The sequence below is a fragment of the Saccopteryx bilineata genome, chromosome 7 (assembly GCF_036850765.1).
Source record: "Saccopteryx bilineata isolate mSacBil1 chromosome 7, mSacBil1_pri_phased_curated, whole genome shotgun sequence".
In the NCBI taxonomy this organism is placed as follows: Eukaryota; Metazoa; Chordata; class Mammalia; order Chiroptera; family Emballonuridae; genus Saccopteryx; species Saccopteryx bilineata.
This window is the reverse complement of record NC_089496.1, coordinates 82,239,404-82,311,492: the sequence shown is the minus strand read 5'-3', so window position 1 is coordinate 82,311,492 and position 72,089 is coordinate 82,239,404. Positions and strand designations below refer to the sequence as shown.

The 72,089-nt window shown below is 39.9% G+C and overlaps 1 protein-coding gene and 1 pseudogene across 1 annotated transcript; both read left to right on the top strand.

Moving 5' to 3' along the window:
* Nucleotides 1–735: 735 nt before the first annotated feature.
* Nucleotides 736–24,112, top strand: LOC136310180 (cytochrome P450 2C21-like; annotated as a pseudogene).
* Nucleotides 24,113–37,770: 13,658 nt separating this feature from the next.
* LOC136310801 (cytochrome P450 2C21-like) lies at nucleotides 37,771–62,869 on the top strand. Its single transcript, XM_066239750.1, has 7 exons — nucleotides 37,771–38,021; nucleotides 41,859–42,021; nucleotides 43,843–43,992; nucleotides 49,152–49,312; nucleotides 58,666–58,842; nucleotides 59,798–59,939; nucleotides 62,541–62,869. Exons 1-7 carry the CDS (start codon nucleotides 37,839–37,841, stop codon nucleotides 62,852–62,854), a joined length of 1,290 nt encoding a protein of 429 aa, XP_066095847.1. The 5' UTR covers nucleotides 37,771–37,838; the 3' UTR covers nucleotides 62,855–62,869.
* Nucleotides 62,870–72,089: the final 9,220 nt, after the last annotated feature.

The following is a 72,089-nucleotide window of genomic DNA, read 5'->3' as shown; positions in this document are numbered from 1 at the left end:
CTCCCCGTTCTCAGCCTCAGAAAAATACAAAATAAAAAAGAATTAAAAAAAATTATTGGACAGCATTGGTTAATAACCTTATATAAATTTTAGGTGTACAACTTTAAAATAATACAACATCTGAGCCCTGGATGGGTTGCTCAGTGGTAGAGCACAGGCCCAGCATGTGGATGTCCTGGGTTTGATTTCTGGTCAGGGCACACAGGAGAAGCACCCAACTGCTTTTGCATCCCTCCCTCCTCTTTCACTTCTTTCTCTCTCTCCTTCTCTCTCTCTCTCTCTCTCTCTCTCTCTCTCTCTCTCTTTCTCTCTTATCTTCTTTCAGCCAAGACTGGATTGAACTAAGTTGGCCACAGGCGCTGAGGATAGCTCCATGGCCTCCATCTCAAGTGCTAAAAAGAGCTCTGTTGTTGAGCAATAGAGCAACACCCCAGGTGGGCAGAGCATCAGCCCTTAGTGGGCGTGCTGGGTGGATCCTGGTCAGGGCACATGTGGGAGCTTTGTCTCTGACTCCCTCTTCTTACTCAATAACAAAAATTATAATACTGTAAAATAATATAAAATAATACAACATCTGTATATTCTGTTCTATTTTCTATAGTTGTGACATTTGGTTTTTTGTTGTTTTTGTTCTATTCTCTACCAACAGGTCAGAGTACACTGAAAATAAAACAATATTTACCCAAAAGGTCACAGACTTGGTACTGAATTCGAAGGTCAGTTGCACTCAGTATTTATCAAATCTTTGGGTTATAGAGTTTCAATTGCATTTATGCGAAGCACGTTAATGGATCTCTTCATAGTCCTAGCGATTTGCCTTTCTTGTTTGATCTTCCTTTTTCTACGGAACCGAAGCTATGCCCAAGGAAAGCTGCCGCCTGGCCCTACTCCTCTCCCCATCATTGGAAATATTCTACAGATAAATGCCAGTGACATCAAAAGATCCTTCAACAAGGTTAAGTATGATTTATTTTCTTCCAATTATTTGCAAGGAGTAAATGAGACAGCCTTATATCTAAGTAAAATATGGTCCCAGACACTGTGCTTTACAAAAGTAGTATTAAAAGAAAGTGTTCATTGGACACCTAGATATAGTTTTTATTTTTTAATTTAATTAAATATACTGAGACAATATTGATTAATAACACTTTACAGGTTTCAGGTATACAGATCGATACTATATCATCTGTTGATTACATTGTGTGACCACCACCCTAAGTCTAGTCTCCTTCCATCACCGTACATTTCAACCCCACTACCCTCTTCCTCTTCTTCTTATCCCTGCTTCCCTTCTGGTAACTACCATACTATTTGTCTATGATTTTGTTTGTTTCTTTGTTTCATTTTTTCATTTGCCGTTTTCTGTTTTATAGCACTGATATAGTGAAATCATATGGTCCTTGTCCTTTTCTGTCAGACATGATTTTACTTATTTATTTATTTAAAATTTTTTCCTTTGAATAAGAGAGAGAGAGAGGAAAAAAGAGGAAAGAAGGAGAGAAGTATCAACTTATTGTTCCACTTAGTTTTTCTATTTAGTTTTGTACTCATTGCTTGCTTTTACTTCGTGCCCTGACCGGGAATCACACTCGCAGCCTCAGTGCGCCAGGACGATGATCTATCTATCGAGCCACCTACTCAAGATCCAGATGTAATTTTAAGTGGTGTATAGTTAGAAGGTGGCCAGAAGGGAATAAAATCTATGAGGTGATTGTTGAAATTGCCCAAAGTAGGAATTCCCTGCCCATATTGTGACCTGGGTCTTCTTTTTACTAATTCTATTTTCCTGAACTCTAATGGCAATGAGATTACTTTCAATTACAAAAAACTTTACTGATTTACAGAGTCACAACACTAAAATTTTTCTAAAAGCACACACTGATGAAGTTAATGAAGTAACTAAATGCTCAGGAACTTTTACAGTTTCTATTATATCTGCTCAATGAATGAGTATCTGCTCTAAGCTATTTATATGGCAATAGCTTCCGAAATCTTGAAGGGATTTTCTGAAATCTGTCTGCCTGAGACAAGTAGTTACCACAGCACTGCCCCTGGAAACTTTTTCTTCCTGTGTTCTGGGCTCTGGTTTAGAAGGGATTGTGTCCGCACTCCAGCCTATCCATTTGTTCACTTGCAACTCTGGGAAATTTAGAAAATCTCTCTGAGCTTCAATTTCCATTTCTTTAAAAAGTGAATAATAGTTATTTTGCACAAGTTATTAGTGTATCATCTATTCAACAAGTTATTGAATGCCTACTTTGTATTAGGCTCCATGTTAGGTCCTAGAGATTTTTTTTGTATTATTTTGTATTAGTTTCAGGTGTACAGCATAATAATCTGACAATCATATACTTTGCAAATTGTTCTCCCTGCTATTTCCAGTACCCACCTGGCACCATGCATAGTTAATACAATATTATTGACCATATTTCTTATGCTGTACTTTACATCCTGTGACTATTTGGTGACTACCAATTTTTACTGAATCCCTTCTCTTTTTCACCCAGTCCCTGAACTCCCCTCTTCTCTGGTAACCAACATTCTGTTCTCTGTGTCAATGAGTCTGTTTCAATTTTGTTTATTTTGTTCTTTAGACCCCACATATAAGTGAAATCATATGGTATCTGCCTTTCTCTCACTGACTTATTCACTTACCATAATAACCTCTAGTCCATCCATGCTGTTGCAAATGGTAAGATTTTAGTACTTTTGTGTGTTAGAGATCATCAGTGCTGAACAACAACAACAAAAAAAGACCTTAGCATTATGGAATTTACAATCTAAAGGGTAAGCATGTGCTTATGATATAATAATGCAAATGCATTACTGATTGTTAACTGTGTAGAAGGGGACCCAGCAGAAGAGGCCATGTAGCTGAGAGGACTAAAAGGAGCCGCCGGCAGCAAACGGTTCTCCTAGGAATTGAATTTGGAGCTAAGCACTAAGGAATGATTGGGCATTAACCAGACAAAAAGCAGCTAACAAATTTGTTCCAGCCTTTTTCAATCTGGATTAAAATTACTTGTTATGTCTCTGAAAAAGGACCAGTTCGGTTGTAGCCCAGAGAATAAGTTAAAATGCAGTGTGAGTTGAGATTGAAGAGGTCTACAGGACCAGAGCACGTGGGCCTTACAAGGATTTTAAGAATCTTTGTCTTTAGCATAAGAACTATGTGATGCCCTGGACGTGCTTAAAGGATAGTAATGTTAGCATTAACCTTGTGAAGGATCACTCTGGAGAAGGAATTGTAAGGTAGCAGAAGGATTCAAACGTTGAACTGTTGGAAAGAGTTTAAGTCTTATATTATTTGGTATACTGAATAAGACACCATAAGAGAAAGACCCCAATAATGGAATGGCTTAAAGAAGACAAGAGTTTATTTCTACCTCTCATATAATGTAGAGATGATTAATGGTGGTCTGCCTCTCTTCTTCAAGGTTATTCAGAGAACCAGTTTTTCTCAATCTTGTTGTTTACCATCTCGTGTCCCTAGGCTATTGTCTTCATTTCCATGGTCACAGTGAGGCCTTCCCCATGTTATCATCTCAATCCATGAGTAAGTGCAGAAAGGGAGAGCATGTGGGATCATTTATGCAACAGTGTAGGATTTGCACATATCATTCTGCTAACATCAGTTCATGGAAGCTTAGCCACATGGCCACACAGGGAATCTGGGAAAGATCTGACATTAGGCTGCCATGTCCTTATGCATTAATAAAACGTGGAGGTTTTATTTATATATAATTCTTCTGGTGCTAACAAGAAGATGTAGGAAATAGATAATAAGGGACATTTATTTGTCTACACGTGGAGCAACATGGAAAAACATCCTTCAAACAGGAGAAACATATTACTTATGTTAAGTATAAGAAGGAAGGAGAAATTTGGAGCAATTAGAGGTTTGGCTGAAAAAAAATAATTAAATATAAATGAAATTTATGACTGATAGTCACATAGTAGAAGCTGAAAAAAGGATAACTATTGATTGTGATAATAATGATAGCATTATTACTAATACAGTGTGTCCGTAAAGTCATGGTGCACTTTTGACCAGTCACAGGAAAGCAACAAAAGACAATAGAAATGTGAAATCTGCACCAAATAAAAGGAAAACTCTCCCACTTTTATATCTATTCAGTGCAGTTTGATGAGGGCTCACGCACAGATTTTTTAGGGCTCCTTAGGTAGCTATCCCGTATAGCCTCTGCAGACTCGTCACTGACTGATGGCCTACCAGAACGGGGTTTCTCCACCAAACTGCTGTTTTCCTTCAACTGGTTATCCCACCGAGTAATGTTATTCTTATGTGGTGGCTCTTGGTTATAAACGCGCCAATATTCACGTTTCACTTTAGTAACAGATTCGAATTTAGCAAGCCACAAAACACACTGAACTTTCCTCTGTACCATCCACCTCTCGACTGGCATGGCCGTGGGCTGCTCCACTGTACACTCGGTGTTACATCATCATCTGTGCATGTGCACATGCTGCCACATCATCCTACAGAAACTGAGAGGGTTTTCCTTTTATTTGGTGCAGGTTTCACATTTCTATCGTCTTTTGTTGCTTTCCTGTGACCGGTCAAAAGTACACCATGACTTTACGGACACACTGTATGTAGTACAATGATAATTACCATTTAAGTAATGTGATTTCTTATTAAATTACCAGGTCCAGAAATTGAAATTTTTTATACTGGGGAAATAAATATTAAAATGTCTCTTCAGTAAGATTAAAAATATTTCTCTCACCTACATTTTCGCTTTGAAATTCTCACTCCTCTTGCATCTCCTATTCCATCCCTAGCTAGCAGAAGTCTATGGCCCGGTGTTCACTGTGTATCTGGGCACAAAGCCCACTGTGGTGCTGCATGGCTACGCAGCAGTGAAGGAAGCCCTGATCGATCGGGGAGAAGAGTTTGCTGCAAGAGGCAGTTTACCAGTGATAGAGAAAATCATACCGGGATTAGGTATGCTTCAATTTGGGAAATGTGTGTGGATTTAAGTTGCAAAGATTCTGAATAGGTTAAGGAATTGAGAAACTTTAAGCATTTAGAGACACTTATGGAAATATCATCATTCCAAAATTTTCTATAAGGGATAATTAATCTATATTTAAAATTATGAGTGACATAATGCCCCTATGAAACAAGAAATTCAATGAAAGCAAACCAGCTAACCTCTAATGTTCTATAAATTTGTGACTAAGCCATGTTCATTTTAAATTATAGCCTGGTAAGAATGAGAAAGAGACAGAGAGAAAAGGGGAAAGGAAATAGACTAAATTATTCAATTCACCAAATATTTTGCTTTTTTTGTTCTGAGTTATGGTTGCCAAGAGATTACTGTAGAACGCTTGCACAGTATGCACGGAACCAACATAAACCTGGAATATTTTCAACCTTACCTTTAATCTTCTTCTCTTCTAAAAAAGAGAAGAAATATTTGAATTCAATAGAATAGAGAGCATAAAACACAAATATTCTCTGAACAGAGGATGGTGGAGAAATATGTAATAAGAATGGATTGAAACTGATAGTGGAAAAAGCTTTTTAAATAAAAGACTTGAACTATCTTCCATTTGTTTTTGGAGAGAGTCTTATACTGTCCAGCCTTCTGGAGGGTCACTGGTTTCCAGCAAAAAGAGATAAAGCCTGAACGGAGTTCTTTCCTCCTCCACATGTTCTCGAAAATATTATTGGACAAGTTTCCTAAAAGTGTTGTTTCTCCACCCGTCTGGTCTTGAGCCTCTGGAAGTCTGATGTTGAACTTCTTTGGTGTTAAGACCACATTTCATGGAAGGTGTTTCCCAAATACAGAGGAAATGTTGAAATTAGAAGGACTATGGCTGTGTCCCTTACCTGCAGAATAGATTTTCATGAACTTCCTTTCAATGCACAAAACTGTCTCTCCTTCTTTCAAGAATTGGTTCCCTTTGTTACTGCCCCTAGAATTCACTTATGATGCACAGAATTTGGTCATGAAATTTTAACCTATTACTTGAAATCACCATGATTTACTAGCAGTGTGATCAAGGAGCAAGGACTTTGCCTCCAGGATCCTCAGCATTCTTCTCAGTTAAATGGGGACAAATCACTGGCTCACAGAGTTATTGTGAGGTTTAGAGGAGTTAATGGAGAAGAAGAGTTTAGTAATATGAAAAACCAAGTCTTGATTATGAGCTCCTAGGCTGGGGTGAGAGAGAAAGCAGACAGAGTAGGGTCACTGGGAACTTCTGAGACTGGCTCCATTAAAGTAACTTTTCTGCTTAAGTGACATTATCATTTCCTGAGATCAAGACTCTCAGCTAGAGTTAATGAAACTGAAAGTTATTCTTTTTTATTTACATTTTGTCCTGATAGGAGTTGTTTTCAGCAATGGAGAAGTATGGAAGCAAACCCGGCGTTTCTCCCTCACGGTTTTACGGAACATGGGAATGGGAAAGAAAACTATTGAAGACAGAATTCAAGAGGAAGCCCTGTGTCTGGTGGAAGAATTAAAGAAAACCAATGGTGCGTTTTTCTCTATGTACTTAACAAAAACAGTTTGGGTAGACTGAATGCTATTACAATTACCAATAGAGCACAGAGAGCTATGGCTCAAGTGTAGCGGAAGTTTACATTTTGCTCACAAGCAGTAAGAAGAGGTGAAGTGGTTGGCACAACAGCTTTTCCAGGTACCAGGTTAATAGGTGCTTTGACATCTTCAGCATGTGGCTTCCAGTGTCACCCAGGATCCGTCTCTTTCCACAGCAGTGTAAGGAGCAAAGAGCAAGGAAAGAAGCCAAGAGTGTTATGAATGGGCAAGGTATGGCAGTGGGACACAAAAGTTCTTTCCCATTCCAGGGGCTGTGACAAGTAAACTGTTTTAGTTCTTTGTTGCTATTAGTATAAAAAAAAACGCAATCCATATGAATCATTGCATATCTTTGACTATTTATTAGAATATAATTTTGAAAATGGAATTAATAAGTCAACAAAAGTTGGGTTTTGATATGTATTATCTGGAAAATGATTTTGTGCACTTGATTTATATTTCAAGCAGAATTATTATTGACTGGGTCTTTTCCCATAGTGAATGTGACCTTCTCTCAGTTTCCTGACCCATGACCACTCAGACTCTGCTTGATTCCCCCTAGCTGTGGGACCTCACTCTGTTGGGACAGCCCGTTTCATCTCGGGGAAACTATAACTGTTGGAAGTTTCTTTCACATGTTGAGCAGAAGCATTTTTCCTTGTAACTTCTACTATTTGGTCCCGGCTGAGATTTTGCCTTTTGGAGGTCCAGTGTTGTGGCAGTTACCACTTAGAGGCAGGATGGGCTTCCCACCTAAAATTTGGTTTAGATGTTGATATTGAAGGTACTACACACAACCCAATAGGATATGAAAAAGTTTTATTACTCATAATGATCAGTGGTTGGATTCAAATAATTTAACAATTGGTTCTCTGCCTTAATGACTATTTTCAGTATATAAAAAAAGATATACTGAAAAGTAGTTAATTATTTCATGCATTTAATACTTAAATTAGAAAAATAAAAGAGGTACACAAAACTAGATTATCTCATAAGAGTTTTAAAATATTAATGATAAAATATTAAATACCTGACATAAAACAATAAAACTGTTATTTAAGATATTTCCATATCGCTTCTTGATTGGTGTCCTCACTTTCAATTGTTTTCACCTATGGACTGAATGAACAATAATAAGGAAGCTTAGAATATGCTCTTGCACAGATGAATGTTAAAAAAGCATAAGGAATGTGAGTCACCTTATTGGGTGACTGCCCAGGTGCCCACCTTAGAGAGAACCTTGGTTACAAGTGCCACCTTAATAAAGGTTCGCCTACTCAACAAAATATGTATTAGATAGTAGTTTTGCCGACCTGTTGAAAACCAGCTGAATCCCACAACTGATAATGATGCTTTCTATATAGGGCAAGGTGGCTCTTAAGAAGATCCCAAAATGGCATGAGAGAGCAGAGAAAGGACACTGGATTGAGAAATGGTGCTTAGGGGGTGAGGTATGGATGCGGGTTCCCTGTGCCAGCCAGGGTGTGTGGTTTAAACACTCTGCTTGTGCCAAAGGAGGGAACACTTGAGCTTTTTTTTATTATCAGATTGTCCAGATGTGAGAAGAGTAAGAAAAGATAAGGCTTAAAAGCTGTCAGAGCCAAATACCAAAAAAGTGGGAGTCATATTTGTTATTACATGTAGAAAGCCTGTTTCATATACTACAACATATTTTTTGAAATATCTGACTGTAACTCCAAATTCTCTCATTATTCTTCTCTTCTACAAGAAAAACACACCCAAAGTTTGTCAACTTTGTTTTGTAAAATAAGATTTCATGTCTCCACAGTCTCCTGATTTTCTTGAAGAAGTGTCCACACTGAGGGCTAAATTTTACACTTTTAAAGATATTTTTACCATAAAGAGAAGGAAAATGTTATTCTTTGTGACAGCATGGATGGACCGAGGGTGTTATGCTGAGTAGAATAAGCCAGTCAGAGACAGACAGTACCATATGATTTAACGTATATGCAGCATCTAAAAAGCAGTATAATGAACAAACAAAACAGAAACCGTCTCATAAATACGGAGGACAGACTGATGGCTGCCTGAGGAGAGGGAGGCTGGGGACGGAGTGAAAAAGGTGACAGGACTGAGAAGTACAGACTGGGAGTTACAGAATAGTCATGGGGATGTAAAGTACAGCATAGAAAATACGACACTGGGGAACAAAATTTTGTTGCATCCACAAAAACACTTGTTCTTACCTAACTCGAGTGTGCTGATCTCAAATCTGACATTAGTTTTTCGCTGTAAGCACAGGTTTTTTTTGCAATTCAAGATTTTAGGTTCTTATCTTATTGTAAAATTTTCAACATTTAGTTTAACATAATGAAGTAGAATGACTTCTTGGCATCATCTTCGTGAAAATATAATAATTTATATAATGCAGTAAATATACTAATACACTAAAAGATATGATTGCATCAGAATTTGTCTAAAGTTTTAAAATAGAACATATTAAAACACTTATATTAATCATAAAATTTGTGCAAACTTATTTAAATTCTATTCAGGCAAAAATTTGCGTTTGTAGCACTTGTGTGTGTGTACTTGTTGAGGACAATCTCATTTGATGCTCCAGTAGTAATCTGCTCATCACTAACAGCTCCAAGATTTTCGGGAAACTTATCAAGGTGACTGTTCAGGAAATGAATCTTAATGCTCATGTTCCATCCAATGTTGGGGAAAGCCAACAGCATCCTTTGAACCAGAAGTTCATAGTTTTCTTGCTTTTTTGTTGCCAAGGAAGTTCTTTGTAACTGCCACAAAAGACTGCTATGCTGCTTTCTCCTCCTTATTTATCTTCTTGGCAAATTCTTCATCACGTATGAGGGTTCGAATTTGAGGTCCATCGAATACACCTGCTTTTATCTTCTCGAAAGACAAGGCAGGAAAAGCAGAAATAATATGTTTGAAAGCATTCACTTTCCCTATTCAAGCCTGAAAAACTGCTTCATTAAGCCAAGTTTGATGTGAAGTGGGAAAATGATGATCCTGTCTCAGTTAGCTACAGATTCTTCACAATATTTTGCATCCCTACTTCCAGAGCTTCATGTTTCAGCCACTCCCTCTGTGTCCAGTGTTTCTCCAGAGATCGGCTGTCCCACAAACATAGAAAGCAAGAATACTTAGTGAAACCTTTCTGTTGGTCTAGCAGGAAATCTACCATTTTAAGATCCACACAAATGATCCAGTTATGCTCCTCATAACTTCAGAAAGTCAAGGACAATTTTTATATCATTATAATCTTCTCGCAGGTGAGTTGAATAACCAATTGGAACTGCTGCATAAGCATTACCATTGTGTAGGAGAACACATTTCAGACTCCAGTTAGAGCTGTCAAGAAATAGCCGCCATTCTGTTGGACTGTAAGTGTAACACCTAGCTGGCTGAGAAGACTACTGATATCATCACAGTAAACAAAGTGTTTGTCTTCGGGAAAAAAGTCCACAAAAATTGTTCACGCTTCCTGAAATGAGATACTTTAGCTGACCAGTGAAGTACATTCTTTTCTTGAAGCCTGGAGGCTAATAACTCAACTGCTTTCTTTGATAGGCCAAATCTCTTACTAAGTCATTCAATTCAGGTTGGCTAAATTGCTGAGGGGTTAATGACTGCTTGGCATCAGAAGAAGACCCTTCAGATTCTACAACCATTTCCTCATGCATCTTATCAAAATACATTTGATCACCATCTCACTTTTTTTTGTCCTTCGAAGAAATAAAACCATTGAAAACTGGAACTGGGAGTGTCTCAGAGTGTGGGATAGGTCATATTGCTGAAGGAATATTAGGATATGCGATCTAGTGCTGTTTTTTCTTGCCGATGCCCTTTGTATGGATCAGACAGAAATAACAGTCACTGCTGTGGTCCTTAGTTTACACCAAACTATGGAATACCAAAAGACATTTTCTTTGGGTACAGTCATGAAGCATTTCCTCACAATTATGACACACATATGAGGAGCTCAATTCTTGTCTTGATTCACCAAGGGGAACTTGAAAATAGGCAATATATGCACGTGTCACAAATGATGAAATATTGCGCTTTTGACATTGAAGTGTGTAACAGCCACATATATAATAGAAGGTGCCAGGACTATTCTTACATTTACACATACTCGACGAAGCTATAATTCAATCTTAAAACAAAATAAGAGGGTGTTTTATCAGATAATAAATTTTTACATTTAAAAAACACTACAATTATGTAAAAGTGATGTTTGTAAAACATTAATTGCCTTATGGTTATGTTCAACCCAAGAGTCGTTGCGCTTTAACTCCAATTTAAAAACCAATGCATGCCATTAACTGTAACAAAATAATTAAAAATTGCATAAAAACTAGAGCATACACCAAAAAACGGATTCAGATTTGGAATCAGCGATGCAGAAATATATTGAAACAGTTCTAAAAACTCATGCAACAGAAAAAGAAAAAAAATTGTTCCCCAGTGAATTATAATCAATGCCTGACCAAGAGGTGGCACAGTGGATACAGCTTTAGCCTGGGACGCTGAGGACCTAAGTTCAAAACCTCGAGGTTGATGGCTTGAGCATGGATCATAGAATGACCATGGTCACTGGATTTGAAATCCAAGGTCGCTAACTTAAGCAAGGGCGGCCTGCTCAGCTGGAGCCCCCTGATCAAGGCACATATGAAAAAGCAATCAATGAACAAGTGCTGCAACTACAAGTCAATGCTTCTCATCTCTGCCCCTTTCTCTCTCTTGCTCTCATAAAAAAAAAATGTAGTCAATAATATTGTAAAATGAATAAACAAAAATTTAAAGCATTTTTAAAGGACCTCCTTGTGAATTACCTTGTGGCTCTTATTAAGAGAATGATGTAAATAAGAAAATATTGGGGAAATTAATAAATAAATTGGACTGGATTAGACATTTATTACTTGGGAAACAATACATTTTATTTTACGCATGTGTGAGTTTATAGTGATGGTGGCATACCTAGTAGTTCCTATACTTAAAAATCTTTGAGTCAACTCTTCTCAAGTATTGTAAACAGTCAACTTAAGATTTTAAATGGAAATTGCGCTCTAACTTTTGACTTACTTTCTTTTCAGAGGCTCCCTGTGACCCCCTCTTTCCTTATAGGCAGTGCTCCCTGCAATGTGATCTGCTCCATTATTTTCCAGAACCGTTTTGAGTACAATGATGAGACACTTTCTAACCTTGATACATTTATTTGATGAAAATTTTCAGACTGACGAAACACCACTTGGATACAGGTAAAGTCAAGGTTCTCATACATCAATGGGAAATAATGCTCTGACTATTTCCAGTGCTCCATGCCGACCGAATCTCGTTAGCCTATTTCAAAATGGTTTTGAAGCTGATAATTCTTAATACCTATCATTGTGACCAATCAGTGGGTTATCAATATCAATTTAGTGTGGTTAAAAATTTAATTTAGCCAAGCCTGTTTGTGCACCGTAGATAGAGTATTGACATGGATGCTGAGATCACCAGTTTTAAAAAAACCCTGGGTTTGTCTGGTCAAGGCATATATGAAAAGCAACTGCTATGAGTTGATGCTTCCTACTTCTTCTAACATTCTCTCTCTCTATCCTCCCTCTAAAATCAATAAATAAAACCTTTAAAAATTTTTAAATTTAAAACATTAAACATAGTAATAAAAAGAAAAATATCTCCTAGTGCATCAAATGATATCAAGGTATTTTTCTGAGAAAACTTTTTTCTGATTTTTACATCTGTAGATGAAGAGGGTGGTGGCGTAAAATGTATTTCTCACTATACTGCATTGTCAGAGAATGTTAGTAACCTATAATATGCAATCACTAACAACTAATAATCTATGTGAATCATAAACTCATGTTATGTTCGACCTGGGAAGGACCCTGGAGAACAAATAATCAACTTCTCATTTTTGGTTCATCAACAGATATTAAGCATATTGTCCAAAGCAACCAAGACAAAGAATGAACTAGACCTAGAATCTAGATTTCTCGGTTCTCTTTCTAGTTTGATACAAGCTACCAACCAAATAAATTGTTCCAGTGCCTACCTACCAAGGGTATTAGATCATGTAGGAGCCAGCTAAAGAAGAGTCAGTAAATTCCAGGATTAGAAATGGCCTAATGAGTAAGGCAGTGTGCATATTCTTTTTTTTTATTTATTCATTTTTTTTTTCATTTTTCTGAAGCTGGAAACAGGGAGACAGTCAGACAGACTCCCGCATGCGCCCGACCGGGATCCACCCGGCACGCCCACCAGGAGCGACGCTCTGCCCACCAGGGGGTGATGCTCTGCCCATCCTGGGCGTCGCCATGTTGCGACCAGAGCCACTCTAGCGCCTGAGGCAGAGGCCACAGAGCCATCCCCAGCGCCCGGGCCATCTTTGCTCCAATGGAGCCTTGGCTGCGGAAGGGGAAGAGAGAGACAGAGAGGAAGGCGTGGCGGAGGGGTGGAGAAGCAAATGGGCGCTTCTCCTGTGTGCCCTGGCCGGGAATCGAACCCGGGTCCTCCGCACGCTAGGCCGACGCTCTACCGCTGAGCCAACTGGCCAGGGCAGTGTGCATATTCTTGAAGGTGTAAATGCCAGAATAAAATAAGCTAGTAACTTGAGCATTTCCTTAATCTTCCTGATGCACAGTCTCTTCATTACAAAACAAGGGTATGAGTGCAAACTTTTTAGGTGACTGTAGAAATATGTGTAGGGTAAACTGGAGGAACACTAGGCTGGTGTCACAGAGTGGTGGAGTAGCCTTTCTAAACCTCAGTATCCTCATTTGGAAAGAGGTGGTATGCTTCTTAATACTTTCAGAGAACTGTGGTTAGGAAAAGAATTTAAAGGTTTTAAAACTACTTTGTAACTTGTGTATCCTGTTGTCCTATAATTCTGGATATTTACTGTTCTCCATTTTCTTTTTCCATGCACATAAGAGAGAAAAAGGGAGAGAGAGAGAAAGAGAGAGGGAGAGAGAGAGAGAGGAATTGAGAGAGACAGGAAGGGAGAGAGATGAGAAACATAAAATCATAGTTGCAGCACTTCAGTTTTTTATTGATTGCTTTCTCATGTGTCTTGACTGGAAAGTGGGGGCTTCAGCCAAACCAGTGACTGCTTGCTCAAGCTAGCGACCTTGCGCATAAGCCAGTGACCTTGGGCTTCAAGTTAAAGACCTCTGGGTTCAAGCCAGTGACCATCAACTAATGGTGATGATCCCATGCTCAAGCTGGTCACCAGCGCTCAAGCTAGTGAGCCCACACACAAGTCTGCAACCTCGACTGTATCCCAAGACGATGCTCTATCCACTACACCACCACTGGTCAGGCCGGTTCTTTTTCTTTCAAGTTCCAAGTATGTCCTAGTGCAGGATGCATGTCTTATTCATCTTTAGCTGCTCAGCATATAACAAAGTGTCTGATACATAATATAGGTCTATAAAAATTTGCTGAGTGAATTAATGAATGATTCTTTACTCTTTCAGCTCTATAATATGTTCCCATATTTACTACATTATCTCCCTGGATGTCATAATGAATTATTTAAAAACATTGTTAAACAGAAGGAATTTATTTTGGAAAAAGTAAAAGAACACCAGGAATCCCTGGACCTCAATAACCCTCGAGACTTTATTGACTACTTCCTGATTCAAATGGAAAAGGTAAAAGACCCTGATTTTCAACTTCATCTTTGTTGATGATGTGACTCATGGATTAGTTTTAATCTTTCACAGTGAAATTAGGATAATAAAAATGAATACATTTTCCTAAGGATGTATTAACTACTTGTACAACCTATTGTTTCTACAAACCATAAGGAGTGTCTAGAGATAGTTCCAAATTCTCACTAAAAAATGACTTACAAGGCTTTATATTTACCTTGTTAAAACTGGCTCTTTATTTGGAACAGATTTAAGGACATCCACAAATAAGTACACACACATTCAAGATTAATGATAAACAATATATATCTTTCATAAAATAAGTTCCGTGAATGCAAGATGTAACACGTGAGGAAACTCAGGAATGCATAAGAACCTAGAAAGGTTTACCTTGGAAAGCTACTAGGAAATCTTCCCAAATGAGGTACTTTTAGAGGAAATTCTGGCTTAGATGAACAGAGATGACAAAAAGGGTCTAGAGAATGATGATCAAGTGTGTGGAATTTTCAGAGGTTATCTTGATTGTAACTGAGAAACTGTTGTGTGTAATGGCCAGCGACATTGGGAATAGTGATGCTGTTAGCAGGTGGGTGGTTCTGGAGGCTGAGTGAGAAATTTAGACAGGATAAAATACACAATAGGTCGTAGAACTGTCAGTGAGTAGTCATGATGACTTGATAAAAATTATGTTTGAAAGAACTGATTGACTCTCATGGGTGAGAAAGTAGGAATCAGAAAGGACTTATGGAAATTTTGTAACTCTGATTTTATTTTAACTGTTTGAAAGACACCTAAAAACTCATCTAACTTTACCTTCAGCTATTACATTCTCTTATGTCTGGATTAATTTGTCAAATAAGCAAATTAAGCAAATAATGATGTTATATTGAGATACATTACAGTATCTCTAAGGTTCTTCTAATTATCAGTTATTTTAATACATCATTACTAGGAAAAGCACAATCAACAGTCTGTATTTACCATGGAAAACTTGATCTATACTGTGTGGGATATTTTTAGTGCGGGAACAGAGACAACAAGCTCCACCCTGAAATATGGACTCCTGCTTCTGCTAAAACACCCAGAGGTCACAGGTATGATTACAGACGATGGGCAAGATAAAATTCGGGTAAAAATTGGCAGGCAGCACTGATAACTCTCCAATTCTTCACCTGTCTAGACAATATTCAAAAAAAATTTTCTATAACTAATACATCTTCCTAACATTAGAGAAATTAAATTCAAATTATAGTACAAAAAGAGAAAAAAAATTAAATAGCAGCAGAGATTTGAAGGGCAGAAGTTATTGTTCTTCCTGTAATGGTAAATAATCCTTGATCTGCATCACACCAGATGAAGTAAGCAGGGTCATACTAGAATCTGGGAAAGATTAGCCTTTCTCTTCATCTAAAAAGATATCACTTGATATTCCTTCCATGTCCCAATAAATATATCTTTGTCAGCCTCACCAGACACTGGTGCAGTGGGTAGCCTGTTGGACTGGGACGTGGAGAACCCAGGTTTGAAACACCAAGGTTGTGGCTTGAGAGCGGGCTCACAAGCTTGAGCGCGGGGTCACTGACTTGAGCATGGGATCATAGACATGACCCCATGGTTACTGGCTTGAGTCCAAAGGTCACTGGCTTGAAGCCCAAGGTCACTGGCTTCAGCAAGGGATCACTCGCTCTACAGTAGCGCCATGTCAAGGTACATATGATAAAGCAATCAATAAACAAGCCAACAATTGACACTAAGATGCCACAACGAAGAATTGATGCTTCTCATCTCTCTTCTTTCATGTCTGTCCCTATCTGTCTCTCTCTCTGACTCTCTCTGTCTCTGTCAAACAAACAAAATATATTGCTGCTCAAATGCATTTGCAAAGGTAAAGAGGGACTCAAGAAAATCATAATCTTTCCCTACTGGAGTGTCTTACTTTCTAAACAAATGGTTAGACACAAATAAAAAATTCTTTTGAAATACACCCTAATGGGCAAACAAAATTTTCCTCAGAAGAATGATTACGCTTACAAATGCAATTTTCCCATTTTACCTCTTCTTTTTTATGAATTCATATTAAGAGGTTATTTCCTCCACTGTTATGTTATTTTCTCTTTGGTACATGCAGACAGCTTTAGTATAATTAAATCTCATGAGCCTCTCCCTCCAACATCAGCATCAGATTTTCCTACTTGGTTTAAAGTCCCCTGTCCTCCATTATAACTGGGATGTTTCCCAAAAGGTGCGATTTACAAGCACAGCCTTGAAATCACTTTGCTTGCACACATTGGGGTATACCATAGCAATGCATTTCTTTCATGTGTCACAGATTCTTTTAGCCATATAAACTCACTAACTCTTGTAAGACCTATGTCAATTATGACTGTCAATTGTATGGAACATTTTCCTACACACATTTAAAGCCCTTCTTGGGTCATATTTCCCCAGCTCTTCCATTTTCATTTTCTATTTGGGTTTTTTCTTACATCATATCCATTTATATTTTCTCTTTTTTTCTTGCCATCATTATCTTTTACTGTGACATTTGGATAAGCAAAGGATTTTATAAGCAGCTCCTAAACACTGCATATAACCACTCTCTTCTAAGCAAAACTCATCTCTCAAACTGAGAAGGCAAAGTCTAAAACTTCTCTAAAATTCCTAACCTTTCGTTCCTTATAACTATTAAGCCACATATTTTTCAGATGCTCCATTAAAAGACACGTTCTTGCCCTGGCCGGTTGGCTCAGCCGTAGAGCGTCAGCCTAGCGTGCGGAGGACCCGGGTTCGATTCCTGGCCAGGGCACACAGGAGAAGCGCCCATTTGCTTCTCCACCCTCCGCCACGCCTTCCTCTCTGTCTCTCTCTTCCCCTCCCGCAGCCAAGGCTCCATTGGAGCAAAAATGGCCCGGGCGCTGGGGATGGCTCTGTGGCCTCTGCCTAAGGCACTAGAGTGGCTCTGGTCGCAACATGGCGACACACAGGATGGCAGAGCATCGCCCCTGGTGGGCGTGCCGGGTGGATCCCGGTCGGGCGCATGCGGGAGTCTATCTGACTGTCTCTCCCTGTTTCCAGCTTCAGAAAAATGCAAAAAAAACACACCAAAAAACATTTAAAAAAAAAAAGACACGTTCTTCACGTGATAGATACATCCCATGTGTCCACAGTAGCCACCCGGTAGTAGAGAAAATGGGTTGTAGGCTCTAACACCAGTGGCTGCAGGTTCTGCTCTACTAGCACATAGCTGTGAGACCTCCGACTCAAGACTACCTTTCCCCGTATGACACCTTCTTCTGTTTAAGGAGATGATAATACTTCCTAACATTCACAGAGTCTTTTCCACAAAGGGAAAGTTAATAAGCATTTGTATTTAACTAGTGAATAGTCCTAGTTATGCTATATGTTATTAACATGATATACTTTATAGGTAAAGGAAAAATATACTTCACTAACACAACTTACTTTCAATAATCTTATTTAAGTTCAAATACAGTGGGTTTGGGAATGAAAAAGACCACATAATACCTGGATGGCCTGTTTTCTCATTTTTAGATAAACAAACCTATACCCAACACATAAAATTATTTTGAAAAATTATAAAGAAATATACTAGTGTAGCATGCCTGTTAAATTTTGCACACTAAATAAATGTTAACTTCTTGTTCCTCTGTGCTGAGTCAACTAAACATCTCATTTAATTGCTCTATTTATTAAGCACTTACTGTACTGGGTAGCTCTTACTCCCTTGGAAGTTACACATTTAATAAAACAAAAACTGCATATACAAAGAGGTTAAACTACATGGTTTGTAGTGATCCTTCAAGATCCCAGGCCCCCTAGTCCATTCAAAATACACAAAATAGAGAATAAAAGTTGAGAAGTGAATTTCATGGTACAATTGCATTTTACATGTACATATATTTAAGTCTCTAATGAGACTCAAATTAGCCCAAGAAACTGAAATTCTGTTTCCTTTTCTCCCTTATGGAGGTAGCCAAACATCGTTTTTCTTTCTCCCCATCCCCCACCACAATGTAACCAAAATTAAGACGGTCATTTCACAAGAGTGTTCCATTTCACATACATTCTGATTCCTGCCCTGCCAGCTAAAGTCCAGGAAGAGATCGACCGTGTGGTTGGCAGAAACCGGAGCCCCTGCATGCAGGACAGGAGCCGCATGCCCTACACGGACGCCGTGGTGCACGAGATCCAGAGATACAGTGACCTCGTTCCCAACAACGTGCCCCATGAGGTGACCCGGGACATTAACTTCAGAGGATACTTTATTCCGAAGGTGAGAGATATTTCATCTCCACTTTTCCTTAGGAATCAGATTCTGACTGTCACTGTAGTGGAATTACAGTATGCTTCATTTTCTACAGGTATTGCACGTTCAAAACTCGAGCACCTCACCCTCTGACTGCGTTCCTTTCCTTCTAGGCTGCTGACACTACTTTATAAATATAATAGCGCTTACGTTCCCGAGGATTTCAGTGCACCCTGCATGTCCGTTAGCGCAGTCTGCTGTCCGCGTCTCTGCTCTCCAGTGTGTTTACTACGCTCCCCACTCAGCCAGCAGCCTGTCCTCCCCTTGTCTCCTCAGCTGTCTGTGTCACTTACTCGTCAAACTTTTCATGGAAAAAAAGAAAAGCTGCAAGTCAACTAATAGAAAGTATTAGGAGGAGGGATACTTACTATTTTCTCATTCTGATTGGGAAGTAAACGGTTTTCAATAATACGGCCACTCAGGTAGTTTTGAGAAAGACCTCATACTCAGTTTCAAAAATAATTACTTGGATTTTCAGTGACTTCAGGACTTTTTTTAAATTATTTATTTATTTATTTATTCAATTTTAGAGAAAGAGGAGAGAGAGAGAGAGAGAGAGAGAGAAGAAGGAGCAGGAAGCATCAACCCCATATGTGCCTTGACCAGGCAAGCCCAGGGCTTCGAACTGGCGACCTCAGTGTTCCAGGTCAATGCTTTACCCACTGTGCCGCCACAGGTCAGGCACATCAGCACTTTTTTTTACAACAGTGCAGTTTATTAAGAACAGTGCACTCCAGAGAGTGTCCTTCGTTTTCTGAAAAACAAGTGCTGATATCAGACTACGAACTGAAGACAACGCCTTGGGCTCCATGAACAGTGCCTTGGACTGGCGTTATTGGTTTAAGACCTATTAGGCTTGGTCATTAATTTGCTCTGTAACATGAAATAAATTCTTTTAATACCTCAATCACCTGATGTACAAACAAAAGGATTAGATAAAGGGACTTTTTTTAAAGCTCCATAACATTCTTTTTTTTTCCATTTAGTGAGAAGAAAGAAGGCAGAGACAGACTCCCACATGCACCCACGCAGGATCCACTAGGCATGCCCACTAGGGGACGATGCTCTGCCCATTTGAGGACATTTTTAATCAAGCCATGGCTATAGATCGGGAGGAAAAGACAGAGAGATAGAGAGAGAGAAGTGAGAGGTGGAGGGGTGGAGAAGCAGATGGCCGCTTCTCCTGTGTGCCCTGACCAGGAATCGAACCCAGGACATCCACACGCCGGGCAGATGTTCTACCATTGAACCAACTGGCCAGGGCCTCCATACCATTCTTTATAATCTGGTTTGTCTGTTTCTCTTTATATCAGGGTACAACCATACTCACATCTCTGACTTCTATCCTGCACGATAACAAAGAGTTTCCTAATCCAGACCTGTTTGACCCCGGACACTTCTTAGATGAAAAAGGCAACTTTAAGAGGAGTGACTACTTCATGCCTTTTTCAGCAGGTAAGCAAGTTTCATTTCTATTTGCACATCAGAGGTCAAAGAGATGAGGCAGGGCTTTGCATGGATGCTACCCTGGGCTGGACAAATTGTCATTTGCATGAGGACAGAGGCACCACTCCCAAAGTCCAGGTTATTTCTCATTGAATTGGAGGCTGCTCAATGAGTTCCCTCCCATAATTAACCACTGACATTGCCAAAAGCTCCTCCTACAGTCAGTTCATTCAGTACACTTCACTCTGGACACCGTATGCAGCAGACTCATGCTCAGATCCAAGGATAAAGTGTGAATAAGAAACAGATCCACCCTGACCAGGCAAGTGCGCAATGGATAGAGCATCGGACTGGGATGCAGAGGACACAGGTTCGAGCCCCCAAGGGTCTCCAGCTTGAGCACGGGTTCATCTGGTTTAAGCAAAGCTCACCAACTTGGACCCAAGGCCCCTGGCTTAAACAAGGGGTCACTCGCACTCGGTCTGCTGAAGGCCCGTGGTCAAGGCATATATGAGAAAGCAATCAATGAACAACTAAGGTGTCGCAACAAAAAACTGATGATTGATGCTTCTCATCTCTCTCCTTTCCTGTCTGTCTGTCCCTAGCTATCCCTCTCTCTCTGACTCTCCCTCTGTCTCTGTAAATAAATAAATAAAAACTCTTAAAAAAAAAAAGAAAAGAAACAGATGCCCTCTCTGAAAGAGAGGACGGCAAATTAACATGCCGCGGGCCAGCCGCAACGAGTATATTCAGGTCCCCAGTGGGAACGGTGCGGAATTAAGAAAATAGACTTAAAGAATTAAAGAATATAAAAGATGGGTTTGGGAGGGCTTTGCAATTACTGCTAGCAGAAAATACCGTCCTAGCAGAGAAAAACATGGCCGACCCAGAAACCGCATCCTCCTTTATTATAGGGCAAAATGGGCATTAGGAAACCAATGACTTTTCTGATTACAGTTTCCAAGGCAACTCAAGAATTACACTAAGTGCAAAATCTCCCACCAAAACTTAACATGCACAAAGAAGCCAGTCTTTCCTTCAGGGAACGCGGGGTGGGGGCTGGGGGGTAGGACGAACATCACAGCTAACATGGAGGTGTGGGGAAGGGCTTGGCTTTTTGCAAGCGACGTGGGGGGTTTGGCAGCAGCCAGTTCCTCACACCTCGGTCCCCAGAAATAACTCTAAAAACCCTATTTGTTGTTTTGGTACCCAACATTAACAGGCAATGAGACCCCAAAGAGACAAATGGCCTTTGAGGGGCTGTTGTGGCAGCCCAAACAGAAGCTTCTGACTCCTTTATCTTTGTATTGTTTTGTTTTAGAGAGACAGAAAAAGAAAGGGGGAGAAAGAGAGAGAGAGAAGCATTCATTTGCTGTTCCACTTAGTGTTTATTTATTGATCACTTTCCGTATGTGCCCTGGCTGGGGATTGAACCTGCAACCTTTGTACTTCAGATGACGCTCTAACACAGGGTAGTCAACCTTTTTATACCTACCGCCAACTTTTGTATCTCTGTTAGTAGTAACATTTTCTAATAGCTCTCTGGTTCCACCATAATGGTGATTTATAAAGTAGGAAAGTAACTTTACTTTATAAAATTTATAAATCAGAGTTACAACAAGTTAAAGCATATAATAATAATTACTTACCAAGTACTTTATGATGGATTTTTGCTAAGTTTGGCAGAATAAATCTTTATAAAACAACTTACTATAGTTAAATCTATCTTTTTATTTATACTTTGGTTGCTCCACTACCACCACCATGAAAGCTGGTACATCCACTAGTGGGCGGTAGGGACCAGGTTGACTACCACTGCTCTAACAGAAAGAGCTACCGGCCAGGTTCAGGAGCTCCTGATTACAGTCCTCTGTGTTGCCAGGGCAGAAGGCAAAGTAATTAGAAGGTAAGGGAAATTTTCTTGCAGGAAGTATCATTTAAGGGTTTTCCTTTAATTTGTGAGGGTCCTGGAAAGAAATAAGTGGCGTACTCAGAGCAGTCAACTAAACTAAGTTTAATGAGCCTGACCAGATGGTAGTGCAGTGCATAGAGCATCAGACTGGGAGGCATCGGACTGGGAGGCAGAGGGTTTTGACTTCAGGTTCAAAACCCTGAAGTCGCCAGCTTGAGTGCAGACTCACAACTTGAGCATGACGTTGTTGGCTTGAGCTTGGGATCATAGACATGATCCCATGGTCACTGGCTTGAGCAAAGTGTCACTCTCTCTGCTATAGGCCCCTGGTCAAGGCACATATAAAAAAGCAATCAATGAACAACTAAGGAGCTGTAACGAAGAATTGATGCTTCTCATCTCTCTCTCCTCTCCTGTCTTTCTGTTCCTATCTGTCCCTCTCTCTGTCACACACACACACACACACACACACACACATGCGCACGCGTGCACGCACACACACACACACACACACAAATGTTTAATGCAAATACAGTTTTTGAGGTGTGGGAAGATTAAGGGATGTAATGAGGTGTGCTAAAGCACTCAGGGGCTGACACCAGCAGCAGAAAAACATCACCATCCTAGGCTGAAAGAAATGAGGGAAGGTGGCTATTACTGGAATCAAAGTAGATCTTTAGCAAAGAGAGGTGGGACCCCTCAACAGGTGATGCATTTAGAGGCAGAGGAATAAAGCCACTGTCTAAACTGCGGTCTGACAGGGTGTGAGTCAGGATTAAATACTCTGGCCATTTCAATATCTAATCCTCTGAATTTATTCAGAACTCAGAAAGGAACCAACTTCTGGGTTTATGCAAGTCATAGGAATCAGCTTCTTGAGCAGAGAGTAAGCGCCAAAGACAGACACACACAGAATGGACCTGAAAGGAAGGAGACCCAGAGAATATTCAGCACACTCCAAAGGAGAAACAGAGGGAAGAAGGGAGAGTAAAAGGCCTTATCTTTCTTCCTGTGAAATGAGCCTGCTCAAGGTTTCTATTCATATCACTGGGTTTGCAGACTCGCTTTTGTCTGACACTGTAGGCATCATTTCAAGAGGAAAAGCCTTACCTTCAGAGCTTATATTCAAGTCGGTGAGACAGATGAATTATTAGAACTTCATGTGACATGTGCTGTGTTAGAACATTAATGAGGGCTGTGGAAACAGATGGGGGAGTGAGTTACATACCCTGAGCATGTCACAGAAGTTTGCATAGAGTAAATGACATCTGAACAGGATCTAGTAAAATGTAAAGAGTATCATCAGGCAGAGCAAAGGGGAAGACTATTCCATGTGGAGGGACTGCTGGAATTTGAGACAACATCTGAAATTGCCAGTATGTTTGGGGATTAGTGGATAATAATGCTGTGGCTAATTTTTGAGGTTTCTTTTTACACTTGGCAATGGTAAACTCTTGAAAAATTTTAAAGCAGCAACATGAAAAGATTAAGATTATCCTTTAGAATACAGGTGAGGAGAAACAAAGCTGTTACTGAGCCTTGGAACTGTCCGTAAAAAAGTGCAGTGTGTGCCTCATGCCAGTTGGGTAGGTCAGCATGTGTGTGTGTGCATGGAAAGATGTCACTGACAAGCCTCAAGAAAGCAAATCCAACATGGGAGCACAGAATAGAATCTTTCTTGCAGCACACACACAGAAGTAGGGGCTGAGGGAATGAAGGAAACCAGGTTCCGCTGTAGATAAGAGAAGCCATTAGTTAATTAGTCTTTTATTAATATACTTTATATTTATTTTTATTTCCATATTTTGAGCCTCTCTGTGTGTTAACTCAGAAATAGAATTAAATTAATATGTAATTTCCGTGTCATTTTTAGGAAAAAGAGTTTGTGTTGGAGAAGGCCTGGCCCGCATGGAGCTGTTTTTAATACTGACCCACATTTTACAGCATTTTACCCTGAAGCCTGTAGTTGATTTGAAGGACATTGACATCACTCCAGCTCTCTCTGGGATAGGCTCTGTACCACCCACCTATAAGCTCTGTTTCATTCCAGTGTGAAGCAGGGACAAGCTGCCAGGTTGCAGAACAAGACCCTCCGGCCTCATCTGAATGAGCCAGACGCTTTCTGTTCAGTGTGTGAGCCATTACCCACCTCTTTCTGAACAGGAGGAACGACATTCCTAAGCTCTGTCTCTTCTAATTTCTCCTGTCCTGTACAAAATAAAACTATAAAGCCTTCGTGTGAGCCAGAAGAGAAAGTCTTTATGATCTTAAACTCTGTAGACAGCACCTGTTATAAGAGATTGTAAAATAAATCTTTAGTTAAATTAATTTAAGCTTCTATCTATTCATTAAATGATACCATTTAAGATCCTCAAAAGGCTGTCCTGGCCAGTTGGCTCATGGATAGAACATTCGCCCGGCATGTGTACGTTCTGGGTTCGATTCTCAGTCATGACACGTAGGAGAAGCAACCATCTGCTTATCTCCCCTTCCTTCCTCTCCCCCTTCTCTCGCTCTTCACTCTTGAAGCCAGTGGCTGTGTTGGTTTGAGTGGAGGAGAGCTTTGGTTGATTTGAGCCCCAGACGGGGGTAGCCAGAAGGATATCGGTTGGGGTGCATGTAGGAGTCTGTCTCTCTATCTCCCCTCCACTTACTTAACAAAAAAAGATAATCAAAAAGTAAGATAAAGAGTGGGAGAAATAATCACAATGAATATATTCTGAAAGCATGTATATCCACATTATATAAAGAAACAAAAAACCCACAAAGACACTGTCAATATTTTTTTGAATGAGAAAAATGTTTGAATAGTCACTTAAGAGAAGAGGATTTTATGAGGTCAATATACATGTAAAAAGAGATTCAACTTTACAAGTTATGTGGGAAGTAAAAATTAGAACCAGCCTGACCAGGAGGTAGTGCAGTGGATAGAGCATTGGACTGTGATGTGGAAGACCCAGGTTCGAGAACTTGAGGTCACCAGCATGAGCGCAGGCTCATCTGGTGTGAGTAAAGCTCCCCAGCTTGGACCCAAGGTCTCTGGCTTGAGCAAGGGGTTACTTGGTCTGCTGTAGCCCCAAGGTCAAGGCACATATGAGAAAGCAATTAATGAACAACTAAGGTGTCACAACAAAAAACTGATGATTGATGCTACTGATCTCTCTTTATTCCTGTCTGTCTGTCTCTACCTATCCCTCTCTCTGACTCTCTCTGTCTCTGTATAATAAAAAAACCCAAAAAAAAACAAAAAAGTAAATCCAAAATGAATTACTAATATGTACCCACCATCCACTAACAAACATGTCCCACACAAGCAAGGATCTTTGTTTTGTTCACTAATAAATAGCAGTTATCAGGACCTGAAGATGGCAACAAAGTAGGCAGACACACAGACTCCCAGCTCTCACCACCAAACTGGAATACAAATCAATTTAGAAACAATCAGCGTGAAAAACCAACTCTGCACTACAAGAACAGCTCTCAAAAACCAAGGAGGAAAGAAGAAGCCACAACAAACCTGGTAGAGAGTGCCTGAATCTCCCTTGCTTACAGGAATAGGGGAGGTGAGGTTGAGAGCCCAGAGGGGCTCTCACTCCTGGGTAAAGAGCAGAAAATACTGCTCAAAGCCACGTGCCTGGCAACCAGGGAGTGAGGTGTGTTGAAAGGACCGATTATCTTCCAAGTGGAAAGGAGAGAGAGAGGGATAGATGATGAGGGGCAGAGTAATGCAGGGACAACCTAAAAAGCTGACTCATCCAGTGATGGAGGTGGCCATAGCTGGGGGAGGGACTGATCCTTCCACAAAACAAAAGACTAAATTACTTCCGGATCACAGATCTCCAGACATCTCTCCAGTTCCAATCAGCACAACAAGACACAGCTGAAAACAAGAAGTGGGGGAGGAGGGGCTAATAACTCAGGTCCCCATGGAGATGTGAAAGACACCTCCCGCTACTGAAGCTGAGATATTAATTGGTAGAACAGGCCTTCAGAGTCTCAGGTTACACCCACCACATTCCTGGATACACTTTCAAGGAAGCCCCCTGCTGAGATCAGTAAACAAGACTATCACCTGTTAAGAAAACAAACAAATCAAGACTTCAAAGTGGCCCAAACCTGAAAGTGGATTACAAATAATAGCTGATGCCAACCCAAGAAGACCTAGAAATAACACAATTGAAAACTGGAGGCAGACAACACCAAGCCTAGACTCAACCAGCTCTACAAACAAAATACCCAAATACAGACATAATGAGAAGACAAAGAAGTGTAATCCAAATGAAACCACAAGAGAAACCTTCAGGAGATGAACTTAGTGTTATGGAAATAACCAAACTTCCAGGTGCGGAGTTCAAAATAATGATTGGAAAAATGCTTAGGGATCTTAGAACAACAATGAATGGTCATTACGAACATCTAAATAAAGAAATAGCAAGTACAAAACAGGATATTGAAATATTAAAAAAGAATCAGTCGGAAATGACAAATACAATATTAGAAATGAAGACCACAAAGGAAGGAATTAAAAACAGGATGGATAGAGATGAGGATCGAATCAGTGAGTTGGAGGAAAACTTGAATAAAGGCAAGAAAGCAGAAAAGAAAAAGGAAAAGAGATTCAAAAAGTCTGAGGAAGCCATGGCCAGTTGGCTCAGTGGTAGAACGTTGGCCTGGCATGCATAAGTCCTGGGTTCAATTCCCGGCCAAGGCACACAGGAGAAGCGCCCATTTGCTTCTCCCACCCCTCCCCCTCCTTCCTCTCTGTCTCTCTCTTCCCCTCCCACAGCTGAGGCTCCATTGGAGCAAAGATGGCCCAGGTGCTGGGGATGGCTCCTTGGCTTCTGCCCCAGGCGCTAGAGAGGCTCTGGTCGTGGCAGAGCGACGCCCCAGAGGGGCAGAGCATCGCCCCCTGGTGGGCATGCCAGGTGGATCCCGGTCGGGCACATGCAGGAGTCTGTCTGACTGCCTCCCCGTTTCCAGCTTCGGAAAAATGAAAAAAAAATGATTTATTTCAATGAGATTACCCTATAATCAAAACTTCAGATACCCGATCTTCAAATTACTTAGCTGACCTTATCTGGAGAAGCAGGAAGTACCACCCTGGAACTGAGGACACATATTTAGGGAGATCGAGAATCTTTGGGGGAAGTAATACTGCCAGGAATATACTTACTGAGGCTGGTTTTCGGTGCTCTTAGTAAGGACGCTGGTAACCTCCACATAGCTGGATTGGGCAGTATTGGAGGTATTGCTGTGAATTTTTCATATTTGACCTATATTGTGAGGTAAATTTCTTCTGTACCTAGTTGTTTACAGTTTTTATTTTAAGAGTATTGACTTTTGTCAAATGTGGTTTTTTGCATCTATTGAGATTATTGTGTAATTTTTATTCCTCACTCTGTTGACGTAGTGTATTTCATTAGTTGATTTGCAGATGTTTAACCATCCGTTGCATCCCTGGAGTAAGTCCCACTTGGTCATGGTATAGATTCTTTTAATGTGATGTTGAATTCAGTTTGTTAGTAATTTGTTGAAGATTTTTGCATCTGTGTTCATCATCAATATAACCTGTAGTTTTGTTTTGATTTGTTTTAGTGTCATTTTCTGTCTCTCATATCAGAACAATGCTGGCTTTATAAAATGAGTTTGAAAGTTTTTTCTTGTACTTATTTTTGGGGGAAGAGATTGAGAAGGATTGGTGTTAATTATTTTTTAAATATTTGGTAGAATTCACTAGTGAGGCCATCTGGTCCTATACTTTTGTTTGTTGAGAGATTTTTGGTTACTGATTCAATTTTCTCACTTGTTATTAGTTTGTTCATATTTTTTAAAGTTTTTCTTTATGATAGTTTCTTAGGTTGTATGTTTCTAGGAATTTATCCATTTCTCTCAGGTTCTCAAATATGTTGCCGTTTCTTGTAAGGCAGATTTAATGGTGATGATTACCTTCAGCTTTAGTTTATTTGGGAAAGTATCTTGCCTTCATTTCTGAAGGCAAGATTTGTTAAGTATTTTTTGTTGGCAACTTATTCTATTCAGTACTTTGAATATATCATCCCATTTATTCCTGGTCTACAATATCTCTGTTGAGAATTCTGCTAATAGCCTTTCCATTTATGGTAGAAATTTCTCTTGTCACTTTTAAAATTCTCTCTTGATCCTCCTTTTCTCTCTTTCTCTCCCTCTTCTCTCTAAAATTAATAAAAAAAAATTTTAAAGGCCTGACTAGTGGTGGCACAGTGGATAAACCATCAACCAGGAATGCAGTGGTTACCAGTTTGAAACTATGAGCTTGCCTGGTCAGGGGATATATGGGAGTTGACGCTTCCTGCTCCTCCCCTCCTCCTTGTCCCTCCTCTCTCTAAAATGAATAAATAAAAATTAAAATTCTCTTTTTGTCTTTGATTTTAAACAGATTCATTTTGTGTGTTTGGAGACAATTGCTTCAAATGCAAACTTTGGGTTTGTATATAGCTTCAAGACGTTGAATGTCCAAATCTCTTCCTAGTTTTGAGGAGTTGTCAGCTATTATTTCTTTAAATAAGCCCTTTTCCCCTGCCCCCTCTTTTCTTAGGACTTCCATGGTGCATATATTATTTTTCTTGAGGTGTCTAATAAATCCCATAGGTTTTCTTCATTTCTTTTCATTTATCTTTCTATTTGCTCTTCTGCATTTGATCTTAGCCAAGAGGCTGAGAAGTGATCTTTTAGTCCTTCTGAAATGTTAGTTTCAAATGATCTGACCTCTAGCTCACTGATTATTTCCTCTGCTTCTTCCAGTCTGTTATTGAAACTGTTGAATTCTTCAGTAATTGTAGTTTTGGGTTCCAAAATTTCTGTTTGGTTCTTTTTCCCATTTTTTGGTTGAACTTGTCATTTTGTTCTTTCATTGTATTCCTGACATTGCTAATTTTTTTTTGACAGAGAAAGAAAGAGAGTCACAGAGAGGGACAGATAGGGATAGACAGATAGGAAAGAAGAGAGATGAGAAGCATCAATTCTTCCTTGAGGGTCCTTAGTTGTTCATTTATTGCTTTCTCATATATGCCTTGACCTGGGGGCTACAGCAGAGCAAGTGACCTCTTGCTCTAGCCAGTGACCTTGAGTTTCAAGCCAGTGACATTTGGGTTCAAGCTAGCAATCATGGAGTCACGTCTATGATCCACGCTCAAACCAGCACCACCTTGCTCAAGTTGGTGACCCCATGCTCAAGCTGGTGACCTCAGGTTTTGAACCTGGAACCTTAGTATCCCAGGTCAATGCTCTATCTGCTGTACCACCACCAGTCAGGCTCCCATATGTACTTTGTTAAGGATTTTGATGATCACCAAGAGCAAAGAAAAACAGGCCGTGTGTTGGATTAACTGTAAGGTATTTTTCCCCATCGAGAAGGAAGGAAGAGGGCTAGAGCCACAAAGTGTGGAATAACAATAAGGCTTTATTCAGTACAGAGCACGCATTCCACCCAGCAAGGTTCCCTGGCCCCGAGGTAAGATGGAGGCAGGGAAGTTGCACGGATTAAACCACGTGGGAGATATTTAAAGGGGTCCCTCTAGGGAATTCGAGCTAACATGACATGGTGAAATCTCACTGGCTAGTAGAGGGTCGCTTTTTTCCAAACGGTTCCTGTGAAGCCTCCTTTGGTGCGCTTGGTTGTGGGCGGTCCTAGCCAAAGTTCACGGGTCTGAGTTTCCCAAGTGACCATCCCCCATTATCCACCGACCTTACATTCTGACCTTTTCTGTTAAATAGAAAAGGGGTGCCATTTATTCATCTGGCTACTTCCTGCTGATTAGGAGCATCGTGGGGCCTGGGAGATCAGAAGGTGGTGGTTTTGAGGGGTGTCAGGAGGAACATCTGTGTGGCCATGACTAGAGAAACTTCGTGGATGCGGTCCTGTAAGGATTTTTAAAAAAAGAGGAGTAATAGAGGGATTTTAAGGGTCCAGCCTCTTGGTGAGCTGGAGATGGATGGAGTCCAGTGGTTCTGACTGCCAGTGGTCCTGTAAGAAGGCAAGCTTGAGGCAGAACTGCATGTCAGGAGTGGCGTAAAAAGGGGAAAGGAAGGGTCCCATGCATTCCCATAACTGAGACCTGTGAGGGAACTAGAGGTCCAGAGTGTGATGGCAAAACAGAGAAGGTAGCCCCCATGTCCACAAGAAATGAGATGGACTTACCCACTAGTTGCAGCATACCCTGGGTTCTCCGAGTCCAGGCCATGTCCTAGGAGTTCAAGCAATGCACCCACCTGGCTGGATTGGTCTTCCCATTCGGGCGGCTTGTCCTCCACATAGAGGCGCTGAGGAAAAGCCTGTTGCCCAAAGGGGCAATCACTCCGCCAGTGACTGGGCTGCTTGCAGTCAGGGCAGGGCTCAGTGGGCAGCCTCCAGCAGGGGCCCTGCCGGGACCAGTGGTCCTACTTGCCATACTTAAAGCAAGCTGCTGGTGGCTCTGCTGGTCTCAGGGTTGCAACAAGAGCCGGGGTTTGGAGCGTTACCTTCTGCTGCATGTGGGCCTGGCGAACAACCTTGGTCTGTTTCTACTAATTGGGATTGTTAAAAACTTTAAACGCCGTGTTCACAGATCCTGGATAAGGGTTTGCGGTATTGGGAATAAGAGGAGGAGGGCTCGTGTGGAGCCTGGCACCCAGATCCCACAGGAAATGCTGGAGCCAAAGGCAGCACAAGGCCAGAACTTCCTGCAAGAAAATTGGGGTTGGGCCCTGGCCGGTTGGCTCAGTGGTAGAGCGTCGGCCTGGCGTGCAGAAGTCCCGGGTTCGATTCCTGGCCAGGGCACACAGGAGAAGCGCCCATCTGCTTCTCCACCCCTCCCCCTCTCTTTCCTCTCTGTCTCTCTCTTCCCCTCCTACAGCGAGGCTTCATTGAAGCAAAGATGGCCCGGGCACTGCGGATGGCTCCTTGGCCTCTGCCCCAGGCGCTGGAGTGGCTCTGGTCGCAACAGAGTGACGCCCCAGAGGGGCAGAGCGTCGCCCCCTGGTGGGCGTGCCGAGTGGATCCCAGTCGGGCGCATGCGGGAGTCTGTCTGACTGTCTCTCCCCGTTTCCAGCTTCAGAAAAAATACACACACACACACACACACACAAACAAAAACGGTGTTAGAGCCAATGGCAGGCTGAGAATGGCCTGACGGGGGAGAGACTTAAGAACACAGTGAAGGGAGGGGCCCCTGGCCAGCAGGGGAGAAGAAAGAGAAATGGTAGTAGATGGCGAATAAGAAACAGGTTTTGCAAAGGGAGGGAGGGGGCTCTCAGAGGGAAGAGACCAAGCACAAATGAGGTCCACAGAGGGATCAGGGAGAAGTCCTGAGAGAGGGGTGCCTCTGGGGGTCAGACAGGAGGAAGAGAGTGTTGGGAGTCCACGGAGAAGGAAAGATCAGGAGTTGAGGTTTTAGGTGAGGTTTCTCTGGCCAGAAAAAGGCCTGCGTGGTGGAACAGGTGGCACAGATATTAAGGACAGGTGCATGAATAATTAGAAGCCGTATATGTAAGAGATCTCCAATCAGTTCCCAGCTTTTTGGTGATACGTAAATTGGTGAGGGTGTTAACACCAAAAGTCCCTTCAGGAGGCTAATTCAGTGGGTTCTGTGGCCTGGCCACAGTGGAGAAGAACAGTTTCTCCTTCCTTAGGGAGGGAGATTCCTGTGCCCCCACAGCTGCCCTCAGTCCTCGGAGTGGTCAGATTTGAGTATTAGCATCCTAAAAACTCAAGGTCTGGCCACGGATAGAAAAGGTAAAGTGGATGTGCTTGGGGACAAGCACACGCACTTGGACAGACGGAAAAGACTTCCCTGACGTAGCTACGGTTTCAGACAGGGAGTCTCGGAGGAAAGAACTGAGAGGAAGGCTGAAGGCAGGGGACTTACCGCACCGTGCACCGAAGTGGGTGAAAGGCAGGAGATCCTGGTTCTTTCTCGGAGGGGATGGGGAAGAGGAGCGGTCCTTGCGGACTTCAACTCCTCCTGGGTTTTTGGCACCAAAATGTAAGGTATTCTTCCCCGCCGAGAAGGAAGGAACGGGGCTCGGAGCCACCAAGTGTGGAATAACAAAAAGGCTTTATTCAGTACAGAGCGCACACCGCATCCGGCAAGGTTCCCTGGCCGCGAGGTAAGATGGAGGCCAGGGAAGTTGCACGGATTAAACCATGTGGGAGATATTTAAAGGGGTCCCTCTAGGGAAGTCGAGCTAACATGACGTGGTGAAATCTCACTGACTAGTAGATGGTCACTTTTTTCCAAACGGTTCCTGTGAAGCCTCCTTTGGCGCGCTTGGTTGTGGGCGGTCCTAGCCAAAGTTCGCGGGTCTGAGTTTCCCAAGTGACCATCCCCCATTATCTACTGACCTTACATTAACAATATAGTTTCTTTTTGAGCTCTGATTGAGGTTTCATGTAAAGTAACCTCAATGTAAAAAAGTAATTAGTTCCCTGTACCCCTGTTTTTTACTCTGCCAAGCTGGCTCCCAGCCCTGGCCAGCTAGCTCCGTTGTTGAGTATTGTCCCAACATGCTGAGGTTCTGGGTCCATTCCTGGGTCAGGGCACAAAAAAAAATCACCAATGATGGCATGAATAAGTGAAACAATAAATCAATATTATTCTCTCTTCCTCTCACTCTCTATTTCTCTCCCTTCTTCTGTTTCTAAAAAAAAAATCAATAAATAAAAAAAAGAGCATGCTGTTCCCTAACGTCTGATACCTTTATTATATGGGGTAACACAGGTTATCACAAACTTTCACAATCTTGAAGTTTTCTTATGTTTGTGTAGAAGAGAGTTAAATTTTCAGTGTTTCCTTATTCAGGTGATTTTTAAAAATCTAATATTTGAGGAAACAAAAACCCTTCGACTTAGCAGCTCAGCTCTGATATTAACCCTGTGTGTGATTATATGCAAAGCTCTTTGCCTCCCTGAGTCATTATTCCATTGCTCTTAAGATGAGGAAGTAAGAAATTTCATGAGATGATTTCTAAGGTCTAGTCTAGCTCTTCTATTTCAATATTTTCTTCCTTCTGTGAAGAGAAAAATAGCCAAGTATTTGAACCCCCAGAAAAGATGCATAGAAAGAGATAAGATATAAGTTTCTCAAGGCAAAGGATGGCTCTAAAGATAAAAGTGACAGAGAGACCAGATTTCAAAATATATATATAAACTGTATTAAAATCTGCTCTTTTTCCAGGACCAGAAATTGCCCTGGACCAGCGTGGCTAGTAATTGTCCAGGTCCTGAGTGAGAACATTGCAGTGCGAAAATATAAACTCTGAGAGAAAAAGGATGGGATCGAGGGGTCTCTGCATAGCCAATAGCTTGCAAGAGCAAGTCTCCACCCCCAAACCTCTTTATTTACAAGGCAGAGCAAAGTCATTAGCAAACCAGAGATATCTCTAATACAAAGTCACATTTCCCAGACAACCCAAGAATTCTCCCACATGCAGAAAACCCTCTAACCTGCATAACATCTTAACAACAGAATAAACAAAGGGTGAGAGGAGAGGCATGTAAATTGTCTCTAGCAACTTAATCAGGCAATTGAGATGGGGGTATAGGACGAGTACAAATACTCAACTTCATAGCCAATATGGAGTTGTGGGGAAGAGCTTAAAGGCCTTTAGCTTAAGTCTTAAACTGTGAGGGCTTTGCCAGCTTGCAGTCTACCACAATAAATGTCCTGACACAAGGTACATCAGAGGTGGTATTGAACAGCTAGCCAATAGCTATATTACTTTGAAATCAAGCTCTTTGAATCTTTGAACTGTGGCTTCCTGACGTTCTAAATGTTACAAAGGGACAAAGTTTTCTGAACTCTCAATTGCATTTATTTATGTTGAAATTGACTTAGTCATGATTTAACTTTAAATCAAATATTTAATGCTAAAGTCAGATGGCAAGATGCATAAGAATTACTCAACAAATGATTGTGAAATATAATTAAATTGAAATGCTTCCCAGTGCAAAGTTTACAACTTATAAAAGGAGAGCTGGAGTTCTTACCCTGCCATAGAAGTGGAAATTTGGGTGAATTCCTTCAGTTCTGATTCTAATTTCCCTCACCTGTAAAATGAATAAAATATAACTGTCTCACCAGACCAGTGATGGCACAGTGGATAGAGCTGAGGTCCCAGGTTTGAAACCCTGAGGTGTCTGCTTGTGCACAAGCTCACCAGCTTAAGCAGGGGTCACCAGCTTGAGCGTGGGATCATAGAAATGACCCCGTGTTTGCTGGCTTGAGCAAGGGGTCACTGGTTCGGCTGGAATCCCCTGGTCAAGGCGTGAATGAAAAGTAGTCAGTGATCAAAGTGCTGCGACTATTAGTTGATGCTTTTCATCTCTCTCCCTTTCTCTCTCTCACTAAGAAAAAAAAAAGGCTTGTCTCATGGACTGATTATGAGATTCAAACATGATATTTACAAAAGTACTTCAAAAACTTTACAAAATTCTACAAATAAAAAGAATTGTTCTTGCCTGACTGGTGGTGGAGCAGTAGATAGAGCATCAACCTGGGATGCTGAGGTCTCAGGTTGGAAATCCTGAGCTTGCGGATTGAGTGAGAGCTCATTGGGCTTGAGCACGGGCTCACCAGCTTGAGTGCACAGATGCCGCCTTGCGTGTGGGATCACCAACTAGACCCCATGGTCACTGGCTTCAACCCAAGGTCGCTGGCCTGAGCAAGGGGTCACTTGCTCTGCTGGAGCCCTCCAGTCAAGGCACATATGAGAAAGCAATCAATGAACAACTAAAGTGATGCAATTATGAGTTGATGATTTTCATCTCTTGCCCTTTCTCTCTCCCTTCCTCTCTATGTCTGTCTTTCCTACTCTCTCTCTCTCAAATAAAATAAGATTAAATAAAAAGAATTATTTTTGTATTAAAGAAAGCAATTTATTTTCTTTTTAAAAAGCACTAAGCCCTGGCTGGTAGGCTCAGCACTAGAGCATCAGCCCAGAGTGTGAATGTCCTGGGTTCAATGCTCGGTCAGGGCACATAGAAGAAATGACCATCTGCTTCTCCACGCATCCCCTTCCTCCTTTTCTCTGTCTCTTTCTTCCCTGCCAGCAACCATGGTTTGAATGCTTCCAGCAAGTTGGCTCAGGCTACTGAGGATGACACCATGACCTCACCTCAAGAGCTAAAATATTTTAGCATGGTTGTTGAGCAACAGAGCAGTGGCCCCAGGTGGGTAACACATTGCCGGTAGGGAGCTTGCTGGGTGGATCCCTTGTCTCTCTGCTCCCTCTGCTCCCCACCCCTCACGTAATAATATAAGTACTAAGTAAATAAATAAATAGCACTAAGATTCTTGGCACTTTATTTAAAAACTGAATAGTGGTTTTACAGAAGGCTTTTTTTTTTAAAGTAGGTCTTTTTTGGAGTATCTAGTATAATTTTAATTTTATTAGATGCTGACCTAAATACATTATGTTTTTGTGTGTGGAATCAGGATATGGTGGTCTTTCCAGACTGAGGCTGTTTGTTCGCTTGTTTCTGTTTGTTTGTTTTTGAGAGATCACAGGAATAGCCAGCTATCCTGTATGTGCCCTGACTGGGGCATCAAACTAGCAACCTCCAGCTCCAGAACGAGGACACTCTGCTCATCTATGACCGTTGCTCGGCAACTGAGCTATTTTTAGCACCTAAGGGGAAGGCTCCAGGGAGCCATCCTCAATGGCCTGCCTTGTCAATGTTCTCAAGCCATGGCTGCAGAAGGGGTAGGAAGAGAAAGAAGTGAGAGAGGGAGGGATAAAGAAGAAGATGGTCACTTCTACTGTGTGCCCTGACAGGAAATCAAACCCGACACATCCACACTGGCCGATGCTCTACCACTGAGCAAACAAGCCAGGGTTCAGACTGAGGTGTTTTTGATGCAGTTAGTTCCCCACCCTCCAACAAAAGCTCAAATACTGGGTAATTGCTCATTAGATTTGCTTCTCCACCACTACAGAAGCTATGGCGGGAAGCTCTCGTTTCTCAGGACCTCCCTTGCTGACCTCCACAAAGACGGACTCTTCCTGCTGCAAACTGAGCACACTTCATCACCAGCTGTGTAGAACACTATATCATTGGAAGTGTGTTGGGTTCACGTGTCCATGGTTTCCAAGAAGGGGACTTCATTATAATTGCCATATGTGATGTGTCAGATGCCTGAGGTTCAAATTCCAGTCCTTCCCTTTATTAACAGAGCAGGGAGGTCGGTAAGGCATTTCCTTTGAGAATAAGTGATGTCAGAACTCATGACATATAGAAAAGGGCTGTGTCAAGAGAGTGGGCTGTCTCTACTCTAAGACAAGACTAGTTCCCTATACCCTTCTGTTTTTACTCTGCCTCCTTCTCTCTGTCATTGATTCTGGCCTTTCCTTGAATTTTCTGGAAAGAAACAATAAGAGAGTGCTTCTTTCTTTTGCAAATATGATGAATTTTGACAATGAGATATTCTCTTTCATTTTTTGTCAAGATTATAAATTTTACCCCTTTAAAAATTTTATAGCTTTTAATTTCACTATTAAAATATAGCCATCTCTGAAGAAGTAAGTTATTTTTTAAAAACTATATTTATTTATTTCAGTGAGAGGAGAGAGAGAGAGAAAGGGGACTGGGGAGAGCAGGAATATTCAACTCATAGTAGTTGCTTCTCGTATGAGCCTTGACTGGGCAAGCCCAGGGTTTAGAACTGGCGATGTCAGCATTTCAAGTCATTGCACCACCACACATCAAGCAAGAAGTAAGTTATATTTAGTTGAATATTCCACTGAAAACTTATACATTTATGAATGCTAAGGTAACTTTTTTAAAATTAAAAATTATTGGACAGACCCTGGCCGGTTGGCTCAGCGGTAGAGCGTCGGCGTGGCGTGCGGGGGACCCGGGTTCGATTTCCGGCCTGGGCACATAGGAGAAGCGCCCATTTGCTTCTCCACCCCTACCCACTCCTTCCTCTCTGTCTCTCTCTTCCCCTCCCGCAGCCAAGGCTCCATTGGAGCAAAGATGGCCCGGGCGCTGGGGATGGCTCCTTGGCCTCTGCCCCAGGCACTAGAGTGGCTCTGGACGCGGCAGAGCGATGCCCTGGAGGGGCAGAGCATCGCCCCCTGGTGGAAAGAGCGTCGCCCCTGGTGGGCGTGCCGGGTGGATCCCGGTCGGGCGCATGCAGGAGTCTGTCTGTCTCTCCTCGTTTCCAGCCTCAGAAAAATACAAAAAAAAAAAATTTAAAAAAAATTATTGGACAGCATTGGTTAATAACCTTATATAAATTTTAGGTGTACAACTTTAAAATAATACAACACCTGAGCCCTGGATGGGTTGCTCAGTGGTAGAGCACAGGCCCAGCATGTGGATGTCCTGGGTTTGATTCCTGGTCAGGGCACACAGGAGAAGCACCCAACTGCTTTTGCATCCCTCCCTCCTCTTTCACTTCTTTCTCTCTCTCTCTCTCTCTCTCTCTCTCTCTCTCTCCTCCCCTCTCTTTCTCTCTTCTATTCTTTCATCCAAGACTGGATTGAACTGAGTTGGCCACAGGCACTGAGGATAGCTCCATGGCCTCCATCTCAAGTGCTAAAAAGAGCTCTGTTGTTGAGCAATAGAGCAACACCCCAGTGGGCAGAGCATCAGCCCTTAGTGGGCGTGCTGGGTGGATCCTGGTCAGGGCACATGTGGGAGCTTTGTCACTGACTCCCTCTTCTTACTCAATAACAAAAATTATAATACTGTAAAATAATATAAAATAATACAACATCTGTATATTCTGTTCTATTGTCTATAGTTGTGACTTTGGTTTTTTGTTGTTTTTGTTCTATTCTCTACCAGCAGGTCAGAGTACACTGAAGATAAATCAATATTTACCCAAAAGGTCAAAGACTTGGTACTGAATTGGGAGGTCAGTTTGCACTCAGTATTTATCAAATCTTTGGATTATAGAGTTTCAATTGCATTTATGCGAAGCACGTTAATGGATCTCTTCATAGTCCTAGCGATTTGTCTTTCTTGTTTGATCCTCCTTTTTCTACGGAACCGAAGCTATGCCCAAGGAAAGCTGCCGCCTGGCCCTACTCCTCTCCCCATCATTGGAAATATTCTACAGATAAATGCCAGCGACATCAACAGATCCTTCAACAAGGTTAAGTATGATTTATTTTCTTCCAATTGTTTGCAAGGAGTAAATTTGACAGCCTTATATCTAAGTAAAATATGGTCCCAGACACTATGCTTTACAGAAATAGTATTAAAAGAAAGTGTTCATTGGACACCTAGATATAGTTTTTATTTTTTAATTTAATTAAATATACTGAGACAATATTGATTAATAACACTTTACAGGTTTCAGGTATACAGATCGCTACTATATCATCTGTTGATTACATTGTGTGACCACCACCCTAAGTCTAGTCTCCTTCCATCACCGTACATTTCAACCCCACTACCCTCTTCCTCTTCTTCTTAACCCTCCTTCCCTTCTGGTAACTACCATACTGTTTGTCTATGATTTTGTTTGTTTCTTTGTTTCCTTTTTTCATTTGCTGTTTTCTGTTTTATAACACTCATATAGTGAAATCATATGGTCCTTGTCCTTTTCTGTCAGAAACGATTTTACTTATTTATTTATTTAAAATTTTTTCTTTGATTAAGAGAGAGAGAGAGGAAAGGAGAGGGAAAGAAGAGAAGCATCAACTTATTGTTCCACTTAGCTTTTCTATTTAGTCGTGTACTCATTGCTTGCTTTTACTTCGTGCCCTGAGTGGGAATCACACTCGCAGCCTCAGTGCGCCAGGACGATGATCTATCTATCGAGCCACCTGCTCAGGGTCCAGATGTAATTTTAAGTGGTGTATAGTTAGAAGGTGGCCAGAAGGGAATAAAATCTATGAGGTGATTGTTGAAATTGCCCAAAGTAGGAATTCCCTGCCCATATTGTGACCTGGGTCTTCTTTTTACTAATTCTATTTTCCTGAACTCTAATTCAATGAGATTACTTTCAATTACAAAAAATTTTACTGATTAACAGAATCACAACACTAATATTTTTCTAAAAGCACACACTGATATGAAGTTAATGAAGTAACTAAATGTTCAGGAACTTTTACAGTTTCTATTATATCTGCTCAATGAATGAGTATCTGCTCTAAGCTATTTATATGGCAATAGCTTCTGAAATCTTGAAGGGATTTTCTGAAATCTGTCTGCCTGAGACAAGTAGTTACCACAGCACTGCCCCTGGAAACTTTTTCTTCCTGTGTTCTGGGTTCTGGTTTAGAAGGGATTGTGTCAGCACTCCAGCCTATCCATTTCTTCACTTGCAACCCTGGGCAATTTAGAAAATCTCTCTGAGCTTCAATTTCCATTTCTTTAAAAAGTGAATAATAGTTATTTTGCACAAGTTATTAATGTATCATCTATTCAACAAGTTATTGAATGCCTACTTTGTATTAGGCTTCATGTTAGGTCCTAAAGATTTTTTTTCAGTATTATTTTGTATTAGTTTCAGGTGTACAGCATAATAATCTGACAATCATATACTTTGCAAATTGTTCTCCCTGCTATTTCCAGTACCCACCTGGCACCATGCATAGTTATTACAATATTATTGGCCATATTACTTATGCTGTACTTTACATCCTGTGACTATTTGGTGACTACCAATTTTTACTGAATCCCATCTCTTTTTCACCCAGTCCCTGAACTCCCCTCTTCTCTGGTAACCAACATTCTGATCTCTGTGTCAATGAGTTTCAATTTTGTTTATTTTGTTCTTTAGACCCCACTATAAGTGAAATCATATGGTATCTGCCTTTCTCTGACTGACTTATTTCACTTATCATAATAACCTCTAGTCCATCCATGCTGTTGCAAATGGTAAGATTTTAGTACTTTTGTGTGTTAGAGATCATCAGTGCTGAACAACAACAACAAAAAAGACCTTAGCATTATCGAATTTTAAAGGGTAGGCATGTGCTTATGATATAATAATGCAAATACATTACTGATTGTTAACTGTGTAGAAGGGGCCCAGCAGAAGAGGCCATGTAGCTGAGAGGACTAAAAGGAGCCGCCGGCAGCAAACGGTTCTCTGAAGAACTAAATTGGAGCTAAGCACTAAGGAATGATTGGGCATTAACCAGACAAAAACCAGATACAAATTTGTTCCAGCCTTTTTCAATCTGGAGAAGAATTACTTGTTATGTCTCTGAAAAAGGACCAGTTCGGTTGTAGCCCAGAGAATAAGTTAAAATGCAGTGTGAGTTGAGATTGAAGAGGTCTACAGGACCAGAGCACGTGGGCCTTACAAGGATTTTAAGAATATTAGTCTTTAGCATAAGAACAATGTGATGCCCTGGACGTGCTTTAAGGACGGTGATATTAGCATTAACCTTGTGAAAGATCACTCTGGAGAAGGAATTGTAAGGTAGCAGAAGGATTCAAACGTAGAACTGTTGGAAAGAGTTTAAGTCTTATATTATTTGGTATACTGAATAAGACACCATAAGAGAAAGACCCCAATAATGGAATGGCTTAAAGAAGACAAGAGTTTATTTCTACCTCTCATATAATATAGAGATGATTAATGGTGGTCTGCTTCTCTTCTTCAAGGTTATTCAGAGAACAAGTTTTTCTCAATCTTGTTGTTTACCATCTCGTGTCCCTAGGATATTGTCTTCATTTCCATGGTCACAGTGAGGCCTTCCCCATGTTATCATCTCAATCCATGAGTAAGTGCAGAAAGGGAGAGCATGTGGGATCATTTATGCAACAGTGTAGGATTTGCACACATCACTTCTGCTAACATCAGTTCATGGAAGCTTAGTCACATGGCCACACAGGGAATCTGGGAAAGATCTGACATTAGGCTGCCATGTCCTTATGCATTAATAAAACGTGGAGGTTTTATTCATATATAATTCTTCTGGTGCTAACTAGAAGATGTAGGAAATAGATAATAAGGGACACTTATTTGTCTACACGTGGGGCAACATGGAAAAACATCCTTCAAACAGGAGAAACATATTACTTATGTTAAGTATAAGAAGGAAGGAGAAATTTGGAGCAATTAGAGGTTTGGCAGAAAAAAATAATTAAATATGAATAAAATTTATGACTGATAGTCACATAGTAGAAGCTGAAAAAAGGATAACTATTGATCGTGATAATAATGATAGCATTATTACTAATACAGTGTGTCCGTAAAGTCATGGTGCACTTTTGACCAGTCACAGGAAAGCAACAAAAGACAACAGAAATGTGAAATCTGCACCAAATAAAAGGAAAACTCTCCCAGTTTCATATCTATTCAGTGCAGTTTGATGAGGGCTCACGCACAGATTTTTTAGGGCTCCTTAGGTAGCTATCTCGTATAGCCTCTACAGACTCATCACTGACTGATGGCCTACCAGAACGGGGTTTCTCCACCAAATTGCTGGTTTCCTTCAACTGCTTATCCCACCGAGTAATGTTATTCCTATGTGGTGGCTCTTCGTTATAAACGCGCCGATATTCACGTTACACTTTGGTAACAGATTCGAATTTAGCAAGCCACAGAACACACTGAACTATCCTCTGTACCGTCCACATCTGACCTGGCATGGCCGTGGGCTGCTCCACTGTATACACGGTGTTACGTCATCATCTGTGCATGCGCACATGCTGCCCCATCATCCTACAGAAACTGGGAGGGTTTTCCTTTTATTTGGTGCAGATTTCACATTTGTATCATCTTTTGTTGCTTTCCTGTGACCAGTCAAAAGTGTACCATGACTTTACGAACACACTGTAATACAATGATAATTACCATTTAAGTAACGTGATTTCTTATTAAATTACCAGGTCCAGAAATTGAAATTTTTCATAATGGGTAAATAAATATTAAAATGTCTCTTCAGTAAGATTAAAAATATTTCTCTCACTTACCTACATTTTCGCTTTGAAATTCTCACTCCTCTTGCATCTCCTGTTCCATCCGTAGCTAGCAGAAGTCTATGGCCCGGTGTTCACTGTGTATCTGGGAACAAAGCCCACTGTGGTGCTGCATGGCTACGAAGCAGTGAAGGAAGCCCTGATCGATCGGGGAGAGGAGTTTGCTGCAAGAGGCAGTTTACCAGTGATAGAGAAAATCATACCGGGATTAGGTATGCTTCCATTTGAAAAATGTGTGTGGATTTAAGTTGCAAAGATTCTCAATAGGCTAAGGAATTGAGAAACTTTAAGCATTTAGAGACACTTATGGAAATATCATCATTCCAAAATTTTCTATAAGGGATAATTAATCTATATTTAAAATTATGAGTGACATAATGCCCCTAGGAAACAATAAATCCAATGAAAGCAAACCAGCTAACCACTAATGTTCTATAAATTTGTGACTAAGCCATGTTCATTTTAAATTATAGCCTGGTAAGAATGAGAAAGAGACAGAGAGAAAACGGGAAAGGAAATAGACTAACTTATTCAATTCACCAAATATTTTGCTTTTTTTGTTCTGAGTCATGGTTGCCAAGAGATTACTGTAGAATGCTTGCACAGTATGCACGGAACCAACATAAACCTGGAATATTTTCAACCTTACCTTTAATCTTCTCCTCTTCTAAAAAAGATAAGAAATATTTGAATTCAATAGAATAGAGAGCATAAAACACAAATATTCTCTGAACAGAGGATTGTGGAGAAATATGTAGTAAGAATGGATTCAAACTGATAGTGGAAAAAGCTTTTTAAATAAAAGACTTGAACTATCTTCCATTTGTTTTTGGAGCAAATTTTATACTGTCCAGGCTTCTAGAGGGTCACTGGTTTCCAGCAAAAAGAGATAAAGCCTAAACAGAGTTCTTTCCTCCTCCACATGTTCTCGAAAATATTCTTGGACAAGTTTCCTACAAGTGTTGCTTCCCCACCGGTCCGGTCTTGAGCCTCTGGAAGTCTGATGTTGAACTTCTTTGGTGTTAAGACCACATTTTTTTTTTTTTAATTTTTTTTTTCTTTCTTTTCCATTTTTCTGAAGCTGGAAACAGGGAGAGACAGTCAGACAGACTCCCGCATGCGCCCGACCGGGATCCACCCGGCACGCCCACCAGGGGCGATGCTCTGCCCACCAGGGGGGCGTTGCTCTGCCCATCCTGGGCGTCGCCATCTTGCGACCAGAGCCACTCTAGCGCCTGAGGCAGAGGCCACAGAGCCATCCCCAGCGCCCGGGCCATCTTTGCTCCAATGGAGCCTTGGCTGCGGGAGGGGAAGAGAGAGACAGAGAGGAAAGCACGGCGGAGGGGTGGAGAAGCAAATGGACGCTTCTCCTATGTGCCCTGGCCGGGAATCGAACCCGGGTCCTCCGCACACTAGGCCGACGCTCTACCGCTGAGCCAACCGGCCAGGGCCAAGACCACATTTCATGGAAGGTGTTTCCCAAATACAGAGGAAATGTTGAAATTAGAAGGACTATGGCTATGTCCCTTACCTGCAGAATAGATTTTCATGAACTTCCTTCCAATGCACAAAGCTGTCTCTCCTTCTTTCAAGAATTGGCTCCCTTTGTTACTGCCCCTAAAATTCACTTACGATGCACAGAAGTTGGTCATGAAATTTTAACCTCTTACTTGAACTCACCGTGATTTATTAGCTGTGTGATCAAGGAACAAGCATTTTGCCTCCAGGATCCTCAGCATTCTTCTCAGTAAAATGGAGACAAATCACTGGCTCACAGAGTTATTGTGAGGTTTAAAGGAGTTAATGGAGAAGAAGAGTTTAGTAATATGAAAAACCAAGTCTTGATAATGAGCTCCTAGGCTGGAGTGAGAAAGAAAGCAGGCAGAGTAGGGTCAGTGGGAACTTCTGAGACTGGTTCCATTAAAGTAACTTTTCAGCTTAAGTGACATTATCATTTCCTGAGATCAAGACACTCAGCTAGAGTTAATGAAAATGAAAGTTATTCTTTTTTATTTACTTTTTTGTCCTGATAGGAATTATTTTCAGCAATGGAGAAGTATGGAAGCAAACCCGGCGTTTCTCCCTCACGGTTTTACGGAACATGGGAATGGGAAAGAAAACTATTGAAGACAGAATTCAAGAGGAAGCCCTGTGTCTGGTGGAAGAATTAAAGAAAACCAATGGTGCGTTTTTCTCTATGGACTTAACAAAAACAGTTTGGGTAGACTGAATGCTATTACAATTACCAATAGAGCACAGAGAGCTATGGCTCAAGTGTAGCGGAAGTTTACATTTTGCTCACAACCAGTAAGAAGAGGTGAAGTGGTTGGCACAACAGCTTTTCCAGGTTCCAGGCTAATAGGAGCTTTGACATCTTCAGCATGTGGCTTCCAGTGTCACCCAGGATCCAGCTCTTTCCACAGCAGTGTAAGGAGAAAAGAGCAAAGAAAGAAGCCAAGAGTGTTATGAATGGGCAAGGTATGGCAGTGACACACAAAGTTCTTTTCCATTCCAGGGGCTGTGACAAGTAAACTGTTTTAGTTCTTTGTTGCTATTAGTATAAAAAAAATGCAATCCATATGAATCATTGCATATCTTTGACTATTTATTAGAATGTAATTTTGAAAATGGAATTAATAAGTCAACAAATGTTGGGTTTTGATAAGTATTATCTGGAAAATGATTTTGTGCACTTGATTTATATTTCAAGCAGAATTATTATTGACTGGGTCTTTTCCCGTAGTGAATGTGACCTTCTCTCAGTTTCCTGACCCATGACCACTCAGATTCTGCTTGATTCCCCCTAGCTGTGGGACCTCACTTTGTTGGGACAGCCTGTTTCATCTTGGGGTAACTATAACTGTTGGAAGTTTCGTTCACATGTTGAGCAGAAGCATTTTTCCTTATAACTTCTGCTATTTGGTCCCTGCTGAGATTTTGCCTTTTGGAGGTCCAGTGTTGTGACAGTTACCACTTAGAGGAAGGACGGGCTTCCCACCTAAAATTTGGTTTAGATGTTGATATTGAAGGTACCACATACACCCCAATAGGATATGAAAAAGTTTTATTACTCATAATGATCAGTGGTTGGATTCAAATAATTTAACAACTGGTTCTCTGCCTTAATGACTATTTTCAGTATAAAAAAAAGATATACTGAAAAGTAGTTAATTATTTCATGCATTTAATACTTAAATTAGAAAAATAAAAGAGGTACACAAAACTAGATTATCTCATAAGAGTTTTAAAATATTAATGATAAAATATTAAATAATACCTGACATAAAACAATAAAACTGTTATTTAAGATATTTCCATATCGCTTCTTGATTGGTGTCCTCACTTTCAATTGTTTTCACCTATGGACTGAATGAACAATAATAAGGAAGCTTAGAATATGCTCTTGCACAGATGAATGTTAAAAAAGCATAAGGAATGAGAGTCACCTTATTGGGTGACTGCCCAGGTGCCCACCTTAGAGAGAACCTTTGTTACAAGTGTCACCTTAATAAAGGTTCGCCTAACTCAACAAAATATGTATTAGGTAGTAGTTTTGCTGAACTGTTGAAAACCAGCTGAATCCCACAACTGATAATGATGCTTTCTATATAGGGCAAGATGGCTCTTAAGAAGATCCCAATATGGTATGAGAGAGCAGAGAAAGGACACTGGATTGAGAAATGGTGGTTAGGGGGTGAGGTGTGGATGCGGGTTCCCTGTGCCATCCAGGGTGTGTGGTTTAAACACTCTGCTTGTGCCAAAGGAGGGAACACTTGAGCTTTTTATTATATCAGTTTGTCCAGATGTGAGAAGAGTAAGAAAAGATAAGGCTTAAAAGCTGCCAAATACCAAAAAAAAAAAAAAATGGAAGTCATATTTGTTATTACATATAGAAAGTCTTTTTCATATACTATACCATATTGTTTGGAAATATCTGACTGTAACTCCAAATTCTCTCATTATTCTTCTCTTCTACAAGAAAAACACACCCAATGTTTGTCAACTTTGTTTTGTAAAATAAGATTTCATGTCTCCACAGTCTCCTGATATTCTTGAAGAAGTGTCCACACTGAGGGCTAAATTTTACACTTTTAAAGATGTTTTTACCATAAAGAGGAGGAAAATGTTATTCTTTGTGACAGCATGGATGGACCGAGGGTGTTATGCTGAGTAGAATAAGCCAGTCAGAGACAGACAGTACCATATGATTTAACGCATATGCAGCATTTAAAGAGCACTATAATGAACAAACAAAACAGAAACCGTCTCATAAATACAAAGGACAGACTGATGGCTGCCTGAGGAGAGGGAGGCTGGGGACGGAGTGAAAAAGGTGAAAGGACTGAGAAGCACAGACTGGGAGTTAAAGAATAGTCATGGGGATGTAAAGTACAGCATAGAAAATACGACACTGGGGAACAAAATTTTGTTGCATCCACAAGAACACTTGTTCTTACCTAACTCGAGTGTGCTGATCTCAAATCTGACATTTGTTTTTCTCTGTAAGCTACAGGTTTTTTTGCAATTCAAGATTTTAGGTTCTTATCTTATTGTAAAATTTTCAACATTTAGTTTAACATAATGAAGTAGAATGACTTCTTGGGCATCATCTTTGTGAAAATATAATAATTTATATAATGTAGTAAATATACTAATACACTAAAAGATATGATTGCATCAGAATTTGTCTACAGTTTTAAAATAGAACATATTAAAACACTTATTTTAATCATAAAATTTGCGCAAAACTTATTTAAATTCTATTCAGGCAAAAATTTGCGTTTGTACAACTTGTGTGTGTGTGTACTTGTTGAGGACAATCTCATTTGATGCTCCAGCAGTAGTCTGCTCATCACTAACAGCTCCAAGATTTTGGGAAACCTATTGAAGTGACTGTTCAGGAAGTGAATCTTAACGCTCATGTTCCATTCAATATAGTGGAAAGCCAACAGCGTCCTTTGAACCAGAAGTTTATAGTTTTCTGCTTTTTTGTTGCCAAGGAAGTTCTTTGTAACTGCCACAAAAGACTGCCATGCTGCTTTCTCCTCCTTATTTATCTTCCTGGAAAATTCTTTGTCATTTATGAGGGTTCAAATTTGAAGTCCATTGAATACACCTGCTTTTATCTTCTCAAAAGACAAGGCAGGAACAGCAGAAATAATATGTTGAAAGCTTTCACTTTCCCTATTCAAAGCCTGAAAAAACTGCCTCATTAAGCCAAGTTTGATGTGAAGTGGGGAAAAGAATGGTCCTGTCTCGGTTAACTACAGGTTCATTCACAATATTTTGCATCCCTACTTCTAGAGCTTCACGTTTCAGCCACTCCTTCTGTGTCCAGTGTTTCTCCAGAGATCGGCTGTCCCACAAACATAGAAAGCAAGGATACTTAGTGAAACATCTCCGTTGTCCTAGCAGGAAATCTACCATTTTAAGATCCACACAAATGATCCAGTTATGCTCCTCATACTTCAGAAAGTCAAGGACAATTTTTATATCATTATAATCTTCTTGCAGATGAGTTGAATAACCAATTGGAACCGCTGCATAAGCATTACTGTTGTGTAGGAGAGCACATTTCAGACTCCATTTAGAGCTGTCAAGAAATAGCCGCCATTCTGTTGTCTGTTGGACTGTAAGTGGTAACATCTAGCTGGCTGAGAAGACTACTGATATTATGACAGTAAACAAAGTGTTTGTCTTCAGAAAAAAAGTCCATAAAAATTTGTCCACACTTCCTGAAATGGAATACTTCATCTGACCGGTGAAGTACATTCTTTTCTTGAAGCCTGGAGGCTAATAACTCAACTGCTTTCTTTGATAGGCCCAATCTCTTACTAAGTCATTCAATTCAGGTTGGCTAAACTGCTGAGGGGTTAATGACTGCTTGACATCAGAAGAAGACCCTTCAGATTCTACAACCATTTCCTCATGCATTTGATCACCATGTCACTTTTTTTGTCCTTAGAAGAAATAAAACCATTGAAAACTGGAACTGGAAGTGTCTCAGAGTGTGAAATAGGTCGTATTGCTGAAGGAATATTAGAATATATGACCATATGCTGTTTTTTCTTGCCGATGCCCTTTGTATCTATCAGACAGAAATAACAGTCCATGCTGTGGTCCTTAGGTTCACGCCAAACTATGGGAATACCAAAAGGCATTTTCCTTTTGTCCAGTCATGAAGCATTTCCTCACAATTATAAAACACAATATGAGTAGCCCAATTCTTGTCTTCATATCCAAGGGGAATTTGAAAATAGGCAATATATGCACGTGTCACAAATGATGAAATACTACGCTTTTGATGTTGAAGTGTGTAACAGCCACATATATAACAGAAGGTGCCAGGACTATTCTTACATTTACGCCTACTCGAAGAAGCCATGATTCAATCTTAAAACAAAATAAGAAAGCGTTTTTATCAGATAATAAAATTTACATGTAAAAACAACTACAATTATGTAAAACTGATGTTTGTAAAACATTAATTGCCTTGTGGTTATGTTCAATCCAGGATTCATTGCCCTTTAACTCCAATTTAAAAACCAATGCATGCCATTAACTGTAACAAAAAGAAATTAAAATTGTATAAAAACTAGAGCATGCACCAAAACAAGGATTTCAGATTTGGAATCAGCGATGCAGAAATATATTGAAACAGTTCTAAAACCTCATGCAACAGAAAACGAAAAAAAATTGTTCCCCAGTGGATTATAATCAATGCTGACCAAGAAGTGGCACAGTGGATAGATCTTTAGCCTGGGACACTGAGGACCCAAGTTCAAAACCTCGAGGTTGATGGCTTGAGCATGGGATCATAGAATGACCAGGGTCACTGGATTTGAAATCCAAAGTCACTGGCTTAAGCAAGGGGGCACCTGCTCAACTGGAGCCCCCTGGTCAAGGCACATATAAAAAGCAATCAATGAACAAATAAAGTGCTGCAACTACAAGTCGATGCTTCTCATCTCTCCCCTTCTCTCTCTTGCTCTCATAAAAAAAATGTAGTCAATAATATTGTAAAATAAATAAACAAAAATTTAAAAGCATTTTTTAAAGGACCTCCTTGTGAATTACCTTGTGGCTCTTATTAAGAGAATGATGTAAATAAGAAAATACTTGGGGGAAATTAATAAATAAATTGGACTGGATTAGACATTTTTACTTGGGGAAACACAATACATTTTATTTTACGCATGTTGAGTTTATAGTGATGGTGGCATGCCTACTAGTTCCTATACTTAAAAAATCTTTTGAGTCAACTTTTCTCAAGTATTTTAAACAGTCAACTTAAGATTTAAGTGGGAATTCCGCTCTAACTTTTGACTTACTTTGTTTTCAGAGGCTCCCTGTGACCCCTCTTTCCTTATGGGCAGTGCTCCCTGCAATGTGATCTGCTCCATTATTTTCCAGAACCGTTTTGAGTACAATGATGAGCAATTTCTAACCTTGATACATTATTTTGATGAAAATTTCAGACTTATGAACACCACCTGGATACAGGTAAAGTCAAGGTTCTCTCTAAATGGGAAATAATGTTCTGACTATTCTACTGCTCATGCTGACCGATCCCGTTAGCCTATTTCAAAATGGTTGAAAGAATATTTCTCAAACTATCATTTGTAACCAGTCAGTGCGCTATCAAATCAATTCAGTGTGTTAACATTTAATTTAAGCCTGGCCTGTTGCACACAGTAGATAGAGTATTGACATGGGATGCTAAGATCACCAGTTCAAAACCCTGCGCTTGTCTGGTCAAGGCACATATGAAAAGCAACTGCTATGAGTTGATGCTTCTTCCTTCTCCTTCTAACATTCTCTCTCTCTATCCTCCCTCTAAAATCAATAAATAAAACCTTTAAAAAAAGAAAAAATTTAAATTTAAAACATGAAACATAGTAATAAAAAGAAAAATATTATCTCATAGTGCATCAAATGATATCAAGGTATTTTTCTGAGAAAATTTTTTTCTGATTTTTACATCTATAGATGAAGAGGGTGGCAGCGTAAAATGTATTTCTCACTATACTGCATTGTCAGAGAATGTTAGTAACTTATAATATGCAATTAATAACAACTAATAATCTATGTGAATCATAAGCTCATGTTATGTTCGTTCTGGGAAGGACCCTGGAGAACAAATAATCAACTTCTCATTTTAGGATCATCAACAGATATTAAGCATATTGTCCAAAGCAACCAAGACAAAGAATGAACTAGACCTAGAATCTAGATTTCTCGGTTCTCTTTCTAGTTTGATACAAGCTACCAGCCAAATAAATTGTTCCAGTGCCTACCTACCAAGGGTATTAGATCATGTAGGAGCCAGCTAAAGAAGAGTCAGTAAATTCCAGGATTGGGAATGGCCTAATGAATAAGGCAGTGTGCATATTCTTTTTTTTTTTTTTTTAATAAATTTTTATTAATGGTAATGGGATGACATTAATAAATCAGGGTACATATATTCAAAGAAAACATGTCTAGGTCATTTTGTCATCAAACTACGTTGCAAACCCCTCGCCCAAAGCCAGATTGTCCTCCGTCACCCTCCATCTAGTTTCTGTGCCCCTCCCCCTCCCCCTAACTCTCTCCCTCCCTCCCTCCCATGTCCTCCCTCCCCCCCCCCCCGTAACCACCACACTCTTGTCCATGTCTCCTAGTCTCATTTTTATGTTCCACCAATGTATGGAATCATGTAGTTCTTGTTTTTTTCTGATTTGCTTATTTCACTCCTTATAATGTTATCAAGATCCCACCATTTTGCTGTAAATGATCTGATGTCATCATTTCTTATGGCTGAGTAGTATTCCATAGTGTATATGTGCCACATCTTCTTTATCCAGTCTTCTATTGAAGGGCTTTTTGGTTGTTTCCATGTCTTGGCCACTGTGAACAGTGCTGCAATGAACATGGGGCTACATGTGTCTTCACGTATCAATGTTTCTGAGGTTTGGGGGTATATACCCAGTAGAGGGATTGCTGGGTCATAAGGTAGTTCTATTTGCAGTTTTTTGAGGAACCACCATACTTTCCTCCATAATGGTTGTACTACTTTACAGTCCCACCAACAGTGAATGAGGGTTCCTTTTTCTCCACAGCCTCTCCAACATTTGCTATTACCCGTCTTGTTGATAATAGCTAATCTAACAGGAGTGAGGTGGTATCTCATTGTAGTTTTGATTTGCATTTCTCTAATAACTAATGAAGCTGAGCATCTTTTCATATATCTGTTGGCCATTTGTATCTCTTCCTGGGAGAAGTGTCTGTTCATGTCCTCTTCCCATTTTTTTATTGGATTGTTTGTTTGTTTGTTGTTGAGTTTTATGAGTTCTTTGTAAATTTTGGATATTAGGCCCTTATCTGAGCTGTCGTTTGAAAATATCAGTTCCCATATAGTTGGCCGTCTGTTTATTTTGATATCAGTTTCTCTTGCTGAGCAAAAACTTTTAATTCTGATGTAGTCCCATTCATTATCTTTGCCTTCACTTCTCTTGCCATTGGAGTCAAGTTCATAAAATGTTCTTTAAAACCCAGGTCCATGATATTTTAGTACCTATGTCTTCTTCTATGTACTTTATTGTTTCAGGTCTTATATTTAGGTCTTTGATCCATTTTGAATTAATTTTAGTACACGGGGACAGGCTGTAGTCGAGTTTCATTCTTTTGCATGTGGCTTTCCAGTTTTCCCAACACCATTTGTTGAAGAGGCTTTCTTTTCTCCATTGTGTGTTGTTGGCCCCTTTATCAAAGATTATTTGACCATATATATGTGGTTTTATTTCTGGGCTTTCTATTCTGTTCCATTGGTCTGAGTGTCTATTTTTTTGCCAATACCATGCTGTTTTGATTATCGTGGCCCTATAATATAGTTTAAAGTCAGGTATTGTAATGCCCCCAGCTTCATTCTTTTTCCTTAGGATTGTTTTGGCTATTCGGGGTTTTTTATAGTTCCATATAAATCTGATGATTTTTTGTTCCATTTCTTTGAAAAATCTCATAGGGATTTTGATGGGAATTGCATTAAATTTGTATATTGCTTTGGGTAATATGGCCATTTTGATTATATTTATTCTTCCTATCCAAGAACAAGGAATGTTTTTCCATCTCATTGTATCTTTTTCGATTTCCCTTAACAATGCTTTGTAATTTTCATTATATAGGTCCTTTACATTCTTTGTTATGTTTATTCCTAGGTATTTTATTTTTTTTGTTGCAATCGTGAAGGGGATTATTTCTTTGAGTTCGTTTTCTAATATTTCATTGTTGGCATATAGAAAGGCTATGGACTTTTGTATATTAATTTTGTATCCTGCGACCTTACTGTATTGGTTTATTGTTTCTAATAATCTTTTTGTGGAGTCCTTCGGGTTTTCGATGTATAGGATCATATCATCAGCAAAAAGTGATAGCTTTACTTCTCCTTTTCCGATATGGATGCCTTTTATTTCTTTGTCTTGTCTGATTGCTCTGGCCAGAACTTCTAGCACCACGTTGAATAAGAGTGGAGAGAGTGGACAACCCTGTCTTGTTCCTGATTTAAGGTAGAAAGTCCTCAGTTTTATGCCGTTTAATAGGATGTTGGCTGATGGTTTATCATATATGGCCTTTATCATGTTGAGATATTTTCCTTCTATACCCATTTTGTTGAGAGTCTTAAACATAAAATTGTGTTGTATTTTATCAAAAGCCTTTTCTGCATCTATTGATAAGATCATGTGGTTTTTGTTCTTTGTTTTGTTGATATGGTGTATTACGTTAACCGTTTTGCATATGTTGAACCATCCTTGAGATTCTGGGATGAATCCCACTTGATCATGATGTATTATTTTTTTAATATGTTGTTGTATTCGGTTTGCCAGTATTTTGTTTAGTATTTTAGCATCTGTATTCATTAGAGATATGGTCTGTAGTTTTCTTTCTTTGTGCCATCCTTGCCTGGTTTTGGTATGAGGGTTATGTTGGCCTCATAAAATGTTTTGGAAGTATTGCTTCTTCTTCAATTTTTTGGAAGACTTTGAGTAGAATAGGAACCAAGTCTTCTTTGAATGTTTGATAGAATTCACTAGTATAACCGTCTGGGCCTGGACTTTTATTTTTGGGGAGATTTTTAATAGTTTTTTCTATTTCCTCCCTACTGATTGGTCTGTTTAGGCTTTCTGCTTCTTCATGACTCAGTCTAGGAAGGTTGTATTGTTCTAGGAATTTATCCATTTCTTCTAGATTGTTGTATTTGGTGGCATATAATTTTTCATAGTATTCTACAATAATTCTTTGTATTTCTATGATGTCTGTGGTGATCTCTCCTCTTTCATTTTGGATTTTATTTATTTGAGTCCTGTGTCTTTTTTCCTTGGTGAGTCTTGCCAAGGGGTTTGTCAATTTTGTTGATCTTTTCAAAGAACCAGCTCCTTGTTTTATTGATTTTTTCTATAGTTTTTCTGTTCTCTATTTCATTTATTTCTGCTCTGATTTTTATTATCTCCTTTCTTCGGCTGGGTTTTGGGTTGTCTTTGTTCTTCTTTTTCTAGTTCCTTAAGGTGTGAAGTTAAGTGGTTTACTTCGGCTCTCTCTTGTTTGTTCATATAGGCCTGAAGTGATATGAACTTTCCTCTTATTACTGCTTTTGCTGCATCCCAGAGATTCTGATATGTCGTATTTTCATTTTCATTTGTCTGTATATATCTTTTGATTTCTGTACTTATTTCTTCTTTGACCCATTCATTTTTTAGAAGTATGTTGTTTAGTTTCCACATTTTTGTGGGTTTTTCCCCCTCTTTTTTGCAGTTGAATTCTAGTTTCAAGGCTTTATGATCAGAAAATATGCTTGGTACAATTTCAATTTTTCTAAATTTGCTGATATTGTCTTTGTGGCCCAACATATGGTCAATTCTTGAGAATGTTCCATGTACACTAGAGAAAAATGTATACTCTGCCGCTTTGGGATGAAATGTCCTGTAGATGTCTATCATATCCAGGTGTTCTAGTATTTCGTTTAAGGCCACTATATCTTTATTGATTCTCTGTTTGGATGACCGATCTAGAGCCGTCAGCGGTGTATTGAGGTCTCCAAGTATGATTGTATTTTTGTCAGTTTTTGTTTTAAGGTCAATAAGTAGCTGTCTTATATATTTTGGTGCTCCTTGGTTGGGTGCATATATATTAAGGATTGTTATGTCTTCTTGATTCAACTTCCCCTTAATCATTATGAAATGACCATTTTTGTCTCTGAGTACTTTTTCTGTCTTGTAGTCAGCATTATTAGATATGAGTATTGCTACACCTGCTTTTTTTTGGGTGTTGTTTGCTTGGAGTATTGTTTTCCAGCCTTTCACTTTGAATTTGTTTTTATCCTTGTTGCTTAGATGTGTTTCTTGTAGGCAACATATAGTTGGATTTTCTTTTTTAATCCATTCTGCTACTCTGTGTCTTTTTATTGGTAAGTTTAATCCATTTACATTTAGTGTAATTATTGACACTTGTGGGTTCCCTACTGCCATTTTATAAATTGCTTTCTGTTAGTTTTGTATCTAGTTTGATTCTTCTTTTTGTTTTTCTATCATTTGTTTTGTTTGTTTGTGTTCCATACTTCTTTCCTCTGTTGCTACCTTTTTTAAGTCAAGTGTTTTTTGTGGTGGTTTTTTTAAGGGTGGTTACCATTAAGTAATGAAAAGGGTACCTACCATATTCATTGTAGTACCCTATCTTATAAGTATTTCTGCACTTCATCATCCTTTGCTACTGTTAATCTCCATCCTCTCCCCCCTTTTTTTCCTTTGTTGTCACAGTTTAAGTTTGGTTTTATTGTGTTCTTGGTGGAGCTGTTACTTGTGGTGTTGTTTTCTTTTGTTCTTTGAATCTGGTTGGAAAACCCCCCTTAGTATTTCCTGGAGTGGGGGCTTTCTGTTGATAAATTCTCACATCTTTTCTGTATTTGTGAATGTTTTTATATCTCCTTCATACTTGAAGGATAGCTTTGATGGGTATAGTATTCTTGGCTGAAAGTTCCTCTCTTTCAGGGCTTTAAATATTGGGGTCCACTCTCTTCTAGCTTGTAGAGTTTCTGCTGAGTAATCTGATGATAATCTAATAGGCCTTCCTTTATATGTTGTACTCTTCTTTTCCCTGGCTGCCTTGAGAATTTTTTCTTTGTCATTGGTTTGTGTCATCTTTATTATGATGTGCCTTGGAGTGGGTTTGTTGGGGTTAAGAAAACTTGGTGTTCTGTTTGCTTCTTGAATTTGAGGCTTTAGTTCCTTCCACAGGCTTGGGAAGTTCTCGTCTATTATTTGTTTGAGTATATTCTCCATTCCATTTTCTTTCTCTTCTCCCTCTGATATACCTATTATTCTTATGTTATTCTTTCTGATGGACTCAGACAATTCCTGTAGGGCTTTCTCATTTTTTATTATTTTTGAGTCTCTTTCTTCTTCTCTCTGTTGTGCCTCAAGTTGTTTGTCTTCTATTTCACTAATCCTATCTTCAATCTGGGCTGTTCTGTTAGCTAAGCTTGTTACCTCGTTTTTCAGCTCGTGAATTGAGTTTTTCATTTCTGTTTGATTTGTTTTTATAGTTTCAATTTCCTTGGTAATATATTCTTTGTGTTCATTGAGTTGTTTTCTGATCTCCCTATATTGCCTTTCTGTGTTTTCTTGTATATCTCTGAGTATTTTTAAGATTTCTAGTTTAAATTCTCTGTCATTTAGCTCCAAGGCTTCCAATATGTTAAGTCTTCTCTCCATAGATTTTTCCACATCTATTTGTGTTACCTCTCTTTCTTTTGTATCCATAATATTCGATTTCCTCTTTCTTATCGGCATCTGAGGGTGGTCTTATTGATAGCACTAATTAGAATTAATAAAGAGTAAAAAGAAAAAGAAAAAAAAAAGGGTAAAACACCCACAAAAAAAACAGTAATAATTTATTATTTCCCCCTTTTTTTCTCTCTTCTCTTTCCCTCCTCTCCCCTCCTCAGGGAAATATCGTGCCTATAATGGAGGCCTGATTTGGGGTGAAGAGTTCAAGGGGCTAAAAAAAGGGAGTAGGGACCTACTAAATGCAAAAAAAAAAAAAAAGGAAGAAAACCTTAGACAAACTAAGATGATTTGCTTGTAAGTGATGTCAACTAGAGATATAATAGAAGGGAATAAGTAGGGAATCAGAAAAAAGACCAAAAAAGAATAATAAAGAAGAAAAAAATAAAAATAATAAGTAAAAATCTGTTGATATTAAGTGGAAGCGAAGACTAAATACAATGAGACCTTGGGTTGGGAGGACCCAAAATGCCACAAAAATAAACAAACAAGAGAAAAAATAAATAAAACCAAAGCAAAAAAAGAGAAATAAAGCCAAAAAAAAAGTCCCTTGAGTCCCAAATTAACTATTTGTTCGTGATTGAGGATTATATGGGAGGAAAGTAAAATGAGAAAAGAAAAAACGAATAGAAAGGAAAAAATAAGAAAAAGAGAAAAACGAAGGAAGAAATAAAATAGGCGGAGAAAAAAACAAAATAAAGCAAGACAAAAAAAAAACAAACAAAAGAGGAGAGAGTGAGAGTTAAGTGTTTTGGAGTATAACCTTAAAGGGGGGTGAGGATGAAGAAGAAAAATAAAATGCAACACTCATGGGTAGTGTAGTTCAAGAAAGGGGAAGCATAAGATGGGCAGAGAATAGAAGGACCGAGGTGGAGGAAATAAAGGCAAAAAGATAGAAGAAACAAACAATAACAACAAAAAAAAAATTAGTGGATCAAGTTGTAAAGTCTGTGGGTTTTTCTTGATTTTGAGAGGTTAACTTCTTCCTTTTTCTTTTCTCTCCCTCTTCCTAGTCGGTGACTCTGTACCCCAGGCTCTGCCCCTGTGTCACTCTTAGGTAGGGATTTGCAGTTGATGGGATTCTATGGCAATGTCATATAATTGGCTTTAGTCTTGCTGGAAGTAAAGGCTTGTTGGCGTTTGCAGGGTCCAACGATGAGAGAGTTTGCTTTCCTGGATTCTCTCTCCTAGTCCCCCCTTTCTGAATTAGCAGCCTGGTGATCCAGCTATATAAGGCTGCAACTGCTTCTCGCCTGGGAGTAAGAGCTCAAAGAGCTGGGAAATCCCCACTTATCCCCACTCAGTGCAAGGCTTTGGGAAAGGCTCTGAGAGTCAGGGCCTCCAGTGTAATCAGGCGGGGGTGGGAGTCAATTGTTGTCAAGGTGACTGTTCAGCGCCTATCATTTTAGTTGGACTTCTCAACCCAGGCTTTCCACACTTTGTAGCCTGTTTTGCAGGGAAGAAGAGGCAACAGTCTCTGTCTTATGACTAGTGTAGTATAGCTCTTATATCTGCCAAGTCCTTCTTGTTAGCGTTTATCCCTGAATATGGAGGCTCTATCAATCAGAAGTTGCCCCCGCCCCCTTTAGCGAGAGGCACTAAAAAATATCAGCGCTCTTGTCTTGGATCGCTGAACTGAGAGAGATCTTATCAATTAGAACCGAGGGTGTGCAGATTTTATGGGTTAAGCTAATTTCAGTGATTGGGTCACAGCTGTGTTTCCGAAGGTATTTTAGGCTGCCTGCGCGTGCCCCTCCCCCAATGCTTGATTGTTAGCTTGAATGGCTGGGTGAGGTGCCCCGCCCACGGAGAGAATCTCCCAAGCCTCTCCCGGGCGCACGCACGGCGGCTCGTGGCGGCTCGCAGTTCCCAAGTATATGGGCTGACTCACCGCAGGCGCACTCCCTCGCGGCTTGAATGAGCGTCGCTGCTGCGGTAGCTTCCTCCACACCCTCGTCTCTCAGATTCAAGTGATAACAGTCCTTTTGCTTTCAGTTTGTGTGGAACTCCGGAATGCTCCGAGGATAAATTTTTCTGTTTCTAGTTGATAAATTTGTTGTGATTTAGGGGAGAGCTGTCGGACGCGCTTCTCACAGCGCCATTTCCGTGACGTCACTAGTCCAGTGTGCATATTCTTGAGGGTGTAAATGCCAGAATAAAATAAGCTAAGTAACTTGAGCATTTCCTTAATCTTCCTGATTACAAAACAAGTGTATGAGTGCAAACTTTTTCAGTGACTGTAGAAATATGTGTAGGGTAAACTGGGAGGAACACTGGGTTCTAGCTCTGTCACTAGGCTGGTGTCACAGAGTGGTGGAGTAGCCTTTCTCAACCTCAGTATTCTCATTTGGAAAGAGGTGGTATGCTTCTTAATACTTTCAGAGAATATGGTTATGAAAAGAATTTAAAGGTTTTAAAACTGCTTTGTAACTTGTGTGTTCTGTTGTCGTATAATTCTGGATATTTACTGTTCTTTCCATTTTCTTTTTCCATGCACATAAGAGAGAAAAAGGGAGAGAGAAAGAGAGGAACGGAGAGAGACAGGAAGGGAGAGAGATGAGAAACATCAAATCATAGTTGCGGCACTTCAGTTTTTCATTGATTGATTCTCATATGTGTCTTGACCGGAAAATGGGGGCTTCAGCCAAACCAGTGTCTGCTTGCTCAAGCTAGCGACCTTGCACATAAGCCAGTGACTTGGGCTTCAAGTTGCAGACCTCTGGGTTCAAGCCAGTGACCTTTGGGCTCAAGCCAGTGACCATCGGCTCATGGTGATGATGCCATGCTCAAGCTGGTCACCAGCGCTCAAGCTAGTGAGCCCACACACAAGTCTGAAACCTCGACTGTATCCCAAGACGATGCTCTATCCACTACACCACCATTGGTCAGGCCGGTTCTTTTTCTTTCAAGTTCCAAGTATTACCTAGTGCAGGATGCATGTCTTACTCATCTTTAGCTGCTCAGCATATAACAAAGTGTCTGATACATAATATAGGTCTATAAAAATTTGCTGAGTGAATTAATGAACGATTCTTTACCTTTCAGCTCTATAATATGTTCCCATATTTACTACATTATCTCCCTGGATGTCATAATGAATTATTTAAAAACATTGTAAAACAAAGAGAATTTATTTTGGAAAAAGTAAAAGAACACCAGGAATCCCTGGACCTCAATAACCTTCGAGACTTTATTGACTACTTCCTGATTCAAATGGAAAAGGTATAAAAGACCTTGATTTTCAATTTCATCTTTGTTGGTGATGGGACTCATGGATTAGTTTTAATCTTTCACAGTGAAATTAGGATAATAAAATGAATGCATCTTCCTAAGGATGTATTAACTACTTGTACAACCTGTTGCTTCTACAAACCATAATGAGTGTCTTGAGATAGTTCCAAATTCTCACTAAAAAATGACTTACAAGGCTTTATATTTAATTTGTTAAAACTAGTTCTTTGTTTGAAACAGATTTAAGGACATCCACAAACAAGTACACACACATTCAAGACTAATGATAAACTATATATTTTTCATAAAATAAATTCCGTGAATGCAAGATGTAATACATGAGGAAACTCAGGAATGCATAAGAACCTAGAAAGATTTACCTTGGAAAGCTACTAGGAAATCTTCCCAAATGAGGTAGTTTTAGAGGAAATTCTGGCTTAGATGAACAGCGATGACAAAATGGTTCTAGTAAATGATGATCAAGTGTGTGGAATTTTCAGAGGTTATCTTGATTGTAACTGAGAAACTGCTGTCGGTGTCATGGCTGGTGACATTGGGAATAGTGATGCTGTTAGCGGGTGGGTGGTTCTGGAGGCTGAATGAGAAATTTAGACATGATAAAAATAGACTATAGGTCACATAACTGTCAGTGAGTAGTCATGATGACTTGATAAAAATTATGTTTGAAAGAACTGATTGACTCTCATGGGTGAGAAAGTAGGAATCAGAAAGGACTTACAGGAAGTTTGTAACTCTGATTTTATTTTAACTGAAAGACATCTAAAAACTCATCTATCAATAACTTTACCTTCAGCTATTACATTCTCGATGTCTGGATTAATTTATCAAATAAGCAAATTAAGCAAATAATGATGTTATATTGAGATACGTTACAATATCTCTAAGGTTCTTCTAATTATCAGTAATTCTAATACATCATTACTAGGAAAAGCACAGTCAACAGTCTGTATTTAACATGGAAAACTTGATCCAGACCGTGAGGGATATTTTTACTGCGGGAACGGAGACAACAAGCTCCACCCTGAAATATGGACTCCTGCTTCTGCTAAAACACCCAGAGGTCACAGGTATGATCACAGACGATGGGGAAGGTAAAATTCGGATAGAAATTGGCAGCACTGATAACTCTCCCAATCTTCACCTGTCTAGATAATATTCAAAAAAAGATTTCCATTACTAATACATCTTCCTAACATTAGAGAAATTAAATTCAAATTATAGTACAAAGAGAGAAAAAAAATTTAAATAGCAGCAGAGATTTGAATGGCAGAAGTTATTGTTTGTTCTTCCTGTAATGGTAGATAATCCTTGATCTGCATCAGACCAGATGAAGTAAGCAGGGTCGTCCTAGAATCTGGGAAAGATTAGCCTTTCTCTTCATCTAAAAAGATATCACTTGATATTCCTTCAATGTCCCAATAAATATATCTTTGTCAGCCTGACCAGGCAGTGGTGCAGTGGGTAGCTTGTTGGACTGGGATGTGGAGACTCAGGTTTGAAACACTGAGGTTGTGGCTTGAGAGCGGGCTCACCAGCTTGAGCACGGGGTCACTGACTTGAGCATGGGATCATAGACATGACCCCATGGTTACTGGCTTGAGCAAAATGTCATTGGCTTGAAGACCAAGGTCACTGGCTTCATAAGGGTCACTCGCTCTGCTTAGCGCCCCCATGTCAAGGTACATATGAGAAAGCAATCAATAAACAAGCCAACAATTGACACTAAGATGCCACAACGAAGAATTGATGCTTCTCATCTCTCTTCTTTCATGTCTGTCCCTATCTGTCTCTCTCTCTGACTCTCTCTGTCTCTGTCAAACAAACAAAATATATTGCTGCTCAAATGCATTTGCACTGTAAAGAGGGATTCAAGAAAATCATAATCTTTCCCTACTGGAGAGTCTTACTTTCTAAACAAATGGTTAGACACAACTAAAAAAAATTCTTTTGAAATACACCCTAATGGGCAAACAAAATTTTCCTCAGAAGAATGATTACGCTTACAAATGCAATTTTGCCATTTTACCTCTTCTTTTTTATTGAGTTCATATTAAGAGGTTATTTCCTCCACTGTTATGTCATTTTCTGTTTGGTACATGCAGACAGTGTTAGTATAATTAAATCTCATGAGCCTCTCTCTCCAACATCAACATCAGATTTTCCTACTTGGTTTAAAGTCCACTGTCCTCCATTATAACTGCGATGCTTTCCAAAAGGTGCGATTTATAAGCACAGCCTTGAAATCACGTTGCTTGCACACATCACATTGTGGGATATGATGGCAATGTATTTCTTTCATGGGACACACATTCTTTTAGCCAAATAAACTCACTAACTCTTGTAAGACCTATGACGATTATGACTGTCAATTGTTTGGGACTTTTTCCTACACACATTTAAAGCCCTTCTTGGGTCATATTTCCCCAGCTCTTCCATTTTCATTTTCTATGTGGGTTTTTTCTTGCATCATATCCATTTATGTTTTCTCTTTTCTTTCTTGCCATCATTATCTTTCACTGTGACATTTGGATAAGCATAGGATTTTGTAAGCAGCTCCTAACCACTGCATATAACCACTCTCTTCTAGGCAAAACTCATCTCTCAAACTGAGAAGGCAAAGTCTAAAACTTCTCTAAAATTCCTAACCTTTCGTTCCTTATAACTATTAAGCCACATATTTTTCAGATGCTCCATTAAAGGACATTCTTCGTGTAGATACATCCCATATGTCCACAGTAGCCACCCGGTAGTGGAGAAAATGGGTTGTAGGCTCTAACAACAGTGGCTGCAGGTTCTGCTCTACTAGCACATAGCTGTGTGACCTCAGCTCATGACTACCTTTCCCCGTATGACGCCCTCTTCTGTTAAGGAGATGATAATACTCCTAACATTCACAGAGTCTTTTCCACAAAGGGAAAGTTAATAAGCATTTGTTTTTAACTAATGATAGTCCTAGTTAAGCTATATGTTATTAACATGATATACTTTATAGGTAAAGGAAAAATATAATTACTAACACAACTTATTTCAATAATCTTATTTAAGTTCAAATATGGTGGGTTTGGGAATAAAAAAGACCACATAATACCTGGATGGCCTGTTTTCTCATTTTTAGATAAACAAACATATACCCAACACATAAATTATTTTGAGAAATTATAAGGAAATATACTAGTATAGCATGCCTGTCAAATTTTTTACACTAAATAAATGTTAACTTCTTGTTCCTCTGTGCTGAGTCAACTAAACATCTCATTTAATTGCTCTATTTATTAAGCACTTACTGTCCTGGAAAGCTCTTACTCCCTTGGAAGTTACACATTTAATAAAACAAAAACTGCATATACAAAGAGGTTAAACTACATGGTTTGTAGTGATCCTTCAAGATCCCAGGCCCCCTAGTCCATTCAAAATACACAAAATAGAGAATAAAAGTTGAGAAGTGAATTTCATGGTACAATTGCATTTTACATGTACATATATTTAAGTCTCTAATGAGAATCGAATTAGCCCAAGAAACTGAAATTCTGTTTCCTTTTCTCCCTTATGGAGGTAGCCAAACATCGTTTTCCTTTCTCCCCATCCCCCACCACAATGTAACCAAAATTAAGACGGTCATTTCACAAGAGTGTTTCATTTCACATACATTCTGATTCCTGCCCTGCCAGCTAAAGTCCAGGAAGAGATCGACCGTGTGGTTGGCAGAAACCGGAGCCCCTGCATGCAGGACAGGAGCCGCATGCCCTACACGGACGCCGTGGTGCACGAGATCCAGAGATACAGTGACCTCGTTCCCAACAACCTGCCCCATGAGGTGACCCGGGACATTAACTTCAGAGGATACTTTATTCCGAAGGTAAGAGATATTTCATCTCCACTTTTCCTTAGGAATCAGATTCTGACTGTCACTGTAGTGGAATTACAGTATGCTTCATTTTCTACAGGTATTGCATGTTCAAAACTCGAGCACCTCACCCTCTGACTGTGTTCCTTTCCTTCTAGTCTGCTGACACTACTTTATAAATATAATAGCGCTTACGTTCCCGAGGATTTCAGTGCACCCTGCATGTCCGTTAGCGCAGTCTGCTGTCCGTGTCTCTGCTCTCCAGTGTGTTTACTATGCTCCCCACTCAGCCAGCAGCCTGTCCTCCCCTTGTCTCCTCAGCTGTCTGTGTCACTTACTCGTCAAACTTTTCATGGAAAAAAGAAAAGCTGCAAGTCAACTAATAGAAAGTATTAGGGGGAGGATACTTACTATTTTCTCATTCTGATTGGGAGTAAACGGTTTTCAATAATACGGCCACTCAGGTAGTTTTGAGAAAGACCTCATACTCAGTTTCAAAAATAATTACTTGGATTTTCAGTGACTTCAGGACTTTTTTAAAAATTATTTATTTATTTATTTATTCAATTTTAGAGAAAGAGGAGAGAGAGAGAGAGAGAGAGAGAGAGAGAGAGAAGAAGGAGCAGGAAGCATCAACCCCATATGTGCCTTGACCAGGCAAGCCCAGGGCTTCGAACTGGCGACCTCAGTGTTCCAGGTCAATGCTTTACCCACTGTGCCGCCACAGGTCAGGACATCAGCACTTTTTTTTACAACAGTGCAGTTTATTAAGAACAGTGGCACTCCAGAGAGTGTCCTTCGTTTTCTGAAAAACAAGTGCTGACACAGACTACGAACTGAAGACAACGCCTTGGGCTCCATGAACAGTGCCTTGGGACTGGCGTTAAATGGTTTAAGACCTATTAGGCTTGGTCATTAATTTGCTCTGTAAAATGAAATAAATTCTTTTAATACCTCAATTACCTGATGTACAAACAAAAGGATTAGATAAAGGGACTTTTTTTAAAGCTCCATAACATTCTTTTTTTTTTCCATTAGTGAGAGGAGAGAGGCAGAGACAGACTCCACATGCATCCACCCAGGATCCACTAGGCATGCCCACTAGGGACGATGTTCTGCCCCATTTGAGGACATTTTTAATCAAGCCATGGCTATAGATCGGGAGGAAAAGACAGAGAGATAGAGAGAGAGAAGTGAGAGGTGGAGGGGTGGAGAAGCAGATGGCCGCTTTCTCCTGTGTGCCCTTGACCAGGAATCGAACCAGACATCCACACGCCGGCAGATTGTCTACCATTGAACCAACGTGGCCAGGGCCTCCATACCATTCTTTATAATCTGGTTTGTCTGTTTCTCTTTATATCAGGGTAACAACCATAACTCACATCTCTGACTTCTATCCTGCACGATAACAAAGAGTTTCCTAATCCAGACCTGTTTGACCCCGGACACTTCTTAGATGAAAAGGCAACTTTAAGAGGAGTGACTACTTCATGCCTTTTCAGCAGGTAAGCAAGTTTCATTTCTATTTGCACATCAGAGGCACAAAGAGATGAGCAGTGCTTTGCATGGATGCTACCCTGGCTGGACAAATTGTCATTTGCATGAGGACAGAGGCCACCACTCCAAAGTCCAGTTATTTCTCATTGAATTGGAGGCTGCTCAATGAGTTCCTCCCATAATTAACCACTGACATTGCCAAAAGCTCCTCTACAGACAGTTTCATTCAGTACACTTCACTCTGGACAACCGTATGCAGCAGACTCGTGCTCAGATCCAAGGATAAAGTGTGAATAAGGAAACAGATCCACCTGACCAGGCAGTGGCGCAATGGATAGAGCATCGGACTGGGATGCAGAGGACACAGGTTCGAGACCCCAAGGTCTCCAGCTTGAGCACGGGTTCATCTGGTTTAAGCAAAGCTCACCAACTTGGACCAAAGGCCCCTGGCTTAAACAAGGGGTCACTCGCACTCGGTCTGCTGAAGGCCCGTAGTCAACGCATATATGAGAAGCACCAACAATGAACAACCTAAGGTGTCGCAACAAAAAACTGATGATTGAGGCTTCTCATCTCTCTCCCTTCTGTCTGTCTGTCCCTAGCTATCCCTCTCTCTACTGACTCTCCCTCTGTCTCTGTAAATAAATAAATAAAAACTCTTAAAAAAAAAAAGAAAAGAAACAGATGCCCTCTCTGAAAGAGAGGACGGCAAATTAACATGCCGCGGGCCAGCCGCAACGAGTATATTCAGGTCCCCAGTGGGAACGGTGCGGAATTAAGAAAATAGACTTAAAGAATTAAAGAAGTGACGTCACGGAAATGGCGCCGTGAGAAGCGCGTCCGACAGCTCTCCCCTAAATCACAACAAATTTATCAACTAGAAACAGAAAAATTTATCCTCGGAGCATTCCGGAGTTCCACACAAACTGAAAGCAAAAGGACTGTTATCACTTGAATCTGAGAGACGAGGGTGTGGAGGAAGCTACCGCAGCGACGCACATTCAAGCCGCCAGGGAGTGCACCCGCGGTGAGTCAGCCCATATACTTGGGAACCGCAAGCCGCCGCTCGCGGTCCGCTCAGCCCCGCGAGCTTGCCGTGAACCCCCGCGAACCGCCACCCGCGAGCTGCCGCGAGCACCCGCGGAACCGCCACCGCGAGCGGCCGCCACGGGCCGCCGCGCGCGCCGCGTCCGGCTTGAGCACTGCTGACGTTCCCAGCGGCCCGCACACTGCGAGTGGGGGTCGCCAGCCACCGGTGCCCTGAACGCCCCATTCGCGCGCGTGCCTTGGGCATTCCACGCGCCCAGGACGCCCTACTGGCCCGCACACCCAGGGGGCTCCATTATCCTGCGCCTGGTGCGGTCCAGCCGCCAGCGGCGGGGCGAACTGGAGAGGCTTGGGAGATTCTCTCCATGAGCGGGGCACCTCACCCAGCCAGTTCAAGCTAACAATCAAGCGTTGGGGGAGGGGTGTGCGCAGGCAGCCTAAATACCTCGGAAACACAGCTGCGACCCAATCACTGAAATTAGCTTAACCATAAATCTGCGCACCCTCGGTTCTAATTGATAAGATCTCTCTCAGTTCAGCGATCCAAGACAAGAGGCGTGATATTTTTTAGTGCCTCTCGCTAAAGGGGCGGGGCAACTTCTGATTGATAGAGCCTCCATATTCAGGGATAAACGCTAACAAGAAGGACTTGGCAGATAATAAGGTCTATACTACACTAGTCGTAAGCAGAGACTAGTGCCCTCTTCTTCCCTGCAAAACAGGCTACAAAGTGTGGAAAGCCTGGGTTGAGAGGTCAACTAAATGATAGGCGCTGAACAGTCACCTTGACAACAATTGACTCCCACCCCAGCCTGATCTACACTGGAGGCCCTGACTCTCAGAGCCTTCCCAAAGCCTTGCACTGGTTTGGGGTATAGAGTGGAAATTTCCCAGCTCTTTGAGCCTCCTTACTCCCAGGCAGAAGCAGTTGCAGCCTTATAGCTGGATCACCAGGCTGCCTAATTCAGAAAGTGGGGGGGACTAGGAGAGAGGAATCCAGGAAAGCAAACTCTCTCATCGTTGGACCCTGCAAACGCCAACAAGCCTTTACTTCCAGCAAGACTAAAGCCAATTATATGACATTGCCATAGAATCCATCAACTGCAAATCCCTACCTAAGAGTGACACAGGGCAGAGCCTGGGGTACAGAGTCACCGACTAGGAAGAGGGAGAGAAAAGAAAAAAGGAAGGAGTAAACCTCTCAAAATCCAGAAAAACCCACAGACTTTACAACTTGATCCACTAATTTTTTTTGTTGTTGTTGTTGTTGTTGTTGCTTGTTTCTTCTATCTTTTTGCCTTTATTTCCTCCACCTCGGTCCTTCTATTCTCTGCCCATCTTATGCTTCCCCTTTCTTGAACTACACTACCCATGAGTGTTGCATTTTATTTTTCTTCTTCATCTCACCCTCCTTAAGATAATACTCCAAAACACTTAACTCTCACTCTCTCCTCTTTTGTTTTTTTTTTTGTCTTGCTTTATTTTGTTTTTTTCTCCTATTTTATTTCTTCCTTCATTTTTCTCTTTTCTCTATTTTTTCCTTCTATTCGTTTTTTCTTTTCTCATTTTACTTTCCTCCATATAATCCTCAATCACGAACAAATTAGTTAATTTGGGACTCAAGGCTTTTTTTTTTGGTTTTATTTCTCTTTTTTGCTTTTGTTTTTATTTTTTTCTCTCTTGTTTGTTTATTTTTTGTGGCATTTTGGGTCCTCCCAACCCCAAGGTCTCCATTGTATTTAGTCTTCGCTCCACTTAATACAACAGATTTTTACTTATTATTTTTATTTTTCTTCTTTATTATTCTTTTTTGGTCCTTTTTTCTGATTCCCTCTTATCCCTCTCATTATATCTCTTAGTTGACCATCACTTACAAGCAAATCATCTTATGCTTGTCTAAGATTTTCTTCCTTTTTTTTTTTTTTTTTTTTTTTTTTTTTGCATTTAGTAGGTCCCTACTCCCTTTTTTTGCCCCTTGAACTCTTCACCCCAAATCAGGCCCTCCATTATAGGCACGATATTTCCCTGAGGAGGGAGAGGAGGGAAAGAGAAGAGAGAAAAAAGGGGGAAATAATAAAATTATTACTGTTTTTTTTTTGTGTGGTGGTGTTTTACCCTTTTTTTTTTTCTTTTTTACTCTTTATTAATTCTAATTAGTGCTATCAATAAGACCACCCTCAGATGCCGATAAGAAAGAGGAAATCGAATATTATGGATACAAAAGAAAGAGAGGTAACACAAATAGATGTGGAAAAATCTATGGAGAAAAGACTTAACATATTGGAAGCCTTGGAGCTAAATGACAGAGAATTTAAACTAGAAATCTTAAAATACTCAGAGATATACAAGAAAACACAGAAAGGCAATATAGGGAGATCAGAAAACAACTCAATGAACACAAAGAATATATTACCAAGGAAATTGAAACTATAAAAACAAATCAAACAGAAATGAAAAACTCAATTCACGAGCTGAAAAACGAGGTAACAAGCTTAGCTAACAGAACAGCCCAGATTGAAGATAGGATTAGTGAAATAGAAGACAAACAACTTGAGGCACAACAGAGAGAAGAAGAAAGAGACTCAAAAATAATAAAAAACGAGAAAGCCCTACAGGAATTGTCTGACTCCATCAGAAAGAATAACATAAGAATAATAGGTATATCAGAGGGAGAAGAGAAAGAAAATGGAATGGAGAATATACTCAAACAAATAATAGACGAGAACTTCCCAAGCCTGTGGAAGGAACTAAAGCCTCAAATTCAAGAAGCAAACAGAACACCAAGTTTTCTTAACCCCAACAAACCCACTCCAAGGCACATCATAATAAAGATGACACAAAACAATGACAAAGAAAAAATTCTCAAGGCAGCCAGGGAAAAGAAGAGTACAACATATAAAGGAAGGCCTATTAGATTATCATCAGATTTCTCAGCAGAAACTCTACAAGCTAGAAGAGAGTGGACCCCAATATTTAAAGCCCGAAAGAAAGGAACTTTCAGCCAAGAATACTATACCCATCAAAGCTATCCTTCAAGTATGAAGGAGATATAAAAACATTCACAAATACAGAAAAGATGAGAGAATTTATCAACAGAAAGCCCCCACTCCAGGAAATACTAAGGGGGGTTTCCCAACCAGATTCAAAGAACAAAAGAAAACAACACCACAAGTAACAGCTCCACCAAGAACACAATAAAACCAAACTTAAACTGTGACAACAAAGGAAAAAAAGGGGGGAGAGGATGGAGATTAACAGTAGCAAAGGATGATGAAGTGCAGAAATACTTATAAGATAGGGTACTACAATGAATATGGTAGGTACCCTTTTCATTACTTAATGGTAACCACCCTTAAAAAAACCACCACAAAAACACTTGACTTAAAAAAGGTAGCAACAGAGGAAAGAAGTATGGAACACAAACAAACAAAAACAAATGATAGAAAAACAAAAGAGAAGAATCAAACTAGATACAAAACTAACAGAAAGCAATTTATAAAATGACAGTAGGGAACCACAAGTGTCAATAATTACACTAAATGTAAATGGATTAAACTTACCAATAAAAAGACACAGAGTAGCAGAATGGATTAAAAAAGAAAATCCAACTATATGCTGCCTACAAGAAACATCTAAGCAACAAGGATAAAAACAAATTCAAAGTGAAAGGCTGGAAAACAATACTCCAAGCAAACAACACCCAAAAAAAAGCAGGTGTAGCAATACTCATATCTAATAATGCTGACTACAAGACAGAAAAAGTACTCAGAGACAAAAAGGGTCATTTCATAATGATTAAGGGGAAGTTGAATCAAGAAGACATAACAATCCTTAATATATATGCACCAAACCAAGGAGCACCAAAATATATAAGACAGCTACTTATTGACCTTAAAACAAAAACTAACAAAAATACAATCATACTTGGAGACCTCAATACACCGCTGACGGCTCTAGATCGGTCATCCAAACAGAGAATCAATAAAGATATAGTGGCCTTAAACGAAATACTAGAACACCTGGATATGATAGACATCTACAGGACACTTCATCCCAAAGCGACAGAGTATACATTTTTCTCTAGTGTACATGGAACATTCTCAAGAATTGACCATATGTTGGGCCAAAAAGACAATATCAGCAAATTTAGAAAAATTGAAATTGTACCAAGCATATTTTCTGATCATAAAGCATTGAGACTAGAATTCAACTGCAAAAAAGAGGGGGAAAAACCCACAAAAATGTGGAAACTAAACAACATACTTCTAAAAAATGAATGGGTCAAAGAAGAAATAAGCGCAGAAATCAAAAGATATATACAGACAAATGAAAATGAAAATACGACATATCAGAATCTCTGGGATGCAGCAAAAGCAGTAATAAGAGGAAAGTTCATATCGCTTCAGGCCTATATGAACAAACAAGAGAGAGCCGAAGTAAACCACTTAACTTCACACCTTAAGGAACTAGAAAAAGAAGAACAAAGACAACCCAAAACCAGCCGAAGAAAGGAGATAATAAAAATCAGAGCAGAAATAAATGAAATAGAGAACAGAAAAACTATAGAAAAAATCAATAAAACAAGGAGCTGGTTCTTTGAAAAGATCAACAAAATTGACAAACCCTTGGCAAGACTCACCAAGGAAAAAAGACACAGGACTCAAATAAATAAAATCCAAAATGAAAGAGGAGAGATCACCACAGACATCATAGAAATACAAAGAATTATTGTAGAATACTATGAAAAATTATATGCCACCAAATACAACAACCTAGAAGAAATGGATAAATTCCTAGAACAATACAACCTTCCTAGACTGAGTCATGAAGAAGCAGAAAGCCTAAACAGACCAATCAGCAGGGAGGAAATAGAAAAAACTATTAAAAATCTCCCCAAAAATAAAAGTCCAGGCCCAGACGGTTATACTAGTGAATTCTATCAAACATTCAAAGAAGACTTGGTTCCTATTCTACTCAAAGTCTTCCAAAAAATTGAAGAAGAAGCAATACTTCCAAACACATTTTATGAGGCCAACATAACCCTCATACCAAAACCTGGCAAGGATGGCACAAAGAAAGAAAACTACAGACCAATATCTCTAATGAATACAGATGCTAAAATACTAAACAAAATACTGGCAAACCGAATACAACAACATATTAAAAAAAAATACATCATGATCAAGTGGGATTCATCCCAGAATCTCAAGGATGGTTCAACATACGCAAAACGGTTAACGTAATACACCATATCAACAAAACAAAGAACAAAAACCACATGATCTTATCAATAGATGCAGAAAAGGCTTTTGATAAAATACAACACAATTTTATGTTTAAGACTCTCAACAAAATGGGTATAGAAGGAAAATATCTCAACATGATAAAGGCCATATATGATAAACCATCAGCCAACATCCTATTAAACGGCATAAAACTGAGGACTTTCTACCTTAAATCAGGAACAAGACAGGGTTGTCCACTCTCTCCACTCTTATTCAACGTGGTGCTAGAAGTTCTGGCCAGAGCAATCAGACAAGACAAAGAAATAAAAGGCATCCATATCGGAAAAGAAGAAGTAAAAGCTATCACTTTTTGCTGATGATATGATCCTATACATCGAAAACCCCGAAGGACTCCACAAAAAGATTATTAGAAACAATAAACCAATACAGTAAGGTCGCAGGATACAAAAGTAAACATACAAAAGTCCATAGCCTTTCTATATGCCAACAATGAAATATTAGAAAACGAAGCTCAAAAAAATAATCCCCTTCACGATTGCAACAAAAAAAATAAAATACCTAGGAATAAACATAACACAGAACGTAAAGGACCTATATAATGAAAATTACAAGCATTGTTAAGTGAAATCGAAAAAAGATACAATGAGATGGAAAAATATTCCTTGTTCTTGGATAGGAAAGATTAAATATAATCAAAATGGCCATATTACCCAAAGCAATATACAAATTTAATGCAATTCCATCAAAATCCTATGTGATTTTTAAAGAAATGGAACAAAAAACCTCATCAGATTTATATGGAACTATAAAATACCCCGAATAGCCAAAACAATCCTAAGGAAAAAGAATGAAGCTGGGGGCATTACAATACCTGACTTTAAACTATATTATAGGGCCACGATAATCAAAACAGCATGGTATTGGCAAAAAAATAGACACTCAGACCAATGGAACAGAATAGAAAGCCCAGAAATAAAACCACATATATATGGTCAAATAATCTTTGATAAAGGGGCCAACAACACACAATGGAGAAAAGAAAGCCTCTTCAACAAATGGTGTTGGGAAAACTGGAAAGCCACATGCAAAAGAATGAAACTCGACTACAGCCTGTCCCCGTGTACTAAAATTAATTCAAAATGGATCAAAGACCTAAATATAAGACCTGAAACAATAAAGTACATAGAAGAAGACATAGGTACTAAAATTATGGACCTGGGTTTTAAAGAACATTTTATGAACTTGACTCCAATGGCAAGAGAAGTGAAGGCAAAGATAAATGAATGGGACTACATCAGAATTAAAAGTTTTTGCTCAGCAAGGGAAACTGATATCAAAATAAACAGACAGCCAACTATATGGGAACTGATATTTTCAAACGACAGCTCAGATAAGGGCCTAATATCCAAAATTTACAAAGAACTCATAAAACTCAACAACAAACAAACAAGCAATCCAATAAAAAAATGGGAAGAGGACATGAACAGACACTTCTCCCAGGAAGAGATACAAATGGCCAACAGATATATGAAAAGATGCTCAGCTTCATTAGTTATTAGAGAAATGCAAATCAAAACTACAAT

Bases quoted from the DNA above. Each gene is read 5' to 3' on its own strand.
- LOC136310801 (XM_066239750.1), top strand. From the start codon at position 37,839: ATGCGAAGCACGTTAATGGATCTCTTCATAGTCCTAGCGATTTGTCTT. The intron at 38,022-41,858 runs GTTAAGTATGAT...TTCCATCCGTAG, and splicing joins TCAACAGATCCTTCAACAAG to CTAGCAGAAGTCTATGGCCC. The intron at 58,843-59,797 runs GTATAAAAGACC...CATCATTACTAG, and splicing joins TCCTGATTCAAATGGAAAAG to GAAAAGCACAGTCAACAGTC.